The sequence below is a fragment of the Telmatherina bonti genome, assembly GCF_933228915.1.
Source record: "Telmatherina bonti genome assembly, chromosome: 2".
In the NCBI taxonomy this organism is placed as follows: Eukaryota; Metazoa; Chordata; class Actinopteri; order Atheriniformes; family Telmatherinidae; genus Telmatherina; species Telmatherina bonti.
The window spans coordinates 39,582,952-39,654,338 of record NC_136620.1 but is presented as its reverse complement, the minus strand read 5'-3'; the positions used below and the strand labels follow the sequence as shown (position 1 = coordinate 39,654,338).

The window sequence follows — 71,387 nt, the reverse complement described above, 5'->3', positions numbered from 1 at the left end:
GAGAGGCGATGATGAAACACCAAGCACGGCTTTCTTCATTCAACAAATCAGCAGCAGATCTACGTGTTTGTTTGTAAAACTTCCTGGTTGGACCTGTCTAGGTGTCTGTTTTAAACCGTCAGTAGGGAGTCAGTCTGTGTGTCACCATCATGAGAGCAGCAGCACTGCTGAAGCGGTGGGGGCTCATCATGGGGTGTGTTGGGCTCCTGTTTTATATGGGCACATACGTGTGGAATGGATACGAGGGGAGAGTGGCCGACAGAGAGGTGGGCTCATCTCGGAGTGCCCTGGAGGAAAGCATCTCTAATCTCTGTGAGTTTAACTTTCTCCTTTTCAGTTTTTAATTTAAAGCTACAACAATTAATGTTTATGCAAATGTAAAAATTCATATTTTAATTCCTGAGAATCCTGGAAAGGGTTAAATGGAAACTTACTTTGCATTTGGGATCCATGACATGATTCTTTTCTTTTGGAAGTTCCCTTTAAGTTTGCTGCGAACTAAAGCCGGATCTGAACTCTTTCTGCATGTTTATTTTTTCACTCTTTTCTATCATTTACTGTGTTTTATGTATGTTTTAGCATTTATTCTTTGATATTGATGTTTCTCTCCAAATGTTATTTAATTCTGTAACATTTTCTTGTATTTTTGACTCTTTCCTTGTTAACACTGATCTGGCAACTGGTTAAAGACAAAGTCATGAGAGCTTTTGAGCAAAAGCAGGACGCCATGCAGAAAATACTGGAAGAGGACAGAATAAGCCAGAAAAAAGCTGCAGAGGTCCTACAGCAAGCATTCCAAGCACAGTTAGAGCACAAGGAGCACCATGTTGCAAAGGTCCATCCCCAAAAGGAAAAGTCGAGCAAACTGTTCCCTAAATCCGCCCTCTTCAGAGAGTGGGGGGAGAATCTGTCCGAGGAAGACCAAAAAGAGGCGCAGGCTCTGTTTGAGAAGTATGGGTACAATGTTTTTCTCAGCGATCGCCTTCCTCTAGACCGACTTCTTCCAGACACAAGAGATCCAAGGTATCGGATTCTATCATCTGAAAATGACTTAAAATAACCAGAAAACGTTATTTAAAAATATTCTTTTATCTAAAGGTGCTTAAAAAAAAGTTATCCAAAGGAGTTGCCAAGTCTTGGAGTGGTGCTGATCTACCTGAACGAAGCTTTGTCCATCATCAAGAGAGCCCTGCGCAGCATCATTGATCGCACCCCAAAGAACCTGCTGAAGGAGATAATCATGGTGGATGACAGCAGCTCTAATGGTGGGTATGATGTAAAAGGGCTGCACAAACATGTGAAACATGAGCTCATCCAGTGTTTGCAGACAGATTATTGAGAAGTCGGGCAGTTTGAGCCGCCGGTGCTTGAAAGAAGATCTTACTGTGGTGAAAGAGAAAGAAAGAAAGAAAACACCCTCGTTTCAACATAAATAATCATGTTTAAAAACAGTAATGACATTTGATACGGCATGAAGCGTTTTATTGAACTATCACTTATCATCCCATCAGCATTGTTGTGAAGGAAGTAGAGGCTACTCCTTCTGGTTGTGTCGCTTTACTTCGTGTAAGTTCACAGACAAGTTTGACCACCAAATTCCACCTTCGTCGTTTCCTTTTCTAACATCCTGTTGTAGATTTACTGGTCTGATCTTGATCAGCTGCTGACCCAGTTAGACGGTTTCGGTCGCGTTTTAGCCAAAAGTCACATGGTCTGATATTGACGATAACTGGTATGCAGGCAGATTTACATAGGAATGAAGATTTTACCAAAAGATGAGGCCGCTCTTCTGAAAGGCAGAATGACAGATGTTCTTGTGATTGGATCAGTTTTGGTTTAATTCACTGGATATTTTATCTCTGAAGCCTATTTTCCAGTAAAATATCTCCTCTCTTTTCATTTCAGAGGACCTGAAGGACGACCTGGATGTTTATGTGAAGTCCCTCGAGGAGCAGAATCCCAGTCTCAGTATTAAAAGAGTTCGGCACGCTGAGCAGCTCGGTCTAGCACATGCCAGGGCGTCTGGCTGGAAGGTTGCTACTGCGGACGTGGTGGCCATCCTGGATGCTCACATTGAAGTCCACCAGATGTGGTGAGAATTTGATAAAAACGCAAAAAATATTCCTCCATGCTGTCATCCCTGCCTAAATCCCTTTCCTTTTGTTACAAGTCACAATAAGGTGAGTAACCCCTCCATAAGACACACCCTTACTAACACAGCTTTACTCTTACACATGTCAGCTCCCAGTAAATCCCAGTCTGATCCCAGAATCACCACAAGCCACTGAGCAGCTTGAGCAAGATCTGAGTGTTGCTGCTGGTAATGGGGGAGCGGCCCAGACTGCAAACCTCATCATACACTCACAAAGGGACTAATGCAGGGAGGGAAGGCAACAACAAGTCCAGCTCTACCTGGCAGTTCCTGCGTCCAGCTGGACTTGCAGCAGTCTGAACAGCACCTATCCATGACATCCTCTACTGTCTGGTTGTTCTCGCTCTCAGATGTCCGATAGAAGCACCAGCAGTAGCACCAGCCTGCAGGATTGTTGGAGGCTGTATTGTAGATTTTGCATTGATGCATGAGCGTAAAGACTAACGAGTTTATTTGTCTGAAGCTGCTTCTCTGCATCTGCGTTAAACACTTCATGTCCGCAGTAATGCGGACATTAAACAAAAGTAGGTGGCGGGTTTCCTATTTGCATTTCATATATTTGCATTTGCAATTTGCAAGATACAGAAGCTTCCATTAGTTCTGTCAACATTATAGTTTACCTTAGTAAAAGCCACAACAATGGATGTCACGACATTTCCTGCATGCATTCTTTCATCTTCGGAACCGCTCGGTCCAGCTGAGGGTGGCGGGAAGCTGGATTCTGTCCCAGGAGTCATCAGGCGAGACGCCTTGACAGGTCGCCGGTCCATCACAGGCCAAGATTTCCTGCAACTAAATGAAAAGTCAAATCATTACTTTTCGTGACTTAATGATGAAATGAGCATTTTGGGCTCAGCGACTTCTTTCATCCGCCCCGTTGTTAAAAGTCTCGGGATGACTGTTGACAACATCCTCATCAAGATAATCAGCTCCTCCTTCCATGTAAGAGATCTCTGGAAGGTAAGGTCGTACCTGCCGAGAAGCTGAGAGAAAATAGACTTCAACGTGCACAAAATGCTGCTGCTCGATGCTCACGGGGAGAAAACACGATCTGGTCCTCACCCATCTTCACTGGCTCCCCGTTAGTTTCAGGATCCAGTTCAAACTCGTTTGATTCCTTTTTATTTCTTACATTTTTTCTTAAATTGTTTGTATCATTAAAAAACATTTTTAATGTTTTTTTTTCCTCTCATTTGCTTTTTGTTTGTAATTCCTTGTTTTAAATGTGCTGTGTAAACCAAGCTGAAGCTGAACTTTGGGGAGGACATCGAGGAAAAGCGTTCAGGTTTGATGCACAGACGTTTAAACTGCTTCTGCCTTTGCTCCGTCCTGCAGGGCTGAACCCTTGTTGACCCAGATCAAAGCCGACCGCACCGTGGTGGTCTCGCCTGTGTTTGACAGGGTCAACTTTGATGACCTGAAGGTGGTCCAGTACCTTCCAGCGGCTCATGCCTTTGACTGGGCTTTGTGGTGCATGTATGAGAGTTTCTCACCAGACTACTACAAACTTAATGACAGCTCGCTGCCCGGAAAGTAAGTTTATGCAAAGTCTGTCTGTCTTGTTCCAGATGGATGGATGGATGGATGGAAGGGATGATAGGTGGATGGACTGGATGATGGATGGATGGATGGATGGGTGGATGGATGATGGATGGATTGGATGATAAATGATGGATGGATGGATTGGATGATGGATGGATGGATGATAGATGGATGGATGGATGGATCGATTGGATGATGGATGGATGGATGGATGGGTGGATTGGATGATGGAAGGATGGATGGATGGATGAAGTGGATGATGGATGGGATGATAGATGGATGGATGGATTGGATGATGGAAGGATGGATGGATGGATTGGATGATAGATGATGGATGTATGGATGGACTGGATGATGGATGGATGGATGGATTGGATGATGGATTGATGGATAGATGGATGGATGGTTGATGAATGGTTGGAATGGATGATAGATTGATGGATGGATGGATGGATTGGATAATGGAAGGATGGATGGATGGATGGGATGATGGATGGATGGATAGATAGAATGGATGATGGATGGATGGATGGATGGAAGGGATGATAGGTGGATGAAGTGGATGATGGATGGATGGATGGATGGATGGATAGATGGATGGATGGATGGATGAATGGATGGCTGGATGGATTGGATGATGGATGGATGGATGGATGGATGGATGGATGGATTGGATGATGGATTGGATGGATGGATGGGTGGATTGGATGATGGAAGGATGGATGGATGGATGAAGTGGATGGATGGATGATTGGATAATGGATGGATGGATGGATGGATAGATTGGAGGATGGATGGATAGATGGATGGATGGATGAATGGATGGCTGGATGGATTGGATGATGGATGATAGATCGATGGATGGATGGATCGATTGGATGATGGATGGATGGATGGATGGGTGGATTGGATGATGGAAGGATGGATGGATGGATGAAGTGGATGGATGGATGATTGGATAATGGATGGATGGATGGATGGATAGATTGGAGGATGGATGGATAGATGGATGGATGGATGAATGGATGGATGGATGATTGGATAATGGATGGATGGATGGCTGGATGGATTGGATGATGGATGGATGGATGGATGGATGGATGGATGGATGGATTGGATGATGGATTGGATGGATGGATGGTGTACTCTTAATGACCCTCCAGTAAGAGATGCCTGTTTTTAACTCAGGAGTCCATCTGTCATGGGGATCCTTGTGGCCGACAGGAAATTTCTTGGAGAAATCGGAGTCCTTGACGAAGGAATGAAAGTCTATGGTGGAGAAAATGTGGAGCTTGGAATTCGTGTGAGTAGATATAATCATTTTTCCTCCAGTAGCAGCTACATGAGCCGTACGTTGCTGCATGTCACGTCTCTGCAGGTAGCAAAGCTCCTTTTTCTTATTTCCCCAGACAGATAAGTTGTAATGAAAATGAAACTTTAGTGTTATCTGTCTGACAAAAAGAAAAATAGACATTTACAGTCTGATAAACTTGTCTGGTACACATAAACACTGCAGGATGTGTATTTTATCTCAGATCCCCTCAAGCTAAAAAATCCCTGTATCCCTGCTCCAATACACCTGACTCAAACTAATCACTTATTGTGCAGAACTTCATTGGCTGTTGATCTGTTTAATGGAAGCCAAGCCAACAGCGACCCTGAAGGATCGACTCTGGACACCCCGGATCTGGAACAAGTTGCCCTGTAGGGTCCTGGGACTGAGATACCAACCCAGTGTTCTGCCAAAATGTGTTACCTTGTCAAAATGTGCCACTGCAGGTGGAAGTTACAGGTTTATCTGTCAATCTGTGCGACTTGACCATGTTTTTTTTTATTTTTTATAATATACATAAATTAAGACTATTTTACAGCACAAAAAGTCACAACATGGAGGTCCAGCTGTTAGACGAAGGCTTGAGGGTAGCGTGGATTTATGGCCGTGTCCTTACTGCACGTTACAACGTTGTTTTTGTGAAATGTACATGCGTAGAAGGCACAGGTAGCTCGTCTCGATGGGTAGGATGAAATATTAGAACTCCAGAGTTTTGCTTTATGACGCTACATCACACTTACAGCTGGACATGTACAATCATCTTCTCTCTGGTTTCAAGTACAACAAATGTGATGAAGAGCAACTCGCTGTCTTAAAGTTGCCACACATGAAGCCCCTTAGACTTTAAAGAGGCATTACGTAACTTTCTGACCTTAAAACTCTGCGTTCAGAAGTTGTTCGATGACACAGCCATCCTTTCTAGACTTTCTGAAAGCTCCATACCCAACGAGAGGGAACAGAAAGATGCCCCAACGTGATGACATCCAGGAAACCACATGACACGGACAAATCTCATTCATCTAAAATAATAACGATAATATTGTGAATCTTAGGTGTGGACATGTGGAGGCAGCATTGAAGTCGTTCCGTGCTCCAAGATTGCCCACATCGAGCGAAACCATAAGCCCTACATGCCAGACCTGAGTCCAGCCATGAAGAGGAACGCCCTCAGGGTTGCAGAGATCTGGTTGGATGAATACAAACACAACATCAACCTGGCGTGGAACTTGCCTTTTGAGGTACAAACCAGGCTTCTACACAAAGAAGGAGTGAAATAAAGAGTTCACAAGTGGAAGCTTCGTGCTTTTATTGATGTTTGTCATCGTTCCTGAAACTGGAGGTGAAATCGGCTTTTCTCTGAATGTCTGTTTAGAATCATGGATTTGACATTGGAGACGTTTCTGAGAGGAAGAAACTCAGAGAAAAGTTGAACTGCAAACCTTTCAAATGGTACCTGGAGAATGTGTATCCCAAGCTGGATCCGTGGGACAACCTGCTTGCTTATGGTGGGGTAAGTTCCTGTTTGTCAGCTGCTGGGGTTCTGCAGAATGAACCACCAAATGACGGCCTTTCTTTTAATCACCCCTGTGTCATCTGAATGTCTGTTCAGATGAAGAATCTTGATGCTGATATGTGCATAGACCAAGGTCCAGTACCGGGTCACACACCGATTGCTTACCAGTGCTACTACTATGGACCTCAGGTAAGCGAATCGGTGTCTGTCTGCAGCGATGCTCTGCGAGCCATTTGTTGGATTTCTTCCATTTCTTTCTTTATTCAAGATCACATATTATCGCAAAAGTGGAGAGCTTTATATCGGCGGCATCAAGTCCCACAAATACAACGACAACCGCTGTTTAACTGAGAATGGAGAGAAGAGAACCGAGCCGGGACTGTACAACTGCAAGGAGGCCATGCAGAAAAGAATGGGGATATACTGGGATTTCACTCAGGTACTGGCTGTAGGAAACAGATGCAATTTGCATCTGCAGAACCCGACATATTGACCCTCTTTGTGATTCTCCTGCAGGGCAAAGAACTGAGGAACAGACAGACGAAGAGATGCCTGGAAATCGAAAACAGGATACTTCTCATACGAGAATGCACGGGCCAACGATGGGAAATCCAGAACATAATCAAAGCCTTTTAAAGTGCGAGTGTGTAGCAGAGCGGGGGGGTAGTTTCACAGAAAATATCGACTAAATATGTAAAATGTAAAAGAAAATATTGTGGTTCCTTTCCCCAAGAATGGGCGTGGGAGCTGATTGTGTAAATCTAAAAAAGTAGAGATTTTAATATTTATTACTTTGCTTTGTTGTCAATTTAAAAGTTGGAGAAAAGATTAATAATGTGCTGAAACTTTTAGATTCTTTCAGTTCTAAGATCAGCCTGTTTGGATGCAGCGATGAAATGTGATTATTTAATTTACTGTAAGTTTCCATTAATGTTTGCAAAATTCACGAACAGCACTAAAAAACCCAAAAAAAAACCCCAAATAATCCATTAATCGGTTGTCCTCCTCTTTAGTCTTTCCATTCATTGATCCCTAATTTGTTTTTCCAATTTGCAAACTGCAAAAAGCGTGAAAGCGTTGAACTGAATACGAGCTGGGACGCGTCAAACTGCTGCAGACTGATGATTAAAACGCCCAGATGTTCCCTGCAGGAGGCTTAACGCTACATTTGCATCAACAGAGAGCTAATGCTGCTATGTGCAAACAGATCACATGCATGTCTGCACAAGTGCAGTAGATGATTATTGACACTGACTGTTTCAGTGCAGGAGAAAAGCTGCTAAAGGCGTCCGGCACAGAAACAGCAGTTTACTGACGATGCAGCTGGATGTGGTCTCTCAGTGTTCGCAGTGTGTCTGCAGGACTGAAGACGACTCAGTCTGAACGCATCAGAAACAGATTTAATGCTTCGTTGAATCATGCACGCCCCTTCTTTCACGTGCACACACAGACGTCTCCAGTCATTTTAACTTTCTAAAAGGTGGTGAGTGTGTGAGACGCATCGTTCCCTGCTCTTCTGTTCTGTTTGTCATGACGTCAGCTCACGACTGGTGTACGAGCGCCAGACTCTTCTTTCTGTCAGAAAAACATCTTTTTAACGTCATGAAAACATCTTATAAAGACATGTTCTAATCTTTTATGCTTTCTATGAACTTGTGTTATTTAAACCTCTTGCAGCTCCGATGTGGAAAGTTAAATCTGTTTTATTCTGTTTCATCTTCATTTGCATTTTAATTCATTTCTGCTGTTTTTATGGGTTTTTTCTCTTTTTTATTGTTCATTTATTAAACAGCATTTGTTCAGCTGTTGTGTTGTTTATAAAGTGCTTTATAAATAAAATGGTTTTATCTTTAACATTATAATAAAAAGCTTTTGTAATGTCAGAACTGTAAATAGTAAAAACTACATGTTTCTACTCGTTGTGTCGTTCATGAAGATCATTCAACGCTCTTTATAAAAAACGTTAAAAATTAATCAGAGGGTGAGAAGAAATCAGAAGCAAACAGCAGGTTCTCCAGGTTCCAGACCCGGTCTCAGAGTCTCCAGGATCCAGACCCGGTCTCAGAGTCTCCAGGATCCAGACCCGGTCTCAGAGTCTCCAGGATCCAGACCCGGTCTCAGAGTCTCCAGGATCCAGACCCGGTCTCAGAGTCTCCAGGTTCCACACCCGGTCTCAGAGTCTCCAGGTTCCAGACCCGGTCTCAGAGTCTCCAGGTTCCACACCCGGTCTCAGAGTCTCCAGGTTCCACACCCGGTCTCAGAGTCTCCAGGTTCCAGACCCGGTCTCAGAGTCTCCAGGTTCCAGACCCGGTCTCAGAGTCTCCAGGTTCCACACCCGGTCTCAGAGTCTCCAGGTTCCAGACCCGGTCTCAGAGTCTCCAGGTTCCAGACCCGGTCTCAGAGTCTCCAAGATCCAGACCCGGTCTCAGAGTCTCCAGGTTCCAGACCCGGTCTCAGAGTCTCCAGGATCCAGACCCGGTCTCAGAGTCTCCAGGATCCAGACCCGGTCTCAGAGTCTCCAGGTTCCAGACCCGGTCTCAGAGTCTCCAGGTTCCAGACCCGGTCTCAGAGTCTCCAGGTTCCAGACCCGGTTTCAGAGTCTCAAGGATCCAGACCCGGTCTCAGAGTCTCCAGGATCCAGACCCGGTCTCAGAGTCTCCAGGTTCCAGACCCGGTCTCAGAGTCTCCAGGTTCCAGACCAGGTCTCAGAGTCTCAGGTTCCAGACCCGGTCTCAGAGTCTCCAGGTTCCACACCCGGTCTCAGAGTCTCCAGGTTCCAGACCCGGTTTCAGAGTCTCCAGGTTCCAGACCCGGTCTCAGAGTCTCCAGGATCCAGACCCGGTCTCAGAGTCTCCAGGTTCCAGACCCGGTCTCAGAGTCTCCAGGTTCCAGACCCGGTTTCAGAGTCTCCAGGTTCCAGACCCGGTCTCAGAGTCTCCAGGATCCAGACCCGGTCTCAGAGTCTCCAGGTTCCAGACCCGGTCTCAGAGTCTCCAGGATCCAGACCCGGTCTCAGAGTCTCCAGGATCCAGACCCGGTCTCAGAGTCTCCAGGTTCCAGACCCGGTCTCAGAGTCTCCAGGATCCAGACCCGGTCTCAGAGTCTCCAGGATCCAGACCCGGTCTCAGAGTCTCCAGGATCCAGACCCGGTCTCAGAGTCTCCAGGTTCCAGACCCGGTCTCAGAGTCTCCAGGTTCCAGACCAGGTCTCAGAGTCTCCAGGTTCCAGACCCGGTCTCAGAGTCTCCAGGTTCCAGACCCGGTCTCAGAGTCTCCAGGTTCCAGACCCGGTCTCAGAGTCTCCAGGTTCCAGACCCGGTCTCAGAGTCTCCAGGTTCCAGACCCGGTCTCAGAGTCTCCAGGTTCCAGACCCGGTTTCAGAGTCTCCAGGTTCCAGACCTGGTCTCAGAGTCTCCAGGTTCCACACCCGGTCTCAGAGTCTCCAGGTTCCAGACCTGGTCTCAGAGTCTCCAGGATCCAGACCCGGTCTCAGAGTCTCCAGGATCCAAACCCGGTCTCAGAGTCTCCAGGTTCCACACCCGGTCTCAGAGTCTCCAGGTTCCACACCCGGTCTCAGAGTCTCCAGGTTCCAGACCCGGTCTCAGAGTCTCCAGGTTCCAGACCCGGTCTCAGAGTCTCCAGGTTCCAGACCCGGTTTCAGAGTCTCCAGGTTCCAGACCCGGTTTCAGAGTCTCCAGGTTCCACACCCGGTCTCAGAGTCTCCAGGTTCCAGACCCGGTTTCAGAGTCTCCAGGTTCCAGACCCGGTTTCAGAGTCTCCAGGTTCCAGACCCGGTCTCAGAGTCTCCAGGTTCCAGACCCGGTCTCAGAGTCTCCAGGTTCCAGACCCGGTCTCAGAGTCTCCAGGTTCCAGACCCGGTCTCAGAGTCTCCAGGATCCAGACCCGGTCTCAGAGTCTCCAGGATCCAGACCCGGTCTCAGAGTCTCCAGGTTCCAGACCCGGTCTCAGAGTCTCCAGGTTCCAGACCCGGTCTCAGAGTCTCCAGGATCCAGACCCGGTCTCAGAGTCTCCAGGTTCCAGACCCGGTCTCAGAGTCTCCAGGTTCCAGACCCGGTCTCAGAGTCTCCAGGTTCCAGACCCGGTCTCAGACCCTGGGAAGTCCTGGTTTCATAAATCCCGGAAGTGGACTAGAACTGGCGTACGCCGGGTTTATAAATGAGGCCCCTGGTTTTTACCAGCGCTTTTCTCTTCGCTACCAAACACAATCGTTACAACTTTGTCTTCATTTAATTGCAGAAAATTCTCTCATTCAGGTGTTTATTCACTCCAACGCTGACACAGCAAGTCAGAACCAGGACTGGTACTGGACCTGAATCAGTCCTTTAGGGCTTTGACCTGAACCTGGACGGTATTTGGGATAAAAAAGACAAACTGACATTGCAATTTTTTCTAACTGTATATTACAACATAAGGCTGAAACAGTGCTGCATCTCCTGCCATGGTGTTGACAACGAACCTGCATTGTCTCCCTGCTCCAACACACCTGACTGAAATTAATCCACAGGTTGACAAGAAGCTGCTGGATCCACTTGATCTGAATCGGGTGTGTTGGTGGAGGGATACAACTAAAACCAGGACTGGAGTTTGACTCCCCTGAGACACGTCTGCTGCAACATTCCTGATGCCAGCGAGCTGTTAACCGGAAGCAGAAGGTAAAAACTGGATTTAACAAGTCGGCTGGTGTCGTGTCCAGAGCGTGTGTTGATTTCCCAAACTGTTTCTTTTTAGATCAGTCGTATTAAATTGTGGCGTAACATCAGAGTTGTTTCTGGTCTTATGGACTTATACTAGTTTTTTGGGGTTTTGTGTTTTTTGTTTGACCTTAGTCGCTTTCATTATTTTGCTAAAAAAAAACAAAAAAAAAAAACTGGTTGCATTTCTGGAGTTCTGGGCTGAACTGTTCAGGAAGATTTCTAAGTTTTTCCATCATCCCAAACAGAGAATTGCTGACATTATTGTCTGGTCTTATGCAGCTCCTTGTGATAATTACGCAGGCTTTCTTTGTAAAGCTCATTGTTCATTTTGTCGCAGTGGGTTTAAAAGTCTAAAGTCATGCAGAGCTGCGCTGCATAGATCTACATGACTGGTTTTCATGAAGGTAAATTATGCAAAAGAGCAAGAATTTCCTGAACAAGCTGGAAATAAACTTCAGTTCCACCTTGTCGTCGTGCTCACGACAATGATCCATCATCCCTCATCCGAGCAGATGGGAAATGAGGAATGCATCCTCATGACAAGATCTACCATATAACTCAGCAACATCGCTGTTCAGGGGCTTGAAAAGGTTCGATCCAAGCTAGAAAAGTATGGAGAAAAGTCCTCATTTTTTAACCTATCCCTTTAAGAAAATGTACATTTTTGTTTATATTTACTGTTACTTTTATATGATACATTTATCCACCAGGGGCAGAAAACAAGTCTGACACTGTCTACAACGAAGTTTTGAGTAAAGATTTTACCAGAAAATGATGCAAAGCGTCTCAGAAACAACCAAACATGATGCATGTGGCCTTATCGGGTTAAGTGAAGATGGTTTTCAAACACCACTCCACTTATTGTCACAAAGTGTAGCAATAAAACAGTCCTACTCATACCAGGAAAGAAACTAGGATCAGAATCAGATAAAAACTTGATAAACAAGCTCATCGTTTGACTCTTGAGTTGTGTGATTATACAAGTTACAGCGTAAGTTAGCGAACATGTCCTCATGGTGCATCCTGCCTGCTGCTCCCAACATTTTAATGCTTTAAAATTTGAATAAAAGACTAACAAAGTTTATGGATGATAAACTTCCCTGAACGTATTCACAGAATGAAGAAACGGGATGACAGGCTGAACGACTGCGAGGCTAAAAACCCAGCATGAAACAATCGGATGAAGTGAAATCTGGGAGTTTTAGGTCATTTTACAGTTTTAATTTTTAATTTTAGTGTTAATTTAGTTGTGTTTTTAATTTTAGTTGTGTTGTGGTTCTACTTAAAGTCTGTGACTGGAAGTAAAGGGAAATAAGTTTTACTGAGAAAAGGGAAGAATGACGACAGTGTGTACTTCTGAGGTTAAATTCAGCAGCACAGAAAAGAAAAAACTGCATCACACTCAGATCAGGATTAAATCATGCAGACCTGCCGTTGATTATCCAAAAATCATCTTTTCTGGGGATAAAAGTTCTCGTTTCATTAGAAATTTTAGTGCCTTTAATATTAGATATAGCATAACCACAAGACTTAACTTTATTTTCTTTTAGATCAATGTTTGACACATTTTCAGATATTAAATAAGTAACTTGTCTGAAATAATTTTGGTGATAAAGTCCATTTATGAAATGTTTTACTTGTGATTTATTTTGTTTTTTAATAAAAGCAAAGCTCCAGCCTTGTCTGCACCATGTCGAATGTCAACATTTAAATGTTATGACAGACATAAACAGAAAAGTTGTTGCTCAGGTTACCATCACTGTTAAAACTGTTTCTTAAATAAAACTTTAAAAAATCAAGGCAACATTTTCCAAGCAATTTTTGGAAGTTTAGTGAACTAACTGGTATTTTCAATTGGAAATACCTAAAAATATGCATTTTTCTGTATGCTAAAAAATTAAGTTGAGTCTATCAGAAACTCCCAATAAAGTAGGTAGAACCAACTTAAAAACTTTTGGCATATTAAACTCAATAAATTTAGTTACATGTAACAAATTGATATGAATTTATCTACTCAATTTTATTATTTTTGAACAGCTCTTTACATTTTGGGGTTAACTTCAAGTTTTAAGAAGATTACAAATTTAAGAAATTTGTTTATATCAAAATGTGCACAATTACCAAACAGATTAATAACAATCTGTAGTGGAAAATTAAATCCTGTATTCAGTGCAAACAAAGGAGAAAACCAAGAACTGGCATGTTCAGGTTTTTATTTTAATCAAGTGGAGCCATGTTGCCTTCCCTTTAGCTATGTGACAACACGACTACCATCCTGCTGCCACATCTGACAGCAGGAGCAACCAGCAGCATACTTTTCAAACTGCTCAAGTGACTCAGAAATCAGAGGATGTTTGATCAAATGTAATGTTGTCTTAAGCTACTATAGAGCTTATTAATCTCTGTAAACAGAACATAATGATACCAACCACCTTTGCAAAACAGTATCATCATGTCTAGTGTAGACATTGTCATGCTATTTGGTTACTCCCTGGAGTGGATTGTCAAGAAAAAGGGGGATAACAACTGCAAACATTACAAATAAACATAGCGGTGAGATGCTGAGAGCGATGTGTCAAGGCTAAAGATGGCATCAACCTCAAAACAACTCATTCATATGAAAAAAAAATTAGCTGGGCAGGAACAGAAGGTTACTGAACAAGTTATTATGATGGACCAGCTGTCCCAGTTCAACCAGTATGCTGGAGCTCCTTATCTGAACAGACTCGTTCAGCCCAACAATGACCAAAAAAAAAATCAGGAAATCAATACGGTCTTTTGCTGTGTCACACCAGCTCAAAAGCATGTGGAAAACCACTTTCACGTACCATGTTGCTGCCATCTCTGCCTCCCCCTGTGCATCCCAGTCTCCTTTCACACTGTCTGAACAGCTTAACACAACTTTGTGAATGACGTCAACTCGGGCACATCTTACAGGCGATACAGCGGATCTACAAAATTACAAAATGGTTATCCATGTTTTAAATGCACGTCTACATTCCTGCATCAACTGACTCACCTCATCACACAAACTACAGTCAGATCTATTAAAGATGTAAAAAAAAATGCACAAGTGATTATAAATCTATTTAATATGGGAATTTATAAACAAAAATATATTTAATATCTTATTTAAACATAAAAATTTAAGCTTTAAAGGGACAAAAATCGGAATTGCAGTTACCTTTTGTTGCAGGTCATTTCTCCTCTGTCATTTTCACACTTATCAATTTCAAATTGGAAACTCTGGCTGGTTTTTGGCCCCCAGGCTGTAAGTTTGACAACATGAAAGCAGAGGATTATAATCATGATTTATACTTTTATTTATTTAGAACTGTTTAGCTACTGTGCAGATGGAAACATGTTAGTCTGGAAGAATTTCTGCCACAGTTCATTCACGATGTTCAAGTCATTTTCACAATTTTTTCTACCACTAGATGTCATCAATTCTCACATAATCTAGGTTCCCTTTCAGCTAACTTTAAACCTGACATGCGCAGTGGCCACCACGTCTCCAGCGCCGCCATATTGGTCCTGGCAAATGATCACCCGTTCAACAGGCGTGACGGAGGAAAGATGTCTGGGTCTTAACAAAGCTCAGCAGTCTTTTAACATGATTAACATAATTTTACATAACTTTTTATTCGATAAACAGGCTTCTAAATACTGTGTAAAGTCGGCATTATGTGGAGTTTCATTTAATTATAACAAAATCATACAGATCTGCTATGAATGCATTAATGCACAACAAATAAGGCTTTAATCGGTCGGTAAAAATTTTGCAAACGTTTATTATAAAAATCAGATTTGAGATAAAACAGCCGTTCGCTCGTGCACATTTAATGCACTTACCAATATGGTGAGCGAGTTCGACGTATCGTAGCAACGGCACGGGCTGGCGGTTAGAGGACCAGGTGGGTTTTCATTGGCTACAAGGCGAGGAAAGAGCCAATCAGAGAACGCTTATGTCGGAAAAGGCCGAAATCTCACGAACTGTTTCGAAGACCTTGGTCTCCTAGCAACAGGTGTTTGAAACAAAAGTTTCATGGTCCGTCTCCGCAGTTAGAAGCAAGTTTTTAGGCAAAATGCTGAACTTTGAGTTAATGTCTGACCGCATCGCCAGGATCAGCCTGGAGAAACGTCGCAGCATGGAGGCAGAAAGGCGAGGAAGGATTTTTAACGAGAAAATAAGGACAATCGGTGTAAGTTGGACTACGGTGGCCGTGAAGGTAACATAAACAATGAAACCCGTCCACAGAAAACAAATGTTCCGTCATTGCTTTCAGGTTGACAAGGAGGCCCTGGACCTGCAGGTGAGCGAAAAGAAGAAACTGAAAGAAACAGAAAAAAAGGAGCAAAACGCGTTTGGTGAGTTCTCAAACTTTGCTGATGATTTCTCCAGACTGAGTTCAGGTCATAGAAAACAGTAAACATGACAGATTACTTGGATTGTGTCGCATAAATCGTGTCAAAACACAAAATAAGATGTCTGTATTTTGAATATTGTGCATCTTATGTTTTCTCTACAGAAGCTGATGTGATCCATCACAGCAAAGCAGCTTGTGTTCTCCAGAGGAGAGAAATGAAGGAGAAGCGGGCTGTGGAGGAGGCTATAGTGAGCTACCGGCATCAGCACCAGCAGAAGTTGGACCTGAACGACCCAGATCACTTCAGAGAAGCTGACCAGCAGGATGCACAGATGATGCTCCCAGGCCTGGTGGGCGAGGACCCGGAGAGGAGGAGGAGGCAGCAGAGACAGAGGGAGCAGCTCAGAGACTGGCTCATCCAGCAGCACAAAGAGCAGGCAGCACAGAGACATCAGCAGAAGATCAGAGGTAGGTGTCTCCTCACGCTTACGCTCAGTTTAGCCACGCAGAGCACACACTCAGCTCTCCTTCTCCTGGACCTCAGAGCAGCACAGTGACCAAAGCAGAGTAGAAGTCGACACCAAAGCTGTGGAGCTTCAACACCTTGAGATGGAGAGGAGAAAGGAAGAAGCCATTGCTACCAAAAACTACAATCTATCCAAGGCAAGTTATTCCGACGACTGCTCGGTGCATCAGTGTGCACTTAACCTGACATTAGTTCTTTGACGGCATGACGTTGGAGCTTTTTAAGCAGCCGTAATCTAAAAAGTTAAAGATATTTTCATTGAGCTGCAGTTAAACCCAGCTCCTGCTTTCTTCTCCTTCACCTGCTCTCTTTGCTTTTGTCAGATTGAAGAGAAGCGGCGTCAGGAAGAGGAACGTAACCTGGACAGTGTCGATGCTGCTGGATGTGTTGGAGACTTGGTGGGAGTGCCTGGTCTGAGTCCCAGCAGTGATCTCAGAGCCCCCCCTGAGAGTCTGCAGGAAGTCATTCAGTTCCAGAGGAAACAAGTAGAAGAGAAGCAGGTAAATTACATTAAAAACACTCCAATAAGAAAAACTCCAGATAATTGTCTGTCTTTCTGCGTGTCTAGAGGATGGAGTTGGAGAACAAGCAGCAGGAGGAGCGCTTTGATCGCTTCCGCTTGGACACGGCTCGGAGAGCCCTGCTGATGGAGAGGCAGCAGGCGAGGCTGAACCAGCAGCTGAGGCGAGACCTGGACAGCATCAATGTTCAACTGGCCCAAATACACAAACAACAGTCAGGAACACTGAAGTGTTGCGTTAAGTCTTCTCCCAGCTGAAATGGTTCCACTGGATTTTAATCTACTTGTTTTCTTTTAAGGAAACCGGACATTGAAAGAGGACGAATCGATGACAGCTTCTTCTCCAGATTCAACACCTGCAGCAGGTGAAGGATCGTCCTCTGCAGGGAATAAATAAACTACATTGTGAATAAATGCTTCTTCATTTTGCTTCCTAATTTGACATTTACACGTTAAATGATGCTGACAGTTCAGAAAGTTTAAGGCAATCCTGAAATTTTCATATTTTTTTGCATACTCGCTAGTCTGCATGACCAAAGGCGATTTATGCCGTTTTGACTGCTGAATATGTAAAAGTCACATGAGCATAAACATCCTTTGTATCCCTGAAGAAAAGCATTTGAAAGAACACAGAATTTGTTTCATTTTAAAGAGTTATGTGTGGAGAATCACATCAGCATTTAAAGCATTTAACAACGCAATATGACACTGCTGCCACCACAAGAACATCAACAATCCTGAGTCAGAAAGTAAAAATACTCTCATATTCCTATAGACACTAGTATAATATGCCTCTGGCTTTATTATGAGTAGTTACATAAAAGTTTTGTGCCGTGGAACATAAATGATTCACACTGAAAATTACACAACCTGGCCGACTAATGAAAGGGACCACCTGGATTTAACAAAGCAAACCGGTCTGGGCCTCCTATTGGATGATTCCTGCGTGAAGGATCATCTTCCAGCTGCAGCGGCTTATTAAAACAGCAGCAGAACTCAGGAGAATGTTTAACAGAGACAGTAAGAACATTTCCACATGAAAAATGTGACTGAACAGCCAGAAGAAAACCAGTAGAAAGACTGGACTCTGGAGCTGGAAGAAGGTCTGATGGGTCCAGACTGATCCTGTTCCAGAGTGATGGAGCATCAGGGTAAGAAGAGAGGCAGAGATGCAGACATCATGTGGAGGCAGTCTATGATCTGGGGTTTCTGCAGGTGGTCAGGTCCAGCTTCAGGTTCAGCATCATGAGTAAAGACTGAGGTCAGCTGATATCTGAATATCCAGAATGAGCAGGTTGTTCCATCTTCCTCCAGGATTCATGTGGTCAGATTGTAACAGAGCGGTTCAGGGAACAGGAGACATCAGTTCCACACATGGACCAGAGTCCAGACCTGAACCCCATGGAGCATCTTTGGGATGCACTGGAGTAGTCAGACTCTCCCATCATCAATACCAGATATTGGTTAGAAATTTATGCAGCTCTTGGTGGAAATAAAACCTGTGACATGGCAGAAGCTCACAGCGAATGCTGCTGGAGTCAGAGAGGAAGGACGTCCAACCAGATGCCAGAAGGGAGGAACTTTTCTTTCTGCCAATCAGTGTGTGTGTGTGTGTGTGTTTGTGTGTGTGTGTGTGTGTGTGTGTGTGTTGCATGTACAGATAGTTAGAGATGCTCTGTGTGTAACATCTGACTCTGACACAACTCCTCAGTAGCTACATTAAAAATTTGTTCTTAAAACAACAGTTCCTGCACTGACGTTTTATCAAACCACAAAACCAAAAGAGATAATAAATAAATATCACCCTGCATTACAGTCCTGCAAACCACATTTAATAATCAATATGTTGTTTTTAAATAAAAAAAACTAAAAAAAAACTCATTTTATGTCTTGAAACAAGGTGAACGTACCCTGGCTGCTACATGAGGTGTGCAGGGATTTTTAAATAAACTTTGCATCACTTTCCTGCAGCCTCACCACATTTTCTCTGCTTACACGCGTAAACAGGAGAAAACCTGGAGCCTAACCAGGAAATCCCAGAACATTTGCATCTGTAAGAGTTTTCTGAAATATTCCAGTGTGATTCACTTCAAAGATTCATTTTTTAAAGTTATTCTCAGAGACAAACTTATTCCATCTTCTCTCCCACAGAGCCAAGGCCTTTTCCTGCTGCTTTGTTGACAAAGAGCTATACCTGCAAGACAGACAGACATATCAGAGTGAAACACAATCACGTGCACGTACAAGCACGCACAATGCAGCATCTCACCTGATGGAGTTTATAGCCAGCTGTTTGAGGGAGCCTAAATGTGACTTAACGCCTCCAAAGCCCACAAAAGCTTCGTAGAAGTCGTAGGAGAGACCGGAAGCACCGAACATGGCAGGGTCGTCAGAGCTGATGACCACCGGGTGATTTTCTGACATCAGTACAGCTGCAGGATGGTTTCGCAAATCTTTCACCAGCATCAAGACCTGAAGGAGGAGACCACAGCTGAAACCAGTTTCATATCAATACAAACCAGTATGGATACACAGAAGATGGTTGTCTGGGTACCTGGTTGGAGATGGGACACACCTCCACAGCCACCCCTTTCTTCCTGGACAGATCTTTGGCCACCGGATGGCGAAGTAGCGCAAATCCATGTCCGATGCGTGACGTGTTCAATAGCAAAGCATCCAACAAGTTCTGATCCACATCGGTGCCTTCCAGATCTGCACACAGGAGCAAAAAAAATGTTTGTTTTTTCTCTCCCTGGATTAAAGACTGAACTTTAGTTTAGCATCTGACTGAATGGTGGAATATAATGAATAAAATACACTAAAAATGCTGACATGAACGTTAATGTTAGCGCTAATCTGTATGGAATCAGATTTGTTTCAGAATCTCCAAGCAAAACTTTTTAAAACTCAAGCAAAAACAAAACTCACCAGCCAATCGGAATGCGCCCCTGAAAGAGCCCGCCCATGAAAGATTTGTGTCAGAAATGAAACCAAACAATCGAGAATCAAAACCAAAGACTGTGAAGCGCAACCAAATAAAGAGAACAGAGAAAGAATAAGAGGAAACTGCCAACAAAACTACTCAATTTAACTAAATAAAAGCCTATGAGTTTTCATGATGATTGATAATTTTTGATTTTGAGATAATTTATTTGACTTAAGTTTTAGAAAGTTTTGGTTTTAATTGTTTTTTGCTTGAGTTTTAAAAAGTTTTGCTTGGAGATTCTGAAACAAATCTGATTCCATATAATCTGCATCTGAATGACAAGAACAAGCATAATCCTCAGAAACGTCGGCTCTGTTAAAGTGAGTGATAAATAAAACATTTAAACATTATTTTTCCAGTAGAACAGATGATAACTCCAGGCTTCCAGATTAGTTTTAGAGCAGCGTTGTGTCTGATTCAGTTACTCTGCATGCAGCACCAGCGGGCTCACCTGTCTCTCCGGCATGGAAGAAGTAACGAAGACTGATCCCCTTCTCAGCAGGCAGCGACAAGGCCTCTCTGAAATACCACAGGGGTCTTCCACTATCCTCCCGACCCACCTTTACATGCCGATGGGGAAGCCACAGCATCATATTATCAGCCTTTAATGGCTTTTTACCCTTGTAAAACATTTTCATAGTAAAACTGAAGCAGCATCTCACCAGGTCAAAACCAGCCAGCATGTCAGGAAAATCTGCCTGAAGCTTCATGGCTTCCTCCACAGCCGACACCATCACCGATGCGTTCACTCCCCTGAAGTTACACATAAACATCCTCTTAAAGTCTTACTCAACCGTCATTTGAGTCTGGAATAATCAGTTAATCTTCATCTAGGAGCAATCAGAGCAGTCACCTGTGGACTGTGAAGATTATCTTCGTTCCAAAGAAGTCTGGGTGCTTCTCTGTGAACTGCCTGGTGATGTTCTGGTAGGTCCTCAGAGTCCAGGCTCTGCCGTGGGTGCTGCCATCCAGCTCATAGACCTGCACAACAACGATCACTGTAACAATGCTTACAGGACGCGTACCAAACAATAAAGACAAGATAAGGATGTTAAGTGCACCTCCGGAAGAAGAGCCCGCAGCTCCAGGTACATGACGTTGTCCTCGTAGAACTGCGCGAGGCCTTGGTAGTAATAGTCTCTGAACACGGGAGCATAAGTGACCAAACCCCACACAGCCTGGAAGGTCTGTTCAAACCGGTCCCATACCACATCCTGACTGGGGAACGCCGCCTCCGGATCCTCAACGGTGAACAGCGTCAGGTTGCGCATGATGCTGGGGGAGAGAATAAACACATTTATTGTAGATTTATATGTTAACATTTCTGTCTCAAATCTAAATGCCTTTCTGTTTATTATTAATGATCCTTCAGTTTATCAATGCTGGTTTTATTGTAATTAAATCTCCAGTAGGTAATGTTCCTCAGAGACATGTTCCTCTGGGTGAAGTGGTTCCTTGTCCTGATAGTAGTCTATACATTCTGGAATCATGAACAATAAGAAATATAGTTAGACCCCTCAGTTTACTGTAAATCTGTAAAAACTCTGACCAATCCAAATGTTCCGACCCAAATGAAGTTGTTCATTTCTTAAATTTCGGTGCTTCTTCTCCTGGCTCCCCTCCTCCCCCTCCAGCAGAACATACCTGATAGTCACACCCTGCATATAAACAGCGTGTTAGGATGAAAATACAAAGTAGTGAAGAAGAAACTCGGAAGGCAAACATGGCTGAGAAAATGCAGGAAGGATTTCCCGACCCGGCTCGGTTTATTTGCCTCCTCCTGCTAAACAGCCGAGAAAGAGAAAATCCTTGGTGGTAAAAGCTGCGAATAAAAAAGCCTCGGATCACGCAAGGAGCAGAACCAGAGGGGGAGGAGCCAATGCTGGAGGAGGAGCCAAGATAGGGAGAGGAGCTAAGGCAGAGGGAGGAGCCAGTGCAGGGGGAGTGGTCAAGACAGAGGGAGGGGCCAAGACAGAAGAAGGAGTTAAGACAGTAGGGGGGGTGCCAGGGCAGGGGAAGGAGCTAAGACGGGGGGAGGGGGCAATACAGGGGGAGGAGCTCGCCAACATTACCAACCCCAGCTGTAAGAAAACAGAGGGTCACCTGTTGTCTAGATCCGTGGTGTTGATCATCTTGGCCCGGAGGGCCTCCAGCAGGAACCAGGGGGAGCAATGTGCCAGAGGTTTGGGCCGCGGAGACGAGAAGATGAATCTGATGGAGCCGTTGTCAGTACAACACATGTAGCAGTGTGGCCGATACGTCGCGTTCTTCACCAGCCACTCCACATCTACCATAGAGAAGTCATGGACATGCAGGGCTCCACCTGAAATGAGAAAAAGAGCAAACGTAGGAAACTTTATGAAGGGTTTACTATGAACGGACAGCCTGAGAGCTACTATAGTACTTCTGTCAGTACAAATATATAGGAAGTGTCTTTGCAGTTAGACGTAGTGTGCCATGCTGAGCTTAGATGGTCCCATTTGTCTCCCTGTAGACTCAAACCCTGCTATATTTCCATATAAAACCTGTTCTTAGCCTGCTTTTAATTGATCCATTTCCTTATGATAATCAATAAAACACAGGAAGTTGCTGTTTTTGCAGCCCCGACTTTCTGCTTTGAACATTTCCTAAAGCCTGTCTGAACTGAGACATTGTAAGGATGCCGCTGCTCCTCCTGCTTGGAGTCAGATGAATCTGAGGCTGCTTCACATGAACTGATTTAACTAATCTAGTTAACTTATTAACTAACTGGAGGCTGCAAATGTTATGGCTGACTAGAAATTGCCCTGTTTGAACTGCAATCACTACATGTTTGTTCTCTAGTTTAGATGTCTGACATCAGTCCTAAGTGTATCATTATGAAAAACAAAAAGATATTAAAAATTCTAAACACCTAAAAATGCTTCTGGGATTGTTCAACTGAGAGAATACGTTACTCTGATTCAACAAGCTGCACATTTACATGTTCATCCAGGCTTTAACGTAAGAAATTCTTTATTTACTCGTCGGTTGTGTACCTTTAGGCATCTTCTGCATCAGACTGAAGATGGAGCTGGTCCTGATCAGGTTTCTAGCCCTGAAAAAGTGCATGGCAGGAGGAAAGTCTCGTCTTGCCACCTCCTCCTGCTTCATTTTAAACAGGTGAGTGTCTAGCAGCTGCTCAGCCTCAGTCAGCACCATCTGGCCTCCAGTCTGCATGGACGCCTCCAGCTGCATCAGAGCCTCTCTCTGCCTGGGGTCTGGGATGGACAGGCCACAGGTCAGAAAGCACAGCAACAGGCACCCCACGGCCGCGTGGGGGCGCTGCAGCAGCCCGTCCATTGTACTGGAACTGAATGAGAAATAAGAAGTCACTGGGGTTAACTTGAAAGTGGAAACTGCTTGTTTTGCAGAAGTGAAATTAGCTTTTGTGTTATGAGCAAAAATAGGAAACAGAACAAAGTGTGTGTTCCTGTTTAACCAGGTTTACTGACCACAGTGACCCGGACAGACCAGGTTTACTGACCACAATAAACTGGATAGACCAGGTTTACTGACCACAATAAACTGGATAGACCAGGTTTACTGACCACAATAAACTGGATAGACCAGGTTTACTGACCAGTAAACTGGACAGAATAATAAAAGCCATCTAATGCAATAAATGTAAATGTGCTTTGTCTGTAAAACTAATGAATAAATCATGTAAAATAAATGCAAAGTGCTGTGTTGGTTGGAAAAAAATATTTTAGTATTAAAACACAAAGAAAAACATGCTAAAAGCAGGTTACCTTGCTTTAACAGCTCGCGACAGTTTTGTAAACAACCCCCTCGCGAGTCACCTCAAAAACAATAAATCACGGGAGAATTTAGTCCACGTTGTCAGCTGGAAATACCGTCATGTTTTTTATGTTTTTTTTTATGTTAAACAGTAGCGTGTTTTATTACGACTTTAAGCAACAACGACACGACGCCGAAGCTGGAGGTAAAGTGGGATACAGTAGGGGCTGCTTGACAGATCCACTTTGTTGTTTTGCCCCAGAACGCAGTCTTCCAGGCAACTTAGCCCCGCCCCTCTCGCTGTGATTGACCAATAGCAATCCAGCAGGCGCTGAAAGCGGTGTAAACCGCTGCCTGCAAGACAAGCCTCGGAGCAAACTTTACAAGGACTCTCGGTGACATAAGACAAAGATGGAAAATAATGAACAAATGTGTAGGAAAAAAGAGTTTTAACACAAAACATTTAACAAGAAAACAAAGCCTTAACATGACATGCTCAGAATAGCATACAAATTCAGTTTTGAGGGATTTAAAGTTGAGTAATTTCTCATTTCATTCTGCAGGTTAGAGATGTGATCAACAGTCCTGAGCAAGTCACATACTTTTATTTTGCTCTTTCAATAGCAAAGAGAATAAAGTTAAATAAATAAAATTACTCAGAGCAGACAAAACGTCTTCATTAGTTCCTTCTAAAGTTATTTGAGATAGTTATAAGGTTAATTATGTTTTTTTTTTTTTTAAATCTTTGTATCCATTTTGTTTGTCCCCTGTGTTCAGTCATAACTTTGTTGTGAAACAAACAGCTTAATCAGTCTCAGTTAAAGTTTCTTAATTACTTGCCTCATTTGCATATTTTTCTGCTGCCAAGTTTGCCCTCCTTAAGCTTGAACAAAAGAATACATTACACGTAAGCTTACAAAGAGCCTATTGGAAATCACGCTGTTTTACATCACTGCCCTGACTCCTGCAGACCAGTCTGCATTTATTCTGTCCAGTCCATCAGGAAACTAGTCGAAAGAGAGAATTATTACATCATTCTTTCATTTTTAACCATTTAGTTTACCTCATTATTTATTTAAACTTAAATGAAATGGAAACAGATATTTACTGTCACAGTTCGAAATGAAATAAATAAAATATTCCTATAAGACAAATCAATTTGAGAAAAGTTATTTATTTCTAAGACAGTATAGAAAATACTCCATTCCATTTCCAAAATAATCTATGTCAGTCAGATAAGAACATGTAAACATCACGTAAAAATGAAAGGTACAGTTTTTTGTTTGTTTTTGTTGTTTTTTTCCTTTTCCAATGCCACCATGCTACTGAGGTAAAGGACAACTGCTCGGAAACATTTAAAACATCGAGAGAAAAAGAAAAGAGGTCATATTTATATTAAAACAAGTCCAAAAATGTACAAAAATTATTAAAAGAACAAATAAATATGATTCACATTTTAATCACGTCTAACTGGTCACTAGTGCAGAGAGATGACAGCAGAGTAAAAGTGAGAACTGAATACACACTTCCAGTCGTCTGGTGCTCAATTTAAACACCAGAAACACACGCACGCACACACACACAAATTCACACACCTGTACACAATAAGACCATATCACTATATTATATATCTCCCATAGATCAGCACCTGTAGCCTGGGTTAAACTGAGCCGGACAATCGCATTTAAAGGTGGTTAGTCAGCACCTGAACTCCAGCCAGATGGTCGGTGAATCATTCTAAGGACTTTTTACTACCAGTTCTAACATGTACAGGTGGTGCAGAAATAATGAGCTGGTTTTAAAACGTCAACCTGCTGCAGTCGCGCAGAAGAAGCAGGGAAGCGGCGGGCCTTCTTAGACGCCGTAGAGCGGCTCGGCGAGGTAGATATATTCACTAAACTGCACTAGTGGGGCTGTGGAGACAGCAAAGGAAGCTCTGCTAGTCCCACCAAGTTGCTAAAAGACATTGAAATGAATTATGACTAAACGGTGGGTCATATTTATAGGAATGCAGAATAAGAGATTATTTCCAACAAGCATCGAATCCACTTTGATGGGAGAAAAAAAACAAAAGTCTAGCTGTGTCCGGACTCCCTAAAGCAGGGATCCCCAACCCTGATCCTCAAGGACCGGTGGCCTGCAGGTTATTACTGCTGGAACACACCCGACTCAGACTCAGACAAGCCATGCATATGTCTGCTAAACACACATTGGTTTGAATCAGGTGTGTTGCAGCAGGGACACTTGGAAAACCTGCAGGACACCGGTCCTCAAGGACCAGGATTGGGGATCCGTCCCCTAAAGGCCGACCCTTAAAAATCAGCTGCAGTCCCGTTCTCCTTACGTTGCTCCTCCTTCTAATAGCTCATAATAATACCCGTATATAGAAACTGTACACCCTGAGGATAACCTTAGTATTGGCATTAGGAAGAGGAAGCACTGAAAGGAGCATGAAGATGACGGAGCTACAACGGGACAAAGGACTGACGCCAGAAACCTGCGGGAGGAATGCAACAAGTGTGACTTTCTTTAAAATATATACAGAAGGAAAAAAGATTTCCTGCATGTTTGTTCTGTGTATGTTCCACGTATCAGGACAGTGACATCCTTATGGGAAGCAGTGCAGAACTCCGTGAGCGCTGGAGTACGTTTCTGTGTGGACGAGCCGGGACTAACAGAAGACTGGAAAGGCCACTCAGCTGCAGGATGTCCAGACTGACAGAGAATCAGGTGTATTTAGATACAAATAGCACCATTCGTGCCTCTCTGCTAACACATTCTTAAAACAGGAAGGCAGCTTTGAAAGACGCATATTGTGTATTTGTTCCAGTTGAGACGGATTAAAAGTGAAGGGGTGGACGTGGGCAGTAACTGGGCGGGACGCTTCAAACACGTTATCAGTGTTTGTCCTTTCATGTGCAACTACTGTGCTGCGTTTATTCTCTACACATTCATACATACATTCACAAAGGAAACAAAGGCAACTGGAAAGGAGGCCTGTGAGTCGACTGGGTCTCATAGTGCCCTCCTTTTCTACACCTGAGTTTGAAAGATATGGTTGGAATAGAAAACAGCAGTTCCTCTCCATCGCAGTCCAGTCAGCAGCTCCTTCTGGATCGGGTTGAGTTAAACTTTGGCTGCTCGTACAGAAGAGGGCTGTCCAGTGTTTCAGAAGGCAGTGTCCCCTGTGTGGGCAGGCTGACCTAGTGGTTGAAGGATTCCCTTCAGTGGGAAGATCGAAGGTTAAATACTCCTGTTAGAAAGCAGAGCGGTCCTGAAAACACTCCGTGCACGTCGGCGCTCATGAGAAGAGGATTGTTCCGAAGGGCTCGGTTTAATTTCACATTTTAATCATCTCGGTGATCCCAGCTGCCGGGTTGGATCTTCAAGTCTGCCGGCGGACTAAACTTTAGTACAGTGTATAAATATGAGCAGGTGGTGTGTGTGGAGACGGTGTGTGTGTGTGACCGACTCGCTGCTTTGCCCAGATGTTGCCTCATACGTCTGAAAAGAGAGGAATAATTAAATAAACAAGCATAAATACATCCTGGCAGTGTGATGTTCTCACATGTAAAACAGTGTGATGAGAGATGCTTCTACTCACTCTGATCCTCACAGGCCCGGTTTACTTCCCGGGCCACCTGGAGCGGCCATCATCTGCTGTCTGGGAAGACCGAATGAAAAGAATGCAGTGTTAGCTCCTCCAGCTAAATGCTAGGTTTTTTTAAAAATAATTTTATTTTCATTGGGACTGAAGCGCATATATATGTACATGTTTACATTTGTAAATTGAAAAAAAGAAAAAAAAAACAAAAACAGGCAGCAGTGATGGAAAACAACAAATAAGCAGACAAGAGAAAAAAACAAAAACATCCAAAACTTCAAGTCTTTCTTGCCACATGAAGAAGAATTTCAGCCAGTTTAGCATTGTGTTTGTTCCTTTTGTAGAGAGAATACACTGAAAAGTTTAAAGCTCTAGATTATATTCTAATATCGCACCCACTTCATTTTTAACATCCGTCCAATATTTCTGTATTTTCACACACTTCCAAAACATATGTGCATTTGTACCAATTTCAATATTGCATTTGCCACAGTATGGGGAAGGCTGACCCAGCCTGCTCCTCAGCAAAGGCGTAAAGTGGAGTCTATGTAATATTTTAAACAATTTCTCTTCTCTTTTTTCATCTTCTAGGTCAGTCTGCCTTTTAAGATGATCCATGGGAAATGTAATGTTAGAAAAGAATGTCTTAAATGCTAGTTTTTAGTAGCAGGTCTGTTGAGTCGTGATCCAAGACGGCACGATGAAATACAAACGCTTTGAAATTCATCTGGAAAGTCATGAAAAGAAGCAGATTAAAGAGCCTGCTGATGTAATAAAAACCGTCGGCTCTCTTACCCCGGATGTACGAAGCGTTCGGGTCCCACGCCTCTCTGCTGAAGCATCATGCCCTGGAAGTGACCCCCTGGTCTGGGGTGTCTGTACATGGCCATGCGCGTCTGTCCGGAGGAGAAGGGTAGCTGTTGGGGCTGCTGCAGAGCCTCCATAAGGTGTGGGTGAGGTCTCTGGGCAGCGTAGCGCCCTGCATCTGGGTACGGCTGACCCGGGTACGGACTTCCATTTCTGAACCCATGACCCGGAGACATCATATGTGGCAGCGGGATGGCGCCTTGCTGCAGTCCCGGATGCAAGGCTCTAGTGTCGTACATGAAGCCGGGGGCCATGTGTGCGGAAGTGGCGTGCGGATGCTGCCGCTGAAGTGGCGGGATGGTCCGATGGCGAGCGGCTGCATTGTGGCTGTCCAGATCCAGGATTTCTTTCGGACTCTCCGGCCGTTCCGAGCTCTCGGTGTGAGTCTGCTTAGCTGGACTGGCTCTGCCGCCCGCTCCAGTCTGCTCACTGCTTCCACACTTCCCTTCCTCTACGCCCCCGGAGTGCGGCCCTCCTTCCGGCACCGGGGAAACCAACCCCGTCCCACCGGAGCCCTCAGAGCCCATCAGAGACACCGTACTCTCCCTGGACTGGCCGTTGGCTCTGGCACCGGCTACAGGAAGGTAGGGGTTGGGAGGAATGGGCTGATAAGGAGGCCGATGCCACTCCTTGGGGGGGTAACCCCCTCTTCCGTTAGCCTGGTGATGGGGCGGAGCTTGGGAATGCGGCTGGGGGTAGAAGCTCGGCTGCTGGTACTGATGAGGAGGGTACATGTTGCTTTGGTTCTGTGCGTGCTGATGCCCCGGCATGTGGTAGGAGTACGCAGCGCCGCCCTGCTGGTGGTAGGTGGCGTGGGGGGCGGGATTGTGCAGGCTGTTTATGGACTGGTTGTGATACGGTAGGTGGGCAGACGGGGGCCTGCTCATGTTTGTGTGATTGTAGTGTGGATGCGGAGGATTCCCTATGCCGAACTGGCCCAAAGCTCCGTTGATCTGAGGAGGCATGGCTGGGGGCGCTCTCTGAGCCTGAACCCCCCCCCCCATCATCTGGGTCTGGCTGTGATTGGGGCTAAAAGCCTGGTGATTATAAACCGTAGTGGCAGGTCCAGCTGTCATCATGGCGTGCTGGGGAGAAACGTCGGGTCTGCTGGTGGGCTCACTGGGACGCTGATCTCCGTGTTCTGCCGGGCTGGGCTGGGAGGGTAGCAGCAGGGTGGGGTGACTGGGCGGCAGTGAGGTGAGCGGGGCGGGCTGGGCTCCTTGCGACATGGCCTGCATGGGACTGCGGCGAGCGGGGCAGAGCGGAGAGACTCTTTGGGGGATGTGATGAGAAGTTTCTAGAGAACTGTGCTGCTCTGCGCTCTGAGCAGCCGTCTGGGCAGAGCTTACCGACCGACCCTGAAGAGAAACGCTCTTAACCTGCGACTGGATGTCCGGCTGGGGATCATTCTGCTTGCTGTCTGCGGTCTGTAGAGAGGAGTTCTGGCATTTGGAAGCCGGTGATGGCAGCAGGGTCTGAGGAAGACGTGCAGGGCTTGAAGCCTCGTGCCGGGGGACGTTCTGTGTGTTTAGTGGGACGGGATCCGTGGAGCTGCTGTGGCTTGTACTTGTTGTAGTGGCTCTGTCTGGTGCAGTAGTCGGTCCATGACCGTCCTCCTCTGATCTGCCCAAGCTAGGATCTGGGGGGCTCTGACTTCTCTCCACCGCCGTACTGTAACGTTGTTCGGGGCGCTCTTGGCTGACAGAAAACATGTCTTTGTGTGATGAAGCTTCATCAGAGCTGCTGTTTGCAGCTAAGCTTTCTGCTGTTTGGCCTGTCAGCGTAAAAAAAAGAAAAAGATTTTCACATTAAATCATTTCAGAGAGGTGAAGCAGAAGGATATTTACTCTGATACAACACAAAGCATGAAGATAACCAGTGATTTCTCTCATTTATGGTTGTTTTTCTGCTCAAACAAGTGATTAACAACACAAAACAACCTAAAATAAACAACTTCTGGTTTGTTGTGCTTCTTTCCAACCTCGCTAGCGAAGCTGAACTGATGACATGCATCTTTTTTTTTTTTTTACCCTCCGAGAAACAAGCAGGAAATTTGACTGAAATGATGAATATTCAATTTGCCACTCACTGCGAGAAATAATTAAATCAAGTTTTGAAAAGCAGTTGACAGAAACGGGAGCGAGGTAAGGGCTGTGCTGATTAACATAAAGAGAAGAGCTTCAGAGCTGGAAAAGGTTAGACTGTTATCTAGATAGCTGGTGGAAAACTGCAGGAGAAGGTCAGCTCTACCTTTGGGCTCCAAGTCTGTCTGTTGGGGTGGCTGCTTGTCTGGGCCTTTGTCTCCAGCAGGACGCAGCAGCTGAACCTCAGGGGTAGGGGGAGGCTGTTTGGAGGGGTGAGCTGGGCTGCTGCCAAGTCCTGACGGGGGCCCCGGCTGCTGAAAGTTGCCTGTGTGCTGATGAGGGGCGCCAGCAGGGGGTCCAGAAGAGGCTGACAGCTGCTGCAGGGCCAGCATCTCTGGGCTTTCCAACATGGACGACAAAAGTGTCCTGCCGGAGGAATCCGGTTGGGACGCAGGAGGCCGTGAGGACGCGGCGGCGGAAGACATTTGATATTGAGCGCTGGACGGATGCTGGGGGTATCCGGCGGCTTCCGGCCACGGTTTCTGTCCCACCGGAGGGGGGATTCCACCGTAACCAAAGCTACGTTGGTTCACCATGTTGGGGTCCTGCATGCGCATGCCATTTAGTCTGTCCTGGCCCTGGTGGTTCATGCCAGGCCACATGTTCGATACTCCCATAACAGCAGGCCTCAAGCCTGGGTGGTTGTGCTGAGGTGGAGCTTCTGGTCCCGGGAATCTGTTGGCCATAGGGTGCATGGTGTGGCCCTCTGGACGGTGGTGGGAGGGATACATGCTGGCTTCTGGGGGAGGTCCTGGTTGCAGGGCCATGGGGCGCGGGCCCAGGGATGGGCCATGAGTCGGACCCATGTAGGGGTGCTGCTGCGGAGGCGGCTGCTCGTTCGGATCGGGTCGTAGAGGATACCTGGGACCCATGTGATGTCCCTCAGGCAGGTGATGCTACATACAAGCAGGAAAAAACATAAAAAGATTCTTTTTATTGTGAATTTCCAGCTGAAAACAAACAGAAAACATCCAAGCGGTTCTTATTAAATCTGACAAACCTGCATGTTAAAGCTGTGGGGCAAGCGGCTCATGTCTCCGTGTCTGGGAATGTGAACCGGGTAGGAGAAACGAGGATCCATCGGCATTCTTTGGGCATACATGTGTGGTCCATGAGGACCAGGCGGACCGGCTGGATGATGAAGCTGGTAAGATGACAGAAACACATCGGTGAATAAAAGTTTGCCACTGGATCAGGAATTTTCGGTACATTTGTGGAAAGTGGGGAAGAAAGGAATCAGGATACCTGTTGCGCTGGGTAGTACACGCTCCGCATGCCACTGTGATGCTGGCTGGGAGGCAGAGAGTGAGGGTGAGGAGGGCCGTTCATCCAGTGACGAGGAGGAGGAGGTCGTGCCAGTCGGCCTTCCTCTTCCTCTGCAGGATTGCTGCCTTTGCCTCCCTGGGAGCTTCGCTTGCGTTGGGCTTGCTCTGTAGCCCTGATCAAGCTTTCAGGTCCCAGATGTCTACTACTGCGGCTACGCTTCTTGTCCTTGCGCTCCTTGTCTTCCCGGCTGACGTGGAACTCTTCGTCTGTGTCGCCGTCCTCGGATGGAAAGTGTTTGGCCAAGGCGCGGCTGAAGCAGCGCTCCAGAGACTCGGCCATGGCGGTGTACTCTGCAGACAGACAGCAACACGTATGTGCACATGATAACATGCATATTGCAGTCACAAACCTGTAGCACATGTACACTCTGGTCATCAGTGTGTGAAGTCCCCCCCCCCCCACACACACACACACGCACACGCACACCCTTCCCACACTAATATACTAAAAACTTCTAAACCAGCAAGCGTGCCACGTCTTAAACACACATTTTCTCTGCTGTTTCTGGGCTAGTCCGAGCCAAATGACCAGGTCAGAGGGCGTAGGCTGACCCCTGTTCTTCCAACCCCTTCCTTCTCCTCTTTCTGCTCCACTCCGGGCCTCCTTACAACCCTCCTCCCCCTCCTCGATCCCTGGGGAGAGCATTCAGCTGGATGGATGGCTCCAGACAGGGGGTTTAGGGACTGGAATGCTTCTCTGGCACTGCAGGGCTCAGGTCCCCCTGAGCACTGGAGCACAACTCAATCACTCCCCATTAATCACTGTCAGATCTGCCCCGGCCCCGGCCCCAACGCAGCACCGAGGCCGGCCCCTTTTCTTTAACGCTGGCTCCTCCTCTCGTCCCCCGTGTCTTTCCCCACGAACGCATTCATGCACTTCTTTCTCCAAACATAAACACGCCGCTCTGGCGTCATGGAACTGTTCATTTACCGCTGTCTTCTCCATTGTACTCCACGCAGTTTTCAAACATGAGCTTCACGTCCGCCACAAACTCCTCCTTGGCGACGTAATCCCCGTCGTTGAGTTTCTTCTCGATGGTGGACAGGTCCATGGGAGTCTAGCAGGATGGGACGAACGGCAACGTTAAAACAATTCCCCTGATCCGCCTGAGCTCGCTCCAGCCGGGAAAACGGCGGCTGCATGTTGTACCTGGATGATCTCGTGGTAATTGGGGGCGTAGGAGTCATCGACAGGCTCCAGGAAAGGCCAAGCATCTTTATGAGCTTTCAGGGCCTCGAGCACTGAAGAGCAGATCAGATCAGACGTTAGACAGACTGAGATGAAGTCAGAAGATCCAGTAAATGTTTACACAGCGTACCTTTATATAGAGCGGTGTAATCGTCATCGATGTCGTAGCTAAAAGTAAAAAATAAGATGGATTACAAATATTTATTAGATTATATGTAAAATTTTATTGTTTATCATCTGTATTCATTCTAGAAACGTGATCGGCTTCTTACAATTCTTTATTCTTGCGCGTCCTGAGCACAGGTGAAGATGGCTCCAGATTGAGAAGCTCGGGTGGGAGCTCTTTTCCCTGCGACAGCAACCACGCCTTTTCCTCCCTCATCTTCCTCCTCTTCGCCCGATCTGAGGAAGAAGGAATGAACACAGATGTAAGAAGTTTGCACCTATCAGGAGTGTTTTCACTCCCTTTTCCGGGTCTTGGAGTTGCAGTTTAAGCCCTACTTTCTGTTCCGTTGAGGATGCCAGCAAAGTGAATGAAAACCAGGCTTTTGCTGTCAGATACAGCAGCAGCTCAAAGAAGTAGAAAGAGAACGATCCATCAGCCATCTTTTCTTCAGCCCCGTTGATCAAAAGAGCAGAGCGGAGCACAGAGAGTGCATATGTATCACTGCTTTATCTTTCAACATGAAAGGCAGAGAGGCCTGCCATGCACCCCCCCGCTGTGTGGATTAAAGATGTTTGAGGGAGGAATCCACATATGCAATCCACACAGAGCGTAGGCCAGGTCCTGCTGTTCATCTATAATACATTAATGAGCTCCTCTTCTGAAGCACAATCAGCAGTTCATTAACCCTTGATAGATGGCATCAGAGGGAGGGAGAGAAAGAGAAGTGATCCCTTGATTAAACGTCTTCAACATTCCCTCTCACACTCTCTGTGTGCTGCACATAAATCACGAAGCTTCAGGAGCGGCTGAAGACTTTTCAGCTGTCAACCGATGAAGATGTGAAAGGCTGCGTGTGGGGTTCCCTCCACTCTGCCGTTTAACAAGCTTCGCTCCTGCTTCTGATGAATGAGCGCCAAGTTGTGGCTTCTTCACGTTTCACCACCGGTGCTCGGATTGAACGCCGTTTCCATGCCAACCGTAATTTGCTGTCCGTTTTCCCAGGTACCCGTGCACCTTACCCTCCACAGCCTTGATCTTCTCCTGCTTCTGTCTTTGTCGCTCTTCCTGCAGAAGCCTTTCCTCTTCTCGCCGCTGTTCGGCCAACAGGACCTGCCTGTCCAGCTCTTCGTCTTTCTTCCTCTCCTCTTGTGATACGGCCTTGACGTCGTCCTGGATGCACACACAGATCTGTTAGTCTACTCCCAACCCAAACCGTAACAGAGGTTCGCTTACAAAAAGCAAGACGGGACATTCATAACGCACCTCCTCCTCAGGGTTAAAGTGGGTTTCAGAGAACCGCTGAGAAATGCGAGCTGGGTCCGGATCGAGTAGCTTCTGTTTCTGCTCACGCTCCTAAACAAGGAAAGAATACAAAAACAACTTACATAAATAGAGTTAGACTCTACTTTTTTCACCTGCTGACGTTCTCATATCTTCACATGTAATATTATACAGAAATATAAAAGATTTAATTAATTAAACAGATAAAATGAGGATGTGCCTTATTCATATATTCAGCTATTTATTTCAGCCTTCAAGGTAAAAAAAAAAAAAAACAAGTCATTAAATCAACACTAATACAGTATTGGCCCTCGGCTGTGGTGGAGACTACTGAGAGGTCACTGGTTCAGTTCTCCTTCTTATTCGCTATATTTGGTTCTCAGAAGTCTCCCCAAGGCTGACGACCAAGCTGGGACAGGTAAATAAACACAAGAAGACATCCTACCTACGTTAAAACCTGAATGTTGGTTCAACAAATTAACAATCCTGCATCTTTTGAGCTGCAACTTTTAACAGAAAATCACGTCCTCGGCCAAAAGTTTATGTCCTCTAATTCATCTGGATTCCTTTTTTTAAAAAGTCTGATTTATTCTTTGTTTACTTAAATACTACTACAAAGTTTTTAGAAAATCCCAGCAAGGTGAGCCTCTTCTCAGAAAGCTAAAGTGCACCTTCATCGGGGCTAAAGGTACCATCGTCCACATTACTGGGTTCCAATCTGCCTTTTTATTCAGTCCCACAGTGGAGGAACGACTGGTTGTAGAGCCAGAGGATGGGAAACAGCAGAGAACAAGAAATATGGATATAAAATGCAGAAAAGAAAAATCTGACACTGAAAAAAGTTGCCAGCTGTTTTGTGAGCTTTTCTTGGATGATACATAAAAAAACAAGATGTGAAATCAAACATTTTCCAAGACAGAAAGAGATTGATTGTTCAATAATGAAGCTGAAAACTTTCTGTTCTATATTTGCAGGAGTTCAGAAGTCTGCTGTGGTTGATTGTTTCCTGCTGTTAACAATCCAACAGCTTCCAGTCCAACTTTAAGTGTTTATTTTATACACAAGTTTGTTTGTTTTTTTTCCTCCTTTTCTGCTGTAAAATCTTTACAAGAAAAGTCATGCTGGGCGTGTGGACGGATCCATCTGCAGCAGACTGGCTCACCGCGCCCAAAACGCTACGTTAACTTGTTATCCTGCAACATTTTGGCTGCAAACCTAAATTCTCATCGTCCCACAAGTCTTTCTAAGACCAGTAACGACTCGGGGTGTTGAATTTAATCGCCTGTGTGATGCATCTCAACGCCTGGTGGAACTGCATCTCGAGGAATCATGAGACCAGTGGAGATCCACAGCTGCAGGAACATCATGGTCATTCTGTCCACTGGTGCACAGACTGCTGACCTGCGTCCAGTATCGTATCTAAAGACATCAGGAGCGTCTGACAAATCGGATCGGACGTGACAGATTCCATCTAGTTAGCAGGAAAAAGAACAACTCAGCTTTGCTGTGACGATCGGCTTTCTGAGCTTCCATGAAGCAAGACGTTAGACCTAAAACATGCATCAGTGTGAAGCCTGCGGGTGTGTAGGTGAGGCCAAGCGGAAGGAAGATGTGGGTGGGGGGTGAGAAAGCAGAAGAGTTGAAAGAAGATAAGAGGAGTAGGAAAGACAGATGTTTCTGATGTGAGGGTTAGTACCCTCCACAAGTCATTTGCTCCCTCCATCTCTGCGTGGTTTTAGTGGGAAACACTGACGTGTCCCGAGGCATCACACTTCCACCAGCCCTAACCCCCTCCTCCTCCACGCATAAGACAGAGTGCCTCTGGTGTCGCCAGAGAGAGGTCGACAGAATCCTGCAGCCCAGCAGAGCTGTCACTCAAGAGGCCCCGTCCTGCCTCAAGGTGAGCTCCTGCTGGCTGTCAGCGCCCCATTAAACGGCTGGTGACAGCAGCCGGAGTCACAGAGAGGGAAGATCTGGAGATAAAACTGCAGCTGACATACTTCCAGCTGTACACAGACATAAAGACAATCCACATTTTATGTTCATGTTATATTATATTAATAAAGCTAAGCAGTCTGAATGCATTTCTTTCTCTTTACAGGCTTAAAATCTTCCAGTTTCATAGTCAGACAGTTACAAGTCCAGATGGCGCGCTTCCCCTAATGTCCAATAAATTTCATCCTAATCTGCAAATCAGTGATAAAATCTATAAAGCAGCACTGTGGTGATGCAATAAACACACTTCAGGCGTTTTCATTTTCTTTTTTACATCAGTGAGACGGATTTGCATTAAAGAAGAACATGAAGGGAGCGCATTTCCCTTCATGTTGTTTCTCTGAACAAGTTTAAAATCATCAGAGCTTTAAAGTCAGAGATCTTCAGATACATTTCTCTGTCTGTGGTGATGTAATGTCACCAAACATCTCCGTCACCATGGTCTGAGCGGCCCAACTCAACATCTACAGGCTGTACACATTAAATAACCACACGAATACTCCGCTAAGCAGGGAGAAGCCGACATTTTGAATGCAGTTTAAAAATGGCGGTGTGAGTAACAGCTTAGAATTGATGAAGGACGAGACCACTTCAACCACTTGCAATTAGCGAGTGACCCCCTCTGCCGACATCAAGCTGCCAGCAGGATTCTTTACATCACCGCTGATGATGATGATGGGGAAAGGCTCAAGGGGTTACTATAGCAACAGTCAGGGCTGGTTATACATCACAGCTATAGACAGCAGCCACTGACCTTTGCACAAACAGGTGGGATGAAAACAGAAAGTAATCAAAGATCAAATCCATCCAATTGACTGAAACTTTCAACTTTATTTATAAAGCGTCAAATCACGGCAATGCCATCTCAAGACGCTTTACAGACAGGAAAAAACATAATGAAAGCCAATTCATAACAGCCTATATAAGGAAACCAACTGATTGAGTTGGATTGAATCGACTGAAAATAACTCAGCTGCAGCTAGATTTAAAAAAAAAAAAAAAAAAAGAAGAAACAAGTTGTCATTTAGGTTTAAGGAGACTTTATGTCACCTAAATACACTGATCAAGTTTTCTAAGATGTCTCCTTTTACTGGTGCTGCCGTCAGTCCGAGCGCTGCACCTCCTCTACCTCTACTTGCAGTGTTCGCTGGCGTTTAGGCTTAGAGATGCTTATCAACAGACGAAACGTTGCAGAAAATTGACCGCAGTTTGTCATAATGTGGGAAGAAGAAGAGAAAAAGCTGCTAGTAGACGGGTCAGCCAGTGAAACAGAGAGAAGACAGAAAGGTGAGAATGCAAATTGCAGCTAAACTCCACTACTTCTGCACAAAACTGGAAGAATAACCTTCTAACATACAAAAAACAAAACTAGGAAGGACTGATAGGCAGCCACTATGAACTGATCCAAAGTTAAAAACAAAAAAAAAAAACAAGAAGAAAGGAAGCAGTGTAGGTTTTAACATGCTTGAACAGTGGAACAGGTATGAGTATAATCTCCCCCCGGGGTCCTTCACACCCAGTTCTTAGGTGTTATACAGATTAGCTTGACTCAAGGTAATGCTGAGCCTAAAAAGCAAGCAAGCGTGAGAACATGCTTCTTCACACAAAGGCTCAACATAATAGGACATCCATTACAGAGCTGCAGAGCAGAATTAAGGACATGTAGAGATCAGCTTTCTCCCATTTTACACGATAGTTCAACTGAGACTGAGAGCACATCCACATCCAGCTTTCTGATCCGAATCCGTTTGCTCTGAAAGTCGCTTCGTTTGGGGAAATGTGAACGCACCAAACTAATTCTGATTCGGACCAAAGAAGTGGACTCGGTCCGCTTACAAACGCAGGTCTCGGTTCGCATGGATACACCCCCCTACAGCTGAGCCGAGTCCCCAACCGGACCGAGTCTAGCGGACTGTCCTGATGGGAATGGACCCTAAGATAAGTAAGTTTTACCAACAACTATTCTGTTCTGAATCTGTGGAATTTCACTTTAACTTTCACGTCGACAAAAAGACAAAAGAAAAATGTTTCTCTGAGTTTTTCTGTGTGTATTAGACAAGAATAAACAAAATAAATGTTTTTAGCAAATTGTTCAGATGCTAAAAACAAAAAGCTAATAATGTAACAACAGAGAAATGGTTCAAACGTGAACAGGATCTCGGTTCGCATGGATACACCCTACAGCTGAGCCCAGTCCCCAACAAGACCGAGTCTAGCGGACTATCCTGATGGGAATGGACCCTGAAAGGTGCTAAAAACTACAATAGGGAGTCCCATCTTCCTCAACATGGCAGCAAGTGTAAAAAAACAGGAATTTGGGATTAAAATGTAATATGTAAGGAGTAGGTCTGGGCGATTAACCGTATTTCAATCTCAGTACGATCTGGGTTTCCAACGATGATAAAACTAAAAGGGTGTGATTATTTTTCTCTCTGCAGTTTCCTCTCCTGCTGTCTTCAGCTGCTAATCGAGCGTCTCTGGCGTTGCAGCGCTGTGCTGTAAACTCCTCCCACAGCCGCTTTGCTTTCATTCAGACACTGTTGCCAACTTGGAGACTTTCTCACTAAATCTGGAGACTTTTATTTGTTAAAAGCGACAAATCTAGCAGCTTTTACTGGAGTTATTAGAGACTTTTCTGGTGTTGTGGCGACTGACTTGAAGGCACATATTGTTCTGCAGTTACTGTAAGGAAGGAGCAGCGGGAGCCTCTCCCGTCCTAAAGCACTCCCAGGCGGCCAGTCTCAGTCGGCTCCGGCTGCAGGTCAATGTAGAATAACTGCAGTAGGTTGTGGAAGTTCACCTAAACATACTTTATACCATTGTCAGTGACAACTGCTGCATTATTTTCCTATACATAGTTCGGCCAGTTAAACACTGTAATGTCCCTCCGTTATGGAGCGTTACCATAGCAACGCCTTAACCAGCTGGTTCAGATCAGCCGTCTTTTAACAGGTGGATGAGAGAAACGCGCTGCAGCCTGACAGCGGTTGTTTGGCATAAAACGTACATCCAGACCAACGTAAAATAGTTCCTATACTTCAGCAAATGTTGTAGAAAGGAAATACATATTTGTTATGAAATATTTACTGTGTGGGACCATGATGGTAAAAGTGGATTAAACAACTCGTAACCGTGTGTCAGACGGTTATAATGGCCGACGCGGAGTCGACATCACGACGCGCAGCGTTGTTTAATCCTTACTTATATTTATCTATTCAGTTTACATGAGTATTTGCACTTTGTCAAAACAAAGCTTCATATTATTTGTTTGTCTTCTAAAATATATATGGAATATATGGAATCCTAAAGACCTTTTTTTTTAAAAGTCACAGTTTAATGTTAAAAAAAAATTCATGTTAAAGATAAAAGGATAATCATGTTAAATAATCAAGATCTCAATTTCAGTCAAAATAATTGTGATTATAATTTTTGCCATAATCGAGCGGCCCTAGTAAGGATCTGTGAAGACGGTTCACACATATTGGCTGTCAAATGGTGAATATCTAGTATAAATATATAGTAGAAATCAATTTGTACCTTGTCGTTTATGAACTGGTATTGATTCCTACTGCGTAGTACAGGTGAAAAATTCATTTAAAAAATGCTCAGAAACAAGTCTGTGTTCCTGTTAACGTTGTGTGAGACACAGAAAAGATGCGGTGAAATGCTGTGATGGACGGCAGTCTGTTTGGAGTCTGACCTTGTGCTCAATCATGCTGCTGATCTCCGGCAGGAAGTTCTGGCTGATGACACGGTAGAGGTGGCGGTCCTGTGGGGAGGTTTTGTCCTTGATGCTTTCTGCTAGACTGATCCACTGTTCCTCTGTATCACACACCAGGGACCAGGCTCCTCGCTTGCGATCTGGCAGAAACACTGGATTATTGATTCTATAGAAATGAGCTTAAGAAGGTGAAAAATGGGGGAAGATATTTCACTGCAGTCATGATAATAAACATGTGTCTTACCTGAGCTTGGGGGAAGGTCTTCCAGTCCATTTTCTGTGTTTACTTCTGACACTTCACTGTCCACATCACTGACAAGAGAACATAAATACAGAAATTACACAAATCCAAAGAAATCAAAATGTCAACTGGAACTTATAAATGCTTTCACAGCTACGTATAAAACAGAAGCCAGTTGCTGTAAATGATAAAATACTGTTGGAAAAGAAAAGTTTCTTTAAGCCAAAGACTTGTTTTCTGAGTAGCATTTTCTACAACATTGTAAATATCTGCAAACTGATTAATATCTGTGCGTTTCAAAGCCACATGGCAAACCACGACGGCTGTGGCTGTGAAATGCATGTTCTCTCTGACAAAAGCAGCACATCTGCGCAGCACATGCACTGCTCCGCATGTCACCATCTTCCTGCTTCTTTAAATTTTTAACCTTAGATGCGGATCTTCCCATCTTCTCTTCTTCGGAGGTCTTCCTCTTTTCTTTTTCTCTAGTAACGTCAGGTCAGATGGCTCGCCGCTGGAGGATAAAAGGGGATAAATAAACCTAAATGATGATTACCAAATGAATCATAAGCAAGTCCGTATACAATGATCGATACATCCAGCTTTCCTGACAAGTTCTTCAGTTGTTGTGCAGAACAAACAAAGTGGTTTTTATTTACCTGAACATCTCCGGCGTCCTCACCGGTTCTTCTTTGTACATACGTGTGCCATAAAAGTACCAGTAGAGGGCTCCATTCCCATCCTGCCCCAGTGGCTCGACCCTCAGGCTGTCTGCATCCAGACCCTTCAGCAGGTGGGGGTGGGGACATGTTTTAAAGTCAAACAACAACATAAAACAAACTCCATAAATAACCACAATAAAGTTCTCTGACTCAAACAAACATCCCAGTGTTGCTTTAAGAGATTAAAACTATAAACATTAGTAGCGTTACTGGTGTTACTGGAAATCCAGAGAAGACACCAAGCAGTGAGCAGTCGGTGTACCTTAAGCAAGTCAAAGACGTCCGCAGCATCCAGACGGTAGTCACAGAGTCGGTGCAGCAGTTCCACCTGCGTGCGAGGCGGCAGTTTGTCAAAGGGCCCGTCTCGCAGCGGGTTGGGCTTCCCTTCCTCCAGTTCCCACCGATAGCTGATAATGTCTTCCAGGTAACTGCTAAATGCCTTGGGCCTGAAAAAACACAAAGAAAAGCAGCAGTTTCACTTTATTTGGTCTGTCTGGGACCCTTGTTGAGTCAGCATATCAGCGGGACCATCAGGCGTTCTGATGAAGGCTCGCAAAACACACTCAGATCAACAAAGATCTTCCTAGTTCTGACTCAAAAACCAGGACTGTTTCAGACATCTGTTGTGTCTTTCCGATGGGAGGTCTGGATTGTCATGACGTGTGCTAGACTCATCTGTTTCGCATCAGATCGAGTTTTAAGACTTAAATACAAACTATAAAACATTTGTAAGTCAGCTGACATACAGGTAAAGGTAAATGCCGGTGATTTACCTGCAAATAGTCTGAGAAATGTTATGAAACAGACTCTTTTGATGTGGGCGTTTCAGTTTTTTTTTTATTCCTGCACAGAAGAACTATTTTTAACAACCCTGAAAGAAAAAATAAGCAAAAAACAGAAGCAAACTGGTTGTTTCCATTTAAAACAAATTGATCTCATATTACATCTCTGTCAGAGGCAAAAAGGTTCCACTGATCTCATTTGTTTATTTTCTAGTTTCTAACCACTCACAGTGCTTGGCGTCCATCCGTCAAATATTCACTCAGCTCTTTTATACGCCAACGTTTTATGTCACACACATTAAAATATTTTATAAGTCTTTACAGAACAACATCTTAGCCCACTGAAATTCACTTCCTAACTGCATTTTTTTCATCCTTCAAGCATGACGCTACTCATTTAGAATATTATTATTCGGTCTCTCAGGTCAAAACATTTTCCAAACAGCTTGTTCATGTATAATTTAGCAAACTGCATGTAGACAATGTTGATGAAGAACTGATGTGGGAGAAGTGTTGAGCTAGTTATAACTTATCCCGCGTTTTATTTCTGTCTTTGTATTTTACTGAGGAGTTTGGTGCAACTTAAACTCTTAGGTAGGCGTTTACAGAAATATAGTAAGAGTATTAATGTTGTTATGGGTGATAACTGATAGATACCAACAGCTATATTTTTCTCTCTCTAAAGGTTAAGATGATCAGATTCTGTAAAAAAAAAAAAAAATTTGTCAGCGTTAGCAGCGTTAGTAGCATTAGCAGTGTTAGCAACATTAGCAGCGTTAGCAGCATCAGTAGTGTTAGCAGCGTTAGTAGCGTTAGCAGCATTAGTAGCATTAGCAGCATCAGTAGTGTTAGCAGCGTTAGTAGCGTTAGCAGCATCAGTAGTGTTAGCAACATTAGCAGCGTCAGTAGTGTTAGCAGCGTTAGTAGCATTAGCAGCATCAGTAGTGTTAGCAGCATTAGCAGCATTAGTAGCATTAGCAGCATCAGTAGTGTTAGCAGCGTTAGCAGCGTTAGTAGCGTTAGCAGCGTTAGCAGCGTTAGCAGCATCAGTAGTGTTAGCAGCGTTAGTAGCATTAGCAGCATCAGTAGTGTTAGCAGCGTTAGTAGCGTTAGCAGCATTAGTAGCGTTAGCAGCGTTAGTAGCATTAGCAGCATCAGTAGTGTTAGCAGCGTTAGCAGCGTTAGTAGCATTAGCAGCATCAGTAGTGTTAGCAGCGTTAGTAGCGTTAGCAGCATCAGTAGTGTTAGCAACATTAGCAGCGTCAGTAGTGTTAGCAGCGTTAGTAGCATTAGCAGCATCAGTAGTGTTAGCAGCATTAGCAGCGTTAGTAGCATTAGCAGCATCAGTAGTGTTAGCAGCATTAGCAGCGTTAGTAGCATTAGCAGCATCAGTAGTGTTAGCAGCGTTAGTAGCGTTAGCAGCATCAGTAGTGTTAGCAGCGTTAGCAGCGTTAGTAGCATTAGCAGCATCAGTAGTGTTAGCAGCGTTAGCAGCGTTAGTAGCGTTAGCAGCGTTAGTAGCGTTAGCAGCGTTAGTAGCGTTAGCAGCGTTAGCAGCGTTAGTAGCATCAGTAGTGTTAGCAGCGTTAGCTTCCAGTCATTGTTTATGAACTTCTGGATGGTGGTTTTCCAGATGATGAATCAAACTTGGTGTTAAACAATGCAGCATCCTCCTCACATTACTTCCACTTTGCAAATAATGCCTACTGCTTTTCCAGTATCTGATTTAGGCATCGTGAAACATAACCACACCGCTAACATTATTTCTTCTGTTAATCATCCCACAAAGATGTGCTCCATTACTGTCATTTCACATGCCCAAGCAAATACCTGATATTAACGCCAAATACCGTCCATCCTCACTTTAAAGATGGTTTATTAAACCTTTTCAGTCTAATGATCATATAAATAAATAAATAAATAAACAAATCACCAGACGGTGATTGTTCCCACTGCTTGAAAAGGTTGGACATCATAAAAACCCACAGGTTCCACAAACCTAGCTTCTCACAGCTCTGCATTATTTATATAAATTATTCCCCGATGTTCGTCATATTCCTGATGAACAAACCAGCATGTGTGACATTTTGTCTGGTTTGATTAGGTACTTCCTCGTCAACTTTAGGACTTAAATAGATTAAACATTTATTCAAAGCTGCAGAAATTTCTGTTTCACAAACTTTTCAGAAGTTCTGAGAAAAAAAAAAACAAAGTTCCATCCATAAAAGTGTCTGAAGAATATAAAGAAAAGGGTTTTTGTTTGGGTGAATGGGAGTTTGCTTTTGTTGTGAGTCGGATCGGGTAAATAAACGCTGGTTCCGGTTCAGATGTAGCAGATTAATCTGTACTTTTCAGTTCCAGCTCAGATGAACAGAACAAGGACGCGGGGCAGGGCTGGGCATCTCTGCAGCAGCACAGTGCAGGGAAAAAAGAAAAAAAAAAAGTAGCTTATCTTGAAAGAGCAGCGTGCACTTTTCACACAGCTGCAGGCTCCCCCCTTCTCACTACCCCATCTCTCTTCTCCTTTTTGTCCCCTGGTTTTCTCCCGACATCCTCCCTCCCGTGCTTTCCCCCGCTCCGGCAGAGCGTTTAACGCGTGCGGATGAAAAGGGCAGCGCTGTGAAAGGCCAGTGCTGAGCAGCCACCCCCAGGATGCCAGCGCCTGTCCAGTCCAATAAAGCAGACTGTCTTCCTGTTACCGGCTGCCTGGCTGGAAAAACTGGATCACTCCTGCCTCCATGTGCATCTGTTCACTGTGCCATGCTACTTTCTAATGATGGAGTGGAGTAGGAGGTGTATAGAAGGGGAAACCCCTGAGAGAAGACTCATATTTGTGGGTTTGAATAACTACACACTCACTTTGTCCGCTCATATAAAAGCAGGGGTTAGAAACGTTTTAACAGCTATGCTGCCTTCATATGCAAGTTTAGCATAATGTCACCACCTTTACTCACCTTGTTACGCAAGCGGCTCAGAGAGTTACTGTACCACTGACTCACTCTTGCTGTGACAGATGCGATGACTAATTTAAGCTTTCAGGTCAAGTCAAGGCATGGAGATTTACATCTGATAACACCCATCATTATTAGACATTTTCCCATTATCCACTGTGATAACTTTGTCAGGAAGCCGGGTTCTGGCAAGGTTAGGTCCTACATACTTTAGTTTTTAAGTTTTTAAGTGGCAGAGGTGAACTGACTGATTTTATGACAGTCAGGATTTTTCCCTCCTTTAATATGCACCACCAACACTCAACGTAGGCAGCCTTAAGTCATAGTAGGCTCTGAAATACCCCCACCTGTATCTTAGCAGGGAAGTCCTCTTCCCAAAAGAGAAACTATGTCATCAGAACAAGTAGCGTTATGTTGCTAAACTCGTTTGAAGGTTGTTTTGAAACGCAGAAATGCCTTTAACAGCCTGACAGAAGCTGCCAAGCAGGAGAACTGCAGCCTTTGCACCACTAATCTCCCACCTGGACCTGAAAGCCTACTGTCCTGCAGGTATAAGATGTTTCTCTGCTGCAACACACCTGATGCAAATTAAACTGATCTACAATCATTTTCACACGTATGATGACAAAGAGTCGGTGAAAGATAATCATTGATGTGGTTGTGCGGCGACAGATATGGAGGAAAAGGCTGCATTACCATCAGGACCTGGAGAAGGCATTCGACCGTGTCCCCCGGGGGCTCTTGTGGGGGGTACTCCGGGAGTATGGGGTACCGGACCCCCTTGTAAGGGCTGTCCGGTCCCTGTACGACAGGTGTCAGAGCTTGGTCCACATTGCCGCTAGTAAGTCGGATCCGTTTCCGGTGAGGGTTGGACTCCGCCAAGGCTGCCCTTTATCACCGATTCTGTTCATAACTTATATGGACAGAATTTCTAGGCGCAGCCGAGGTGTTGAGGGGATCCGACTTGGTGGCCTCAGGATTGGGTCCCTGCTTTTTGCGGATGACGTGGTCCTGTTGGCTTCGTCTGGTCGTGATCTCCAGCTCTCGCTTGAGCGATTCGCGGCCGAGTGTGAAGCGGCTGGGATGAGAATCAGCGCCTCCAAATCTGAGACCATGGTCCTCAGCCGGAATAGGGTGGATTGTCCTCTCCGGGTCGGGAGTCAGGTCCTGCCTCAAGTGGAGGAGTTTAAATATCTCGGGGTCTTGTTCACGAGTGAGGGAAAGATGGAGCGCGAGATCGACAGACGGATCGGTGCGGCGTCTGCAGTAATGCGGACTCTGCGCCGGTCTGTCATGGTGAAGAAGGAGCTGAGCCAGAAGGCGAAGCTCTCGATTTACCAGTCGATCTACGTTCCTACCCTCACCTATGGTCATGAGCTGTGGGTCGTGACCGAAAGAAGGAGATCTCGTATACAGGCGGCTGAAATGAGTTTCCTCCGCAGGGTGGCCGGGCTCTCCCTTAGAGATAGGGTGAGGAGCTCAGTCATCCAGGAGGAGAACAGAGTAGAGCCGCTGGTCCTCCGCATCGAGAGGAACCAGTTGAGGTGGCTCGGGCATCTGGTCAGGATGCCTCCTGGACCTCCCTGGTGAGGTGTTCCAGGCACGTCCCTCTGGGAGGAGACCCCGGGCAAGACCCAGGACACGCTGGAGGGATTACTTCTCTCGGCTGGCCTGGGAACGCCTCGGGATCCCCCCCGCAGAGTTGGCAAATGTGGCTGGGGAGAGGGAAGTCTGGGCTTCCCTGCTTAGGCTGCTGCCCCCGCGACCCGACCCCGGATAAGCGGCAGAAGATGGATGGACTCTATCAAGCTCAGTGGGGAAAATTATTATTGTAATGGCATGCAACTTTTAGTTTACATTTTTAAAAGTCTTTTGTAAAAACAATCAAAAGGGATTACTTTTCCTTTTATTTATTACTTTTTCTAAAGTTATTTTTTAGTTATTCTGTACCAAGCGAATCACATTGTGATTTATTCTCCAGGTTATGAAACTTGCTCCTGGTAGTTACGGGATCTCTTGCAGCAATGTTATATTTTCATGTTGTTTACACTGGAAAGGGCTGGCGATTTAGAAAACATTTTTCACAAGCATGTTTACAAAGCTTGTGTTTAGTTGCACAATTAAAGCCAAATAGTACAATTTTCTCTTAGTTTAGTGAAAGATAAATGAAGAATGAAGCATTTAAAACCTTTTTAATCTCAGATAATGCTGTTGATCATATTCTGCACAGCATCTGACTGAGAATAAGGGTTAACTAAAACTGATGGGATTTGCTGGAGAATAATGTTAGATATGAAATGCTGAATTTAATCATAATACTTCTTAAATATACGTTTTCATTAGCTACCAAGATGATTAAACCATGCCAACAGCATCATGTAAGATCACTGTTAAGGGGAAACCTGCTTTGCAGCTGTTGCTCAGTTTTGTTTGTTCATGTTAGCCGAAGAGAAGTGGAACAACTGTATTAGTGTTTGCTTACAAACACTTAGTCAACAGCTGTACAGATGTTGTCTACTTACGAGATGTCGGTGCGCTGGTAGCATCCCTGCAGCAGACAGGCAATGAGGTCCCCAAGAAAGTCCAAGTCCTGCTCTGACAGGGCTCTTTCCAGCTCCTGGAAATTACCAAAAAAAAAAAGCATAAAGTCACATGAGAAGATTTCTATATTTTTTCCTTTCTGAACTTTAAAGACAAGAAACAGGTGTCTAAAGTATCAGGTTTAATAAAATGTTTCCACAGCTCAGCGGCAAAATTACCGAAACGAGGGAGTTTCAAACGATAATCCTTTCAATCGCGAGGAAAAACAGGTGCTTTTTATTTTAACTGTGAGTCATACGAAGAAAGGAGGAGCATTTATTTAAGGTATGAGATGACACAGCAAGCGGGACACATACAGTTTTATCAGTGAAAGGAAAGACGGCAGATGCAAACAGTGGGAGGGATGTCTGGAATTTGCCACTTGTTCCATGTGGGTTTCTTGGTTTGCCCGTGGTGGTGGGGCTGCAGCAAAGGTTCAAGGTTAGCCACGACCCTTTCCCTGCCTGGCATTGTGTGTCAGCCATTGAGGTTAGTTGAAGCGGCAGTAACTGGCAGAGCAAACTAAAAAGACCTGAAAGCACCAAGGGAAGATGGCAGACAGCAGGGGCCGAGAACGAAAACACAGCCATGCCATGCCCCCCCCCCCCTTCTGCTGACCAACCCAGAAGCAACTGCTTCCTCTGGTCACAACCAGCCCTCTGCAGTCAGAGGTGAGTGAAAACCCAGAGGGAAAAGGATGATTGAGAGGCTCCACATGCAAATGTCGTGGTCATTTGACTTCAGGTCCACTTTTACAGGAAGCAAAGCGAACCCTTTGAGCTGCCGCGTAACCAGCGCTTCCCTAGAAGCAGAACAAGCTTTCAGGTGACAACCTCCCATCCTTTTCAGCAACTACTCCTTCACCAACAATCTTTTCTTCATTATTCACATGTACTGCTGCACTAATCGCAGTGAAACTCTCCTTTAAAGAAAATATAAAAAGTTTCCAAATGGTCTCATCGACATGTTTAATCATCTTGCCTCTTCTCAGCTGCATCTCCCTGGAGGAACATGATTGAACTCGGAGGCCACTAAAGGTCGGCGTACACACCTCCTGGCCATAGAGAATGACGGAAGCCAGGAGCCAGCAAGTCAGTCCGATGGAAAACAGAAAGGGAGGCGGGGAGGACCCGAGAAGTTGAAAAACAGGATAAGATAAATGCTTCTGCTTGAGGTTAGACAGAAAACCAGCATGAGGAAAGACTACATCTCGCTTCTGACTCAAGCGACTGCCGGAACAAACCAGAAGATTGAATCTGATGACAACAGATAAAATCTTCCAGGTCTCATGACACAAGGAAGAGCGGATAATTGTGTTTACAAGCACACTAATCTAAATTTAAAGTGACATCCGAGAGAGACTGCGATAGATTATATCATTATGCTTAAACAAAGGCTTACAAACGATGGCAATTTTGTAGGAGAGGTGCCAGAAGCGAACTGAATTACATCATTAGGCCCCGTTTACACAACTCCAAGACAATAAAACACAAAAGTTTTGGCCTCTCGACAGAGTTTTGGCTGGATGACCGCAAAGGTTTGAGAACAGGTTTCTGAGTGAAACTGACTTCCCGCAAGGCGGATCCTGTCTGTGGGATCTTGCACTTTCACACTCAGGCTGTTTACGCCTGCAGACAGCACAACAATGACGATGGGCCTCCTCGGGTCTGATGAAAATGCAGCGTGCATGTTGTGCAAGTCCTCCTAAAGTTTAACTGCCCTCTACAGGCCTGGCAGTCTTATTTCCAGTCTGCATTGAAGTAGTTTTCCCTTTTTTCAGATACCATAGGGGAAAACGTGGAGTTTTACACATAAAACGCATGAAAACATCACGTTACCCGTAGGTTTCTGAAGAGCTGAATTGAAGCTCGGTGGGCAGTTCCTACCGTCGCCAACTTGGCAGGGGCATGCGTGTCGACTCGCCAGGAAAATACAAATATGGGCAAAGAGGTGGAGCTGAGAAGGGGGCTGTGCCATGGTGGATGATTGACATCGAGCGAACTCTGAACTTTCTGTAACTAAAAGCTAACCGAGCTAACCCGGAGATAACAGGAGCTAACCAGCTAACGGAGGTAAGCGGGCTAAAGCTAAGTCACGTTGTTAACCAGCTAAAAACTGCGGTTGTTCTACGTCTTCTGACTTGAAGCAGGAGATCGGGTACCTGTCAATCAAAAGGACATGCCCCTAAATATGCCGAACTTCGAGATTATAATACTTTTAAACGGGCGAGTTAGAAAAAAATTCACTCCCCCCACAGTTGTCATGAAGGTAAACCTGACCTATTAAATCGAGAATGGTTTTTTGAACCAGGCTGTAAACATGTTTATTTCTGCTGTAAACATATTTATTCCTGCTGTAAACATGTTTATTCCTGCTGTAAACATGTTTAATCCTGCTGTAAACATGTTTATTCCTGCTGTAAACATGTTTATTCCTGCTGTAAACACGTTTATTTCTGCTGTGAAGTTGGCCTTTTTAACATGGGAGTCTATGGGGATTTGTTCTGTTTTGGAGCCCCTAGAGGATGAAGGGGGAACTGCAGATTTTTTCACTTCCGCATTGGCTTCACTTTTAACCGCTGGAGGTTGCCGATGGTAAATCCTTAGCGATGGCATTAAGGGTCCTCTGCCTCGTCTGGTGTTCATACTGCGTCCATTGTTGCAGTGGATTTCTGCAGTATACTTGCATAAGACACAATAAAAACCCAAAACAGCCATAGTTTGGTCTCCATGTTTAACTGGCAGGTGGAGGAAACAGAGTTTTCTTCTTCATGCCGGTCTTGTCCTCTCTTCTGCTAAATACGAGTGCAGCGCCACCTCTGGTGAGAATGGGGAGATATTATTCTAATGGTTTGGCTGGTTTGACCAAAGTGCAGCGTGAACACGACCTCGGTCCGCATGGATACACCCCCCTACAGCTGAGCCAAGTCCCCAACCGGACCGAGTCTAGCGGACTATCCTGATGGGAATGCACTCTAGGATAAGTAAGTTTTACCAACAACTATTCTGTGAAATTTCACTTTAACTCTTTCACGCCAACAAAAAGACCAAATAAAAATGTCTCTGAGTTTCTCTGAGTTTTTCCGTGTGGATTAGACAAGAATAAACAAAATAAATCTCTTTTAGCAAATGGTTGAGATGTTAAAATTAAGAAGTTTATCATGTAACAACAGTGAAATAGTTCAAATGTGAAACAGTAGTGTTATAAAACAGTTTGGGTTTTACATACCCAAACAAGTTGGTAGAGACGCTCAGGCAAGTTTATTTCCACCATTTTTAAAAGAAATTTATCAAATTTACCTCTATCAAATGGCAGGCCAGGACCATAAAGGGTTAAGATATAACTTCTTAGACATTGTAAATCCCTGTGCCACCATTTTCACCTTCAAAGCTACATTAGAGAAGCTTGTGTATCTTAAAACTTTGTGTCTCTGACTTGTTTTAAAGTACAACAACCTTCATTATGCAGATCTACAGTCCTGAAACTGCCCTGGAGTGACCAGAGGCGAAGATGCACCAGTTCACAGCTTTGGTTTCCAGCTCAGCTCAACATGCCCCATTTACGCCGGCTTCACAATCCAATTTTGAACTGTAGTTTGAAATTGTGTTTCATGTCAACTTTTGGAGCTGTTGGACAGCCTGATGGCTCATAAACCTTCAAACCAGGTAAAAGTGGTGCAGAATTCATCCATGGCAGCGGTTCTGCCTCCCCATCCCTGAAGGCGTCAAATTGACGACATACAGGACGAACAAAGACGATCGCAATTACGTCAGCAGAGTCGAGTCATCCCACGCTGATGTAACCGCGGTCCAGTTCGCCAGAAAGAGCCAAAGCACTGAGATACCAGAACAGTTTCACCATTTCTCGTAAATGACACTATTAATATGTACACAATTAAAGAAAATGCATTTTACTTTCACATATTGAAAACAGTTTGTGCAATGCATATATCAGATTATAGAATATGAAGTCTTATTATTCTGAGCCATGCAACCAGGGCCTCGAGCCAATATCACAAATAACTGAACATGTTACCGTAATGATGAATATTTACCAATTGTTTTAATGTTGTTGTATTTTTAGCCCTTGTATCAAACAAAGTTCTCGGTATTTCATAGAAATGAACAGATACTGTTTTTTAAACAAGTAAAAGGAAGCACACAGTTTAACGATATGTAGTCATTTAGTGAATAATGCTAAATATAATCAAGAGAAATAACATAAAACAATCTCTAATGCATTTGTTGTTAAATTGATACAACAACTGGATTAGCCACACTCCTTTAGCAGAAAACCTGGATCTGCATCACAGCCAGACAAAAAGTAGCTACCTGAAAGGATTTTAGGCAAGACCAGCAACTTTATTTTCACTTAAATCTTTAAAGAAACTTGCATCTGACCGTCCACAGATTTCTCTGTTTTTAAATGATTGATGATTCAGAGCTCAGTTGTGGTAAAACAAGACAACAATCCAGCTAATTTTACATGAAAAAAAATGCAGATTTAATGTTAAGCATACAAGCCATGCATCTATAGATAATTAGAAAGTAATATTGTTGGACTTGTTAAATAAATTTTAAATACAATTTTGCCTTTTAAATGGTTAAGACTGTTTTTCTTTTGTTAAACATGTGTACCACACTGTTAAGAGATGTGTATTAACATATAAACCGGAGCAGCATTTTTCACATTTTCAGCCAAGGAAAGGAAGGGAGTTTAACTTCAAAGACACTGACTAAAGGCTTAAACAGTTGCTTAATCTGGCACATAAGTCACGCTTTGTGCACATGTACATCTGTTATCCAGCTGCTCTGGTGAAGCCATGAACTCTGATCGCCACAAAGATAGAAAGACGCAATGTATCTTTGTCTACAGGCACATGTGCAAAGGATGCACGGAGATCCTGTGTCGTGCACCCCTCTACTTCCAGGTTCCCTGTCAGGCAGCCTCTGGGCCAAAGTGAACCCATCCATCAGAGACAAACTGGACTTTGATCACGCTTTGAAAGAGCTAGGGGCCACGACTGGGGAATGAAAGGAGATTTGAGCACAGTACGGCAGATAGGGCTCCTGGATTAACATCACCTTTCCCCAACTTTGAAGTGCTGCATAACATTTTAGACACTTCGCTTCTTCAGCCGTCCACCCTTTTTTCCACCAGTCGCTCGACCGTGTGGTGCCAACAAACACTCAGCTTGATGAATATCTGCCAACCAGAACTTAGTGGGATCATTTCCCCCAATAAGCACACCGGAAGAAAACGCTGACGGCTCGTGCAACCTTCACTCATTCACACATCTCAGCAGCTGTAAGTGACTTTGGCTGCTTTAATGATCAATAGGAGTCAAACACAAGCAAGCCTGATAGGTCCTGTAGAAAGTGTCAATCATAAAGCTGCAGAGTCATATATTTATCTAAGGCTACTGCTGTGGACACAAGTCGGTCACTGGATTCACATATTCTGAGTAAGACTGGAGGGTGAGTCAAAGCTTAGTCAGAAGGTGTGTCTTCAGCTCCGTCCTCTATGGGCTTGGCTTGCAATCAGAAATTCACCCTGAAGGTATTTGCCACCCCTCTCACCAGGATCCCCTGTGGTTTCTCTCTCTGCCTCTATCACTGGCTTCACCTCTTATTCCTCTCCTCCACACCATTTTCCTCCCCCTACCCTGCTGCCCAGTGTCTGTGAGGGCCTCTGAGGCATTCTATTATTCCCCTGACAACACCCTTTCTGTACTCTCCACCCCATTCTTTTCCCTTCACCGTCTTCTTATCTCTCCGTTCCCTCCACACACTGCAGCCGGTTGTGGGCTTTACTGTTGCTGAGGCACACACACCTCATAATGAAGTAGAATTAGCAGTAATTTTATCTGCAAAAAAGGTATACTGAAAATAATCATTAAAAACGAAACGGCTCGAGTTGCGCCAGTCAGCAGCAAAGTGTGAGAAGTAACGTGTTATAATAGTTTGCCTTTTGTTTCTCAGAAAGTCTCGTCACACCTTGTACGGATCGTTGTTTTGGATTTTAACGTGGAAAAAGTGGGAAAAGGTGCCAGAATATCTGACCCAAACTGTCTCACTTTTCAGAAACCCTTCTGTTCAATTACAATACTAGTGATTAGGGGCGGGAAACAGAATCGAAAAAATTGAATATCTGGATTTTTTGCTTCACAATTTTAAGATAGATTTAAAAAAAAAAAAAAAAAAAATCTACTTTTTGTTTCAAATAAAATAATCCATCATAAAAGTTTAGTCATTTTTATTGTTTTTAATTGATCTTTTCACTATAATGCCCTTTTCTTGGGCATTATAGCAGCAGAATGATGGTCTTCCTGCTGTGTTGTTTTTTCCCTCATTGAAATCAATAAAAATGTTTTGTACTTTTTTGTTTTGTTTTTAGTCTACAAAAATCAGCAACATCAAAATATAGTGAGAATTGCCGTTTAAATTGGATCGGCACCCAAAACAATCGGAATGGAATAGGGACTGAAGCACATCGTCACAGCCCTGTTAGCAATCCAACCGAACAGGGTGGAGCGTGATGCACTGACTGATCGAAAGACTCATCACTTACTGTGCGACTTCCGTGTGTTTAAACATACGATTAAATTTTTTGGTTTATCAAAGCCACAAAACAAGGAAAAAAGAAAATAAACTGCTGGATGTTATTTTTCTCATGGGTTTAGTTCTTCTTAGTTATTATTGAAGAAAGGTGTTGCGCCGCTATGACATCACACTGTTATGTAGCGTACTAGCAGTCGCATTTATTCCACCATCACGCTGCCTACTGTGTAAGGGTACAGTGTTCTCTGAGCAGTCAGTGGTACGGCAAATCAAAGGGACTTTTGCAGTTTTCTGTGCTACACATGAGCATTAACCAAGGGTGAGATATTCCGTGCGTTTACATGGGAGTTTTAGTTCCTGTTTAATTCCGAATAAAACTTAATTTCGCTTTAAACTGATGAAAAACGACCATATAAACACTTAATTTCTAATCCTAATTATTATTCGGAATTAAACTTAATTCTGACGAAAGTGGCTGGTTTATTCGCAAATTCCGAACTATCTAATTCTTCTGTCATGTAAACCTTCGGTGGTCTGTCTTTCTTCTCCTTCTCAGTTGCTGCAGAAAGTGAAGTAGTATGCTCGTGTTGAGCTGCTACTTTACATTTATAATAAAAATAGCGGCAAAACTGGAAATTATTATGTAGTTTTTACAAGTTACGACTGAAAAGACGAGAAGCAGGGAGCCAACTGTTTATTTCCGGTATACGTCACGTGCACCCTCTGTCCAATCAGAACCCTTCCCAATCCCAAAGAGGAATTAAGCGAGGACGTGTGTCATGTAAACCTTTATTCTGAATTATTATCTTCATGTAAACTCGTAAGAGAATAAGTTAATTCCGAATTATTCAATCCAAAATTAAAAAACACCAAGTAACCGTACCCATTCTGACGAGTGTGGCAACCCACCCCGACACACATTTCTGGCATCTGTCTCACTTCAGTGACATATAAGTCAAATGAAGAAGCATCGTAAACGCTCAGACGGAGGTCGCTTAAAAAAGGACAGCATTTCGTTTCCCGCCTCTTTGGTCAGAATCAGAATTTGTTTGGTGCGTTCACATTTCCCCAAACGAAGCGACTTTCAGACAAAACGGACTCTGATTCGGATCAGAAAGGCTGATGTGAATGTCTCCTTAGTCTGGCTTTTTTCACGTTTTAAAAAATTTTTTTTTTTTTTTAACATATATAGGCACGTTTACGCTCACGTAACGAGTATAGTTAAACTTTAGTTCATACTCTAACAAGTCCAATGGTGAAATTATTCACAGCAAACGGACTCGGATTTGGATCAGAAAGACCGATGTAAACGTCCCGTCAGTCTCACAATCTCAGTCCGATTCTTTTACATCTTACCTGAAGATGAAACTAAGGGAAAGAGATGAAGGAACACACAACGGAAATAATGGAGACAACTCCAGTAAAAACAGAAGAGGAAATACATTCTACCGTATTGCCAACAAATCCCTCTTTTACTTTAACTTAACACACTAAACCTTTTCACATATCCTTTTTAAGACTGATGCGTCCTTGTTGTTGATATGTGTTATGTGCAGTCATTTGAACATTTCAGGTTGGGACTGTTAAGCAATGAAATTAGTCAGTGCTTACACACATCAAACCACCATTACAGAATTCACCTCTTCAGGAAACTATAAGTTTGTTTTTTTCTTTTTTCTCATCAGCATATGTTAAAATATCAGATAGTATACACATATCTTCTCACAGCCAGTCCTTTACTTCCAACATACTGTGACATGCAGTATCTGTTGGGGTTGACAAGCCTTTTATGAAACATGGATCATGGGTCTGGCAGAATAATTGACACCGGTGACCATGCTACCCTGCAAGAGCTGGAAATAATTTCTTGATATTGACATCTAAATGTCATTTGGCTAACTCCCAAAGAGAGAGAGAGAGAGAGAGATCAGATAGACAACTGAAAACATGCATACTATGCGAGCTAAGGAGAGTGTATGTGCACAAAGTAAGAAACAAGTAAACGTTTTATTTAATATTGATCCAATTAAATCCTGTACAAGAGTAGGAAAAAAATGCTTTACGAATATCAGGGCTGAAGATTAAAGGTGACGTGTCACAGGTGCTGCGAACTTGGATGGATTGTCTGCATCAACACACCTGAATTATGCGCCGCAGTTAAGGGTGTTCAAGAAATTTAATATCTGTTTGACCATAAACTGACATAAAAAGACATAAACCCAAAAGAAAAACAGCATCAGAGCAAAAGAAACAGTCTGTTTTATAAAGATAAAAAAAAAGTGTTTTAATCGGACACAATGTCACATGTCCCAAACTACAGAGGAAAGAAAAAGAAAACGTGTGTTTGCCTTTCAAGCTATGAGCTGCAAGTAAGGCGGAGGATAAAAGGGAAGGGTTTGTGATAAGAAAGCATTAGTATCAGCAGCTTGTTGCAGATCCAGAGAGCCTGTAGTATCAGGGGATTGGCCTCTCTGGCTACACTCACAGCAGACACTTTCCATGCCACTGCTGTTAACAGCTCCTCCGGGGTCTATATCACCAACAGTTGGAGGGCGTGCGCATGGCTAGCCGGAGGGGGGAAGGGAGACCTGTTTGTTGTGTAAAGGCTCCTCTCTTCCTCTCCTATGTGTCTTTCTTTATTTCTTTCTCCACCCCCAGCTCACACATGGTTCCTCCAGGAGCCATCATCTGACGACACCCTCCACCCCCGCATGTAACCACCTCCTGCCACATGACAAACACGCACACACAGTCGTAACACCACAGGAAAACGCCCTCACATCCTCAGGATGTACTGTTCATCTGATCAGAGAAAAGCATAAACATCTTCTGAGTTGTTGACACATGCATCTGACTGATGCTTACAAACAACCTGTTGGCTGGTATTACAGCAGAGTCCATTCTGACTTACAGATTAATCAGCTGGAGCCCGAGCGAAAAGTTCTGGCTTCCCCGAGCAGCAATTTCCCACTTCAAAACAAAAACAGCTCAGATAAAAGGCGTGAACTAAGACATGATGAGCTGAAAAACACACCGACAGGTACAAATATAGTTTCTACACTACATGAATGTAAAGTTAGTCCTGATTTCCAGCTGGGTTTTATTACAGCGTCGATGTCAGGGCCAGGTGGGACAGGTGGTCGGGCTGTAGTTGAAGGGGGGGGGGGGGGGGGGGGGGGGGGGGGGGGGTAAGGAGATGGACACTGTACAGATCTTTCCTGAACCAAACTCCCTCCAGACAGATGGAGACCCTTTGCCTTGGACTCACTCATTGACTGCGTGGGTGAGGATCATTAAGCACAGGAGATGGGAGGCCACCCAGCGCAACACTTCCACTGCCAGCTTGGAGGAAACTGCTCGTATAAAACCAAGTTTCCTGGATCAGCTGACATCTACAGAGAGAAATTTGTTCCTTTATTATCCAATCAAATAAGTTAGATCTGAAACCAAAAATTATTTTTCAGAGCAAAAAAAAAAAAGTGAGAATCAGTTGTTTTTTTTTTGTAGAGATAGAAGTTGCAAGCAAAGAGGACTGATTTGCAAACAAAACTTTAAAACTTGTAACCAAATGTTTTTACTGTAAAGAGGACTTATTTTTATGCACAATGGTTGTAATTTTTGACTTACAAACAGTTTTGATTGAAGAAAACATTAGTTTTAATTGAAGTTGGAGAAGTATGCTTTCTCAAATATATATATTTTAATTGGAACCTAATTTGTTTCCATCTCTACAAAAAAAAATTGATTCTCACTTTTTTTTCTTTGCTCTCAAAAATAATTTTTGGTTTCAAATCTAGCTTATTTGATTGGATAATAAATGAACAAATTTCTCTCCATAGACATCCCACTGGACAAAAACATGAAAATTCAGCCTGCAAACCTAAAAAAAAACAAACAGGTTTAGTCTCTCTGTAGGAGTAAAACAAACTCTACCAAATCCCTGATTTCATTTCATTTCACACTTTTTATTCTCTTTTCTTTTCCCTTACATATTGGCAAATCCAAAAAACAACAACAGAAAATATACTCCAGAGTTACAACAACTACTACACAACCATTGTAGTACATTTCACGTCCAAAACAAAGTCAATACACAAGTTTTCTGTAAAAAAGAGCCGTTCTGAGGTCAGATGGCCGTAGACGCCGGCCTTAATTTAAATGCTAGAAAACACGAGGTGACAAAGCACCGGGTAATCATGGCTCCGTCTCTTTGAAGTCAGGCTGGTGTGACAAGGTCTTGACATTCCCAAACAGTGCAATAGCTGCAGTGGAACTTTGGCCATGTTCACACTAACATTAGCCTTTGCATGCAACAAACCCCAGCCCCCCTGATTCATTTTTATGAGGCCACACAGAGGACTTCAACGAAAAAAAAAAAAAAAGGAGGGGTCATTTAGCAAAAAGAAGGAAAAAAGTACATAACGGTAATTACTCCAGATAATCCTCTCTATTTAAACATTTGGTTTGTAGCGTGACCATTACGCTGCTTTCCTGGTCATGTTTAGGAAAAAAGACAAAACGATTGTAGCTTTAAAGACGTCATAAGCCTCCAGACTAGTGGAACCATTGCCAGAACTAGTTTATCTGGATTTGGGTTTCAGCATGTCATCAACACCTGTGGGTACATGCCCAAACCAACATAATCTGCTGTAATACTTTACGCTGAACACTAAAACGTGAAACCGCAAATCGAGCCATGTCTGCACCTCATCACAACTTGCAATAGCTAAACACCTTTATTAAATCCTCCCCCTACTGCTCTGTAGTTATGTTTCTCTGTGCTCCCACTTGGTGTAGTAAGACTCTTATTCTCCTCCCTTCTCTGCTTCACATCCAGCTGCAAAGATGCAGTGAGAAAGCAAAACTGACGGTATGCCTCCCTTAACTGGAGACAGAGAGAGGGAACCATGCGGAGCTGCAACAATGAGGCTGGCAGAATAAACAACAGTGCATGTGCCCCTTTACTCCCCCCCCCCATCCTCTTTCTCTCCATGTGAAACCATCTGATGTATGTACTTCTGCCCTTACTTGTCAATCACAGTCAGGGGGGAGGGGCATTAGCATCGGACAAAGCCTCCTCACTTTGCGTACAAGTGAGGGTATTAAAGACATGCTAAAAGGGTTTTTGATCTCTGACGAGCACTCAGAGTGTGAAAAAGTAGTGAGGGCATTATGTAAACCTGATCTGAGAGGAAGGTGTGAGGGGATGCATCAGTTCGTACGTTTACATGGGAGTTTTAATTCCGGTTTAATTCAGAATAAAAGTTAATTCCGCTTTAAACTGATGAAAAATGACCATGTAAACACTTCATTCCAAATGCAGATTTCTATTAGGAATCAAACATAATTCCGATGTAAGTGTCTGGTTTATTCCCATTTTATTCCCAAACTATTTAATTCCTCTGTCATGTAAACCTTCATTCCGCTGTAAGTTAACTCCGGTCGTTCTGAGCATGCTCGTTACCTTGTCCTGTCCCGATGACGTGTTGTTTTACCTCCCGTGTTCGGTGGTCTATCTTTCTTCTCCTTCTCAGTTGCTGCAGAAAGCAACTGAGAAGGTTATGAAGCACGAGCGGTGCAAACAAGGACAGTGTGTCTGTCTGAAGTTGGAGCACGATGGAGCAACACTTAGGTCTTTATCCTATTCTTCACTGTTAATCCAGTTGCTTTCTAAACAACAGAAACAAGGACATGCTCCCAGGCAGCCTGCTCTCACTCATTCGCCAGATCTAATAGGCCTAAATCTTCCTTTACAATCACACACACACACACACACACACACACACACACACACACACCAACCCCCCACGCCATCTTCCCCAGAAGAAACACCGCCGCAGTTTCCAGCACCTAGACCAAGTGAAGAGCCTCCACCCTCCAGGGGGAAGAGGAAAAAAGAGCCACCATCTGGGGTTTAGTCATGGTGATGCCAGGGGCTGGGGCTCACAGGGTAGCGGGGCTGTTGGTTGGTAAGGCTGACGGATTAATTATGCTCAGTAAATCTGGGTTAGGAGAAAAGTTAGAGGCTTGTTGGTGGTCAACATGCTAAACACAACAAGAGAGGGCCTTATGCAGATGGTAGCTAGTGTATCCTAGCGTACCCAGGCAGCAGGTAGAGCAGGTCAGAGCAGAAATCTGCAGGTTACACATGTTCAGGAAGGTGGAAGAGACTCAGCTAGGAGGAGGTGTGAGGATTACATGCACGTGTGTGTATCCATATCGATTAGCAAACAGAAGAGAGAACTTTCTTCTTGTTCTCGAGGCCCGAGCAGAAAATGAAGCGTTTGAAGACGGTTATCAACACATCGGGCAGGGAGAACTTTTTTCTCGCGGGGCTCCGAGACGTATCGTGTGATTGGTCGGACATCTGAGGTGGGCGTCGTTAATAGGTCTGTGACGATTTGCTTTTGTCCCGATTCAATTCCGATTTTTTGGGTGTCGATTCGATTTAAATTGCGATTATCACAATTCTTTGATGTTGCTGATTTATGTAGATTAAAAACAAAATAAAAGTAAAAAAACTTTTCTTTTTTTTTTTTTAACTCGTCATTTTTATTGTTTTTAAATGAGAAAAAAAACAACACAGTAGCGGGATCATCATTCTGCTGCGATAATGCCCAAGATGACAAGTAAAAAGATCAATAAAAACAATAAAAATGAACAAGTTTATAATGGATTTGTTTTTACTTATTTAAAAAAAATCCATTTAAAAATTGTGAAGCAATAAATCCCAATATTTGATATTTTTTTTCGATTTTCCCACCGCTAGCGCACATAGTAGCAGGAAGAGAAACATGCATCACAGCAAATCCAAATAAGTACAAATAAAAATTTAATTTAAATAACGTAAAACAAAAAAATGTTAAAATAATTTTTTTTTAACAAAAATTCAGTTTTAAAAATGTAAAGCAAAAAAAACCCGCCCCGCCGCGTGCACGACCCGCCCCGCCGCGGACGAAGCTGCTCGTTAAATATGAAACTAGAAACTCGGAGAGCGGAAACCTCCGCCAAGCACGATGTTAAAGAATCCTTTTAAAACATTCCTGGATCCAAACGGTGATCCGGATCACCACCAGAATTTAATCAGTTCTTCATTTTCACATTTCCAACAACTCTGGAAATGTTTATAAAAATCCGTCCGTAACCTTTTAAGTTATCTTGAGCACAAAGACGGCGGGAAAAACAACCTCCTTGGTGGAGGTAACAACCGGGTTCATGGCACATAAAGCAGACATCGCCCCCCGCAGTGATCCCTCCCCGCTGCAGACCTGCTTCTCCTGGAGGATGGATGGACCTGCCGAACAACAAGTTTTTTTCTTGTTCTTGCAGCCTCGACTTGCTTCTCGTGGAGGACGGAACAAGCTTAACAAACGAACAAGCAGAAAAAGTAAGAAGCATCAACCAGGATGGAAACAGACTCGCAGTGATGACACAGATAAGTTTGGTCGCCATTACACCGGTAAACCCTTCTCACAAAGCGCGCTAAAGGCCGGACTGATCCGCTTGTGATGCATGTTGGTTTCCTGTGCGTGAAGAGCCTGAATGGTGGGGTTGAAATCATCGTGTCACTAATACACCCCTGCAATGTAGGTGGTCACAGAGCCAAACTGGCATGAGTGTGAACAAACCAGTGCAAAATAAATGAATAAAAACTGGTGCAGCGGATTTCTTACCAACATCGACACTCAGCTGATTGCAAGCGCAGTTTCCACTAATTCACCGGCTTTGTTGCCATTTGCTTTCTGCTAATAAGACATACAACCTTTTTATCAGGCGGTAGAAAAGTAAAATAAAACTAAATTTAATAGAAATAAAGCACTGGCTTTTGTAAAGCATGGTCCACTTATTTACAACTTTTCTGCAGGATTTGTACTCGTCTGCAGGTCAGTAATGGTGCCATGGTGATCTGTGGAGGCCTGATGTGCACCCCTGCTTGCAGCCGGACACAAGTATTCCCTGTAACATGTCGGTGTGTGAATACTGGTTTCCAGATTTCAGTAGCTTCTTGATGAATGTGTGCGAAAAACCGCGGAGGAGAAACTGCAACATGCCCGATGTTCACACATGTTCACCCAACGTTCGCTCGAGTGCAAGAACACATTTATGCAGATGCTGCACAGGTATAAATCCACTACACAATACTTTACAGATATAATCTTTGTATAAAATCACTTCTAGTCAGGCAGAGGTTGGTTGTAATAAACACCGTTAACCTTATAAACAATTAGCAATGACAACAGCATAAAATGCACCACCCAACTGTGTTTCTGACCTGACTGGACAACAGAGGTCTGCAGAGTACATACATGCATAGTCAGGACAGTAAGTGAATGATTGAAGAGAAACATAGATATGAATTTACTTTACTTAATCTATTTTTAAAAATGGCACAGATTTTAGGAAATAATTAAAAATGACGTTACAGTGAAATTGGACAAAAATCTCCTATTCTTCTGTAAAGATGAGGCAGGATAAAAAGATTTCAGGACATTTTCAGAATTAAAATCGTGAATAGAAATTAAAAACTGAGGAGAAACTCGTCGCGTTGACTGATGGCCAAAACATCAAAGTGGTCACAAACAGGTTTAAAAAAAACTCAAAATTGTTCATTTCAGACACCTAAACACGAAAACAAGGTTTTATAAAGTTGTGGGTGAGAATTATATTTACAATGTTACATCCAGCAACATCTCAGTATCTGTAGTTTCAGCACCAGAGAAGAACTAAACTTATTTAAGGCCATCGTGTTTGTTAACATTCATAACGTAGAAGATACTGGTCTGTAGGCTGGTGGGAACAAATATGTAATAACTTTTAAACAGCATATTGTAGCATTAGCATCATCATCATCAATCAAGCCATCAATGGCTGCCCAAGGAGATAAAAAAAAACACAGATGAGCTGAGCAACATCCCCTCATTTGGATTTTCTTTAGTGGTTTTCCTGGAATCATCAGGCTCCAGAATAAATAATAAAGTTTGTCTGTTTTGTTTGCAACACAGGAAAACAGGAGTAAATAATAAACACTTCACAACCAGCAAGTTATTGTCCCTTTTATAGTTGTTTTAAGTGCATGTAGGAAAGTATCAGCAGCTGAAATCATCAGGATGGATGGTTCGGTTAGCAGCGATGCTAGTCAAAGTTTTTTTTTTTAATGTATAAAACAATATTAAGTGCATTGTTACGGCTGCAGCAGTGGAAACAGGACAGGATGGAGAGCTGAGCTCCTGCTTTGGCTTCATTTCAACTGTGACGTACAGAACTCCCAGCAGGTCCGATTTAACCGACTGCAACACGGAGAAACTCCAGGCGATCCTCCAGGAGGACGCCAACTAGGGATGCACCGATACCGAGCGTGTGTACTCATACATGGTGTTAATAAAGGTGTACTGATACCACAAACCACACTAGTCCAGCTAGCACAGATGTGTTGGATGCGTTGGACAAGTTTTAAAGGAAATAAATGCCTTGAATGTTAAAATGTGACATTTTTTGTTGCACTAAAAGCCAGATTTTTGTTCCAAAACCACACATTTATAGTTGTATTTAGGTAAAATGTGTCAAATCAGAATAAAACTTGTTGAAATTGTTAGATCTGTAATGTTATTATATTTGTATTGGTGAGGTAACTTCAGAAAAGATGGGTCATTTATTACAACCTAATGAAATCTTAAACAGTTATAACAGCAGTAATAACCATAGTCACAATAATGTTCACATAAACAGATTTGGTATCGGCAGATATTCAAGTTTCAGATATCGGATCGGAACTCCCAAAAAGTGGATCGCTGCATCGCTAACGCCATCAGATTCATGGAAAGTAGTTCAGAAATAAAAGCAGCACAGGTAGGCTAAAAAGATTAGTAGTTGTTTATTTGTTTCAGAAATCAGATTTACAGTAAACAGGTTCTGATTTATTAAAATAATTATCTATGAGTATCTTTAATATTCAAGAAAAATAAATAACTACACTCATAAGAAATACCTACACCTGCACTGTAATATGTCGTAAGGTGGACGATAAGACGTTGTGAAGAGGAACGTCAGACAGTTCTGCTGAAAAACCGCAGCTTTTTACATAAAAATCAGGTTCAAATGTTAAAAGCTTCGTTTAAGGACACTCTAAATAACTTGATTGCTTGTGCTGATGAATGAAAATTTAGCTTGGTGTAGTTAAAATAAATTAAACACATTTAAAGATTTTTGTGCATCTAAATTAATAAACTTCCCACAAAAATAAGATTTTATCTCTAAAATCGACAAAAAACCATAGATATCACAGTCCGATCTAACGGCGGCTGAGTTCAGCGCCAGTTTATTAATAATAATAATAATAATAATAATAATAATAATAATAAATAAAGTCCTTTTTAAAGAGGAGGGGGATTTGTGTGAGATGGCAACAGGGTGTTGATGAAGACGTATAGAATAAATGCATGACAAAGTGCCGAACAAGCCGTCAGCGGAGCATGAACCGACACGAGGAGCTTGGCCTGATGGGGCCGTGTGAGGCAACGAGCGGCGTCTCGTTGAGGATGGAGCAATAGAAACCTGCAGCGTCCGTTAGCCGGGAGACTTCAGGCATCATTTCACCGACCGAGAAACTAAACATAAACCACAGAGACAAAAAGCCAGGCGACGGGGGGGGAGCCATGTTGACCCTGAGCTGCCTTCCTGCAGATCACTCTCACACTAATGTGCTTCTGCTTCCTCACTCTGTTGCCCTCCATCTCTAGTTGCCTTCCCCTCCTTTTGCTCTCTGCACTGCCTTCCCAGCTTGCTGGAAAGTGGAAACCAGTGACGGTGAAGTGTATCAGCCTGGGAACAATGTGCAAGGAGCGGCTTTGTAAGGCTAGCCAGGGACACCGGGGCAGACTCCATTATTACTGACCAGCACCGTGCAAAGGGAAGGGCAGCCACGGCAGCACTGCTGGACTGCATCGCTGCATTTCCACACGTTGGCAGCATCTTCAAAGGCGACTAAACATTGTCGTATAAACGGTATCAAACAGGACATTTTCTTTTTATTTTAAGGTTCTTTTAGTCTATAAATGTCCTAATGGTCTTAGGCCTTCTTATTCATCTGACCTTGTTTTAAGTTATGACCCTGAGGTCTTCTGGTACCGGCCTTTTAAATATACCAAAGGTCAGAACCAGTTTTACGGTCCTCGCCTTTGGAATAACCTGCCAGAGGAGCTCAGGGCCGCAGAGACTGGAGATGTTTCTAAAAAGAGGCTCAAGGCCTTTTTAGTTTAGCTTTTACTGGAATTTTTCATCTTTTCTTTTTTATTTGTCTGTTTATTTATTTATTTTTAAATAAATACCATTTTTAAATAAATACATTTATTGACTTATTTTTTTAAATCAATTTTTTATCTTTTAGATATCATTGTCTGACCTAATTTTATGACATATTTTATGTACTTTTTATTATTTATCTTACTTAGGTTTAATCTTATTGTTCTAATAATTGTTTTACAGAATTATAAATTCAGTTATTTTATCTTGTGTGTCTTTATTTTATGTTTTTAACCTCCGTGTCGGGGGCCGCGCCTGTTTGACCGATGGGGCCGTTGTGGCGGGGGTCATCCTGCCGGGGGTGTTGGTAGGGGTCCTGCACTGCAGCCATATGGCTGCGGTGTGGACCCCGGCCTGGGCGGTGCTCCTCCCCAGATGTCGTTTCCTCGCAGCAGCGTCACGACAGATACAGAGATAGAATCCTGAGGTTATTAGGGTTTTTTTTGGCATCAATGGTCAGGGGAAGGGTTGGGTTTTTTTAAAATGTTTTTAATGTTAAGCACGTTGATATGCTTTTATGCTGTACAAATAAAGTTTTATATGATTTGATAAAGAGTATTTCAGAGCACGATGATATGGATCTTTCCCACTATTCACATAAAGGTGTAAAACCAGATTAATTGTGCTAATTAATCCTTTCAGCCAAACACGGCACTTTTTTCTGTTCTCTTTCCTAAGGCTGAAGAGCTGCAGACAGCAGGGAGGAAGTGTGCACACGGAGAGAGATGGCACAAACACTTATCCGCCAATTTCATCCATTTATCCTTCAGTTGCAGCCGCTTTATCCCGTGAAGGGTTGTGTCTGGCTGGAGCCCATCCAAGCTGCCAACAGTGGACGACAGGCGGGGTTCACTGTGCAGAGGTCACTAGTCTAAGGGCTTATCTGGTAATTACTTGATTTAATTTAGGGTAATTCTTGGGTTTATCGGTGACGCGTATGGAACCGCAATGCAGACCGAATTCTTTGTGAACAGAGAAACAACCTGCGTCATATGGATTTACACCGAGAGCCTAAACATGGAGGAAAATAAAGATCTAAAAGCAGAAATATACTCGGCTTAATTAGTTCTTGATGTTGTTAATGCATTTAGACAGAATAATCACAACTAATCCTGTGATGCCACAAGTCTTCACACCCTTCTAACACATCTTCTGATGTGGAAAAAAGCCTGAATGATGTTTCAGAGGGGCACGTTAAAGCTGAATTTTCCAGTTTTTTCTCCATTTTTACTGAAAACAACACAAAAAGCTACGGTAGATGTTGTGTCATGGAATGACTGAGGAATTACTCGATCACAGGATCAAACAATGTCGACCTTAAAACCAAAAAACAAGGTTTAGTTCACCTCTCTTTCCATTTAAGCCAGTTTTCCACTGCGACAGAAGTGTCCTGGCTGCTTTCTGCAGGTAGAGGTTGGCTAAGACAAGACAACAGAAGCCAACTAAACACACTAAGTCAACAACTAGCAGGATGTCAGCGTTAGGAAAGCAAAGAGAAGGATAAAGGGAAATCGCTCAACGCCCCCAGCTCTATCACAACCAATGACGGCCACTTCCTGCCTCACACCGTTCCTACGTTTTAATTCCAGATCGACTAAATCAACAGATTCACCTTGAGATGTTGCAACCAGACCTCACCTGAGCCACATCTGAAAGTAAGTCTGAACAGAAACACACCTAAAGTTAAGTATCCGTGCACGGCTCATCGGTTTCTACAAACCCTGACTGCAGAAGTCAAGGCAGAGGAGAGCACCTGAAAGTTCTGCATTCATGAGAGCGCCCGGGCCAGCTTGTCTTGTTGCTGCTATGTGGCATTAAGCAAGACAAACATGTTTGCCCCACAGTTTCCTCTTATTTCTGTTACGTAAAGTCCTCAGAAAGCAAACATACTGGATCCAAATGCCCTGACTCCAAAAGCTAGAGTGGATATTCCACTTTGCCAAACAATTTCAACTTTGATAGCATGGTTATGAGTTGTAGTGTCAGTATCTGCAGAGTAAAAGTTGTTTTGTTTCTCTGTTATTTAGGTGGCCGGGGTTGCCATCATGTCCCAGGACTGGCATCTTTCCAAACAACGAGGGACGCCGAGGGACGGGGCAGGACTCCAAGCAACCTCTGCACAATATACAAATATTAGGAGGTTGCTTTTTAATCAAAACATGAGACACAGGAGTCCAAAAATCAGCTCCATTCTTAAAATGTTATAAAATATTGTCTGAAAGATTACAGGGTCATTTAAAGACCACGTCCAGGTTTACAACAACATTTCCACGCCTGCAGGAAACATTACAGAATAATGGGTATGGTTTTTTTTAATTCGGAGTTAACATATTCTCCTACGAGTTTACATGAAAATAATAATTCTGAATGAAGGTTTACATGAAACACCTAACGCCTCTTTAGAGCGGCGGGTTGGGAAGGGTTCTGATTGGACAGAGGGTGCACATGACATTTGATGTATACCGGAAATAAACAAAGTTGGCTCCCTGCTTCTCGTCTTTTCAGTCGTAACTCGTAAAAACTACATAATAAATAGCAGTTTCACCGCTATTTTTATTCTAAATGTGAAGTAGCGGCTCAACACCAGCATACTACTTCACTTTCTGCAGGTACTGAGAAGGAAAAGAAAGATAGACCACCGAACACGGGAGGCAAAACAAGGCGCGTCATCGGGACAGGACAAGGTAACGAGCATGCTCAGAACGACCCGAATTAACTTAGAGCGGAACGAAGGTTTACATGACAGAGGAATTAAATAGATCGGAATTAAAATGGGAATAAACTCACATCGGAATTAAGTTTAATTCCAAATAGAAATCTGCATTTGGAATGAAGTGTTTACATGGTAGTTTTTCATCAGTTTAAAGCGGAATTAACTTTTATTCTGAATTAAACAGGAATTAAGACTCCCATGTAAACATACAGAATGTGTCTGACATAAATATGATCAGGTGGGACATTCAGAGATGCATCTACATCAGTGTACTTTCACTAAGCCTGCTTTATGCATGTTTACAGTGCAATTAAATATAATCACAGATGATTATTCATGGCACACAGCATAACTGAACCATATTACCAGTACTCTCTTTTCCACCACACCAGTAAGGTCTCAGTGAATACTGCCGAGAGAAAAAACGGATTTCAGCATGTTCCAGCTCACAGAAAAGGAGAAGTAGGTTCTAGCTCAGACACGAAACAGCAACAGGAACCATTTATCTACAAACGCAGTGGGGTTGTGGAAGATCCAGCTCATTTTCCCCTGCCTTTAACAGTGGGTTTATATTTGACTCTCGTTTTACTATCATAAACACAACTGCTGATAACTAAGTTGTGACAACCTTAAACACTCCTGTGTCCAATTAAGATGTCAAACCACAAGACTATGGCATCAATCTCCATGTTTCCTCCAAATCCAGCAAAGGGGTGTAGCGGCACATGTGATCTGCTCAGTGATGCAGTTCGGGACCAATAGATTATTCATAGTGGGCTGCTGCAGTAAGACCCTCTTGTTGAAATGAACGGCTTAAACCATGTTAAACACACACAAGAATGTGTATAAATACCACCAGGATGCAGCTGGATAACTCTTTTTGTTATCGATTTAAAAGTGCTGGTAAGTCCCAGTCCCACCCTGAGAGGCAAAGCAACAGTAAAAACAGCCTGAACTTTCATGTAAACTAGGCGCAAAGCCTGGTTTACATGAAAGCCCCCCCCCCCCCCCCCCATCTGGCTCTCACTTGGTTTAACAACAAAGCCTGCCTACGTGTTTCCCTGCTGAAGGGGGTGGGGATGGCTGAGTGATGGAGACTGTTGATGTGCATGTTGACCTTATCAATTTCTCTAAAACACGACAACCCTTCCCTCCTCAGATTAAACTATCTGGGTTAAAACTAACGTAAAGCTTAAATATCCGACGTGGACTTTACTGCATTGTGAAAATTTTAGTACATTTCACAGAAAAACTGCCGTAGAATCGAGTGCTAAAGTTAACTTATGTATTTGTGGTGAATTGAATGTGGTGTTTAGTGGTTAAAAACAGGAAGATTTAACGTCAGGAAGTTAAGAGTTGCAAACAAATTCCCGAAGCTTGGATTCTGGAGACAAAATGGGACTTGAGGGAACAAACAATGCCTGAACAGCAGCATCTGCGTCCCTATGGCTACCCAAGCCAGATGGCTTGCAAGACAATAAACTCAAACCTAAACACGTGAACTAAACTTTATCTGACAGAGAAATACATGAAGCAAACAGCATGATGCAAGCCTTCTAGTTTTAAAGAATACATTTAACCCGCTTCTATATCATCTGTAAAGGACTAATATTAACATATTTACGTTATATTGCCACTATTCCCAATCCCCAGGCTTAAACAGCCTGAAATAAGGAAGTTATTTAATATAAACATGAACTTCTAAACAAACATGGTAGAAGAGTCCATGTAAAGTTACTCAGGAGCAACTAGACCTTCTTTTATTTAGATAAACACACAAGTTAAACCAAAAACCTAAACTTTAAATTGCATCTGACATTCTGTACTTGTCTCAGAGCTGCTGGTGTCCAACTAGAAGTAACTAGGTTACCTAACTAGTACTCATATCTGCTGGTGTCCAACTAGAAGTAACTAGGTTACCTAACAGGATTGCCTCGGTAACATATAAGTTCAGAGAACACTAAGCTCGTTAACCAAATGGCTGTACATAAAAATGCTGACACAAACAACTCTTCATTTCCGTAATAAAAGGCATTGGTGACGTGGGAAGTTTGCAGAATGATTGTTTACCTCTATTTCAAAGTCAGGCAGGCTGAAGGCCGTCCTGAAGAGCGAGCAGAAGTGCGCTATAGCCGGGACTTCCCACCAGGACTGGATCTCTTCCACACAAACTCTACATCCCTGGGACATCTTCGGACTTGTAAAAATGCGGAACGTTTATTTTTCACATTAGAAAAAAGTTTCTTCAGCGACCTATAGTGCCTCCGTAACATTACAAAAGAGAAAAAAGTTGCCGCTAGGGTTGTTTAGGGGTCCTCCTCGCCATTGCGACCCGCGGAGCGCTACAATCTGTTTCAATCAGTGTCTCACCGGAGCTGAACAGATGGGAAGGGCGATACCACTGCACGGCGGAGAGGGGCGCTTAGAACTTTACTCAACACATTCAACTATATATGAGCTAAATAAACAACTTAAATAGGATTAATTTATATTTTCACCTAATGTTAACTAGTAATAAATACACATGTTGGTGGTTATAGTTATTTTTTGTTAGATTTGAATAAACTTACAGTGAAGACCACCCCATCCACCTGAAAATGCGCACAACCTTTTAAAGGGAATGATTGTGAATCCTAAATTAAACTAAAAGGTTTAAACCAGGTATGATCCAAGTGATTTACTTCTCATTAGTAAGTTTCATTTGTGTGCTGAAAAAATACTTTTAATCTATCTATAACACATTTTTGTTTGATAATTTCCTGACTGGAATTGTCAAAATATACTTTCAACAACTTTTACCAGCGAAATTATAGGGTGTCCAGAGTGGAACATGTAATAATTACATTTTAGGATTATGTAAGGTAAAATAACTTTAAAGTTGCAGGGAAATTTAGTAAACGACGCAGAAGTGAAAGTTGTGCATACATTACACAGGGGTTCCCTCTATCGTAATATCTGTGAAGTGCAGGGAGAGTCCAGTGGCAGGAAAAACAGAAAAGTTGCTTCTGTTCTGGTGCCTGTGCACACTCTCACCATGTCCCCCTTTATAAATAAATAACAGTAATATTTTATTTATTTATGTGGCTACTGACAGAATTAATCATACCAGTTTGCTCTAAGTATTTCTGTTTTCCCATGTACTTGTGTAAAATGTGTAATGTTTGTCCTTTGGGTGGCACTAGATGAAAGGTCACCAGCCCTTGAGATTCACAAACATTAATCTGTAAGAAAATAGGCTTATCTGTGTCCAAACAGACACATGTTGTTTAAAGTACACATTGTACAAAAAGTTTGAATTTAATATTGTATGAAATGTGTATAACAGAATATTTAGTACATATAATATATACTGTACATTATATTGTAATTTCCAACATGCTCTTTTTAAGGTTAACCATCACAGCAACATTTCTTATCAGCAAGTTTCAACAATTTAATATTAAAGTTGTTTATATGACAAAATTATACTTTTTTTGCAGAAAATATAATCTCAGTAAGAAAAAAACAAAATAAATGGACATGGCAAAACATTGGTTTGAGGATAAAACTGCATCACTAGTCACGCTGTTGTAATGTTATTTATTTTTTCCATTTATTTTGAACTCAACTTAAAACAGATATTTATATATATATATATATATATATATATATATATATATATATATATATATATATATATATATAAAGTGAAATACAAAAACACATTTTTCCTGTTTAACAATAATATCAGAATATTATTTTTTTAAAGAGATGTAATCTGGGTACTAACATGTTGCTCTTACACACTGTAACAACGATGCAGTTGAAGTAAACATGGTACTCATGCAGCAGATTGT

The 71,387-nt window shown here is 43.4% G+C and overlaps 4 protein-coding genes across 4 annotated transcripts; 2 read left to right on the top strand and 2 right to left on the bottom strand.

The window, feature by feature from the left end:
* Positions 1–188: 188 nt before the first annotated feature.
* On the top strand, positions 189–7,176 carry LOC306769623 (putative polypeptide N-acetylgalactosaminyltransferase 8; the record flags this gene model as incomplete). Its single annotated transcript, XM_079258300.1, has 11 exons — positions 189–312; positions 690–1,023; positions 1,099–1,265; positions 1,906–2,092; positions 3,488–3,685; positions 4,883–4,997; positions 6,080–6,265; positions 6,400–6,537; positions 6,637–6,729; positions 6,809–6,979; positions 7,057–7,176. The coding sequence occupies 11 exons, from the start codon at positions 189–191 to the stop codon at positions 7,174–7,176; spliced, it is 1,833 nt and encodes a 610-aa protein (XP_079114426.1).
* An 8,163-nt stretch (positions 7,177–15,339) lies between these two features.
* ribc2 (RIB43A domain with coiled-coils 2) lies at positions 15,340–17,036 on the top strand (the record flags this gene model as incomplete). Its single annotated transcript, XM_079258286.1, has 7 exons — positions 15,340–15,456; positions 15,541–15,622; positions 15,784–16,089; positions 16,166–16,284; positions 16,471–16,647; positions 16,716–16,882; positions 16,967–17,036. 7 exons carry the CDS (start codon positions 15,340–15,342, stop codon positions 17,034–17,036), a joined length of 1,038 nt encoding a protein of 345 aa, XP_079114412.1.
* A 434-nt stretch (positions 17,037–17,470) lies between these two features.
* ada2a (adenosine deaminase 2a) lies at positions 17,471–23,591 on the bottom strand. The gene is made up of 10 exons (XM_079254309.1): positions 23,424–23,591; positions 22,671–22,984; positions 21,757–21,976; positions 20,715–20,928; positions 20,507–20,634; positions 20,316–20,406; positions 20,105–20,213; positions 19,222–19,379; positions 18,937–19,139; positions 17,471–18,861 (listed from the first exon to the last, which is right to left on the bottom strand). Exons 2-10 carry the CDS (start codon positions 22,972–22,974, stop codon positions 18,765–18,767), a joined length of 1,524 nt encoding a protein of 507 aa, XP_079110435.1. The 5' UTR covers positions 22,975–22,984; positions 23,424–23,591; the 3' UTR covers positions 17,471–18,764.
* A 3,187-nt stretch (positions 23,592–26,778) lies between these two features.
* Positions 26,779–69,741, bottom strand: cecr2 (CECR2 histone acetyl-lysine reader; the record flags this gene model as incomplete). The annotated part of the gene is made up of 19 exons (XM_079254863.1): positions 26,779–26,916; positions 27,017–27,076; positions 27,812–29,657; positions 30,134–30,923; positions 31,028–31,171; positions 31,273–31,643; positions 32,284–32,410; positions 32,503–32,594; positions 32,672–32,709; positions 32,814–32,943; positions 33,727–33,877; positions 33,971–34,060; positions 39,684–39,844; positions 39,949–40,016; positions 40,373–40,459; positions 40,605–40,729; positions 40,930–41,113; positions 46,923–47,017; positions 69,622–69,741. 18 exons carry the CDS (start codon positions 69,739–69,741, stop codon positions 27,025–27,027), a joined length of 4,671 nt encoding a protein of 1,556 aa, XP_079110989.1. The 3' UTR covers positions 26,779–26,916; positions 27,017–27,024.
* Between the last annotated feature and the right edge of the window lie 1,646 nt (positions 69,742–71,387).

Excerpts from the sequence above, each read along its gene's own strand:
- ada2a (XM_079254309.1), bottom strand. The coding sequence starts at position 22,974 with ATGGACGGGCTGCTGCAGCGCCCCCACGCGGCCGTGGGGTGCCTGTTG. Across the intron at positions 20,635-20,714 it reads TGCGGGCTCTTCTTCCGGAG|GTCTATGAGCTGGATGGCAG; the intron begins GTGCACTTAACA and ends GTTGTTGTGCAG. Across the intron at positions 19,140-19,221 it reads TGTGTCCCATCTCCAACCAG|GTCTTGATGCTGGTGAAAGA; the intron begins GTACCCAGACAA and ends CTCCTCCTTCAG.